Source organism: Cervus canadensis, chromosome 6, assembly GCF_019320065.1.
Source record: "Cervus canadensis isolate Bull #8, Minnesota chromosome 6, ASM1932006v1, whole genome shotgun sequence".
In the NCBI taxonomy this organism is placed as follows: domain Eukaryota; kingdom Metazoa; phylum Chordata; class Mammalia; order Artiodactyla; family Cervidae; genus Cervus; species Cervus canadensis.
The window spans coordinates 54999528-55064712 of record NC_057391.1 but is presented as its reverse complement, the minus strand read 5'-3'; the positions used below and the strand labels follow the sequence as shown (position 1 = coordinate 55064712).

General features: G+C 42.1%; 1 protein-coding gene across 1 annotated transcript; it reads right to left on the bottom strand.

Moving 5' to 3' along the window:
- Nucleotides 1-7114: 7114 nt before the first annotated feature.
- Nucleotides 7115-55037, bottom strand: LOC122443608 (aromatase). Its single transcript, XM_043471993.1, has 10 exons — nt 54854-55037; nt 38992-39172; nt 35677-35827; nt 20810-20964; nt 17973-18149; nt 15402-15516; nt 12060-12174; nt 11237-11399; nt 8538-8779; nt 7115-7363 (listed from the first exon to the last, which is right to left on the bottom strand). The coding sequence occupies exons 2-10, from the start codon at nt 39134-39136 to the stop codon at nt 7115-7117; spliced, it is 1512 nt and encodes a 503-aa protein (XP_043327928.1). The 5' UTR covers nt 39137-39172; nt 54854-55037.
- Nucleotides 55038-65185: the final 10148 nt, after the last annotated feature.

Sequence of the window (65185 nt, the reverse complement as noted above, 5' to 3'; positions counted from 1 at the left end):
CATAGAAAAAGCAAGAGAATTTCAGAAAAACATCAACTTCTGTTTCATTGATTTCACTAAAGCCTTTGACTGTGTGGATCACAGCAAACTGTGAAAAATTCTTTTTTTTTTTTTGTTCTGGCGGTGAGGAGTTCTCTCCTCCCAGCTCCAGCTGGTGCAAACTGTGAAAATTTCTTAAAGAGATAGGAATAACAGACCAGTGTCAAGGCTATATTTTATCACCCTGCTTATTTAACTTATATGCAGAGTACATAATGAGAAGTGCTTGGCTGAATCACATCCTGATTCCAGGATGAATCACAAACTGGAATCAAGGTTGCCAGGACAACAACCTCAGATAGGCATAAAGTACCACCCTAGTGGCAGAAAGTGAAGAGGAACTAAAGGGCCTCTTCTGGAAGGTGAAAGAGGAGAGTGAAAAAGGTGGCTTAAAACTCAACATTCAGAAAACTAAGATCATGGCATCTGGTCCCATCATGGCAAATAGATGGGGGAAAGATGGAAGCCGTGAGAGACTTTATTTTCTTGGGCTCCAAAATCACTGTGGACAGTGACCACAGTCATGAAATTAAAAGATATTTACTCCTTGGAAGAAAAGCTATGACAAACCTAGACAGCATTTAAAAAGCAGAGACATCACTTTGCAACAATGGTCCATATAGTCAAAGCTATGATTTTTCCAGTAGTCATGTATGGATGTGAGAGTTGGACCATAAAGAAGGCTGAGCACCAAAGTATTGGCGGTTTTGAACTGTGGTGTTGGAGAAGACTTTTGAGAGTCCCTTGGACTGTAAGGAGATCAAACGAGTCAATCCTAAAGGAAATCAGTCCTGAATATTCATTGGAAGGACTGATACTGATGCTGAAGCTCCAATACTTTGGCCACCTGATGCAAGAAGCCAAATCATTGGAAAAGACCATGATGCTGGGAAAGATTGAGGGCAGGAGGAGAAGGGGACAACAGAGGATGAGATGGTTGGGTGGCATCACCAACCCAATGGACACGAGTTTGAGTAAACTCCAGGAATAGTGAAGGTCACGGAAGCCTGGTGTGCTGCAGTCCATGGGGTTGCAAAGAGTCGGATACAACTTAACTGACTGAACAACAACGAGTAGTAAATGCATGCATCTCTGTTTGTGGAAGGTGGTAAGCTTGCCTGAGGGAAAATGTTGATGGTCAGGGAAAGTGTTAATTTCCCATGGGAAGGGAGGTACTAGTGAGCCAGTACAGCTCATGGATGACTTGGTTTGGTTGATAACTGTATTTCAGAATGTTGAACCTGTGTTCAGTTCCTACAGGTGAGACATGCTCCTTTTTTCCCCACAAGCTCTACTTACATATCCTAAGTGCCTTGCTCTTCTAGCCATTCTGACTGGGAAACCCTTATAACCTAGACATCACTGTACAGGTAGGACCAGCCTCATCTTGAGGTAACGGAGATGGTGTTGTTTTAGGGATATCTGGAAGGCAGAACCTCCTTTCCTTCCACACGTCCTGCTTGCTGATGCTTATAATTTTCTGAAGCAATTCTTTGGGAAAATAGCTATGTTTGAAGGGAGGAAAATATTGTGAGATTTATGTATGTTTTATAACTGAGGTAGATAAGTTCAGCAGATCAAGAAAAACTTGAGGGGGCAGGTGTTGATAAGAGAACCTGAGACTCGGAGCATGTGTGCTGAAGTTTGTATGGGGAGGTTTGAGAAAGTCTACAAAGCAAGTAGCTCAGCTGGTAAAGAATCTGCCTGCAATGCAGGAGACCCCGTTTTGATTCCTGGGTCAGGAAGTTCCCCTGGAGGAGAGATAGGCTACTCACTCCAGTATTCTTGGGCTTCCCTGGTGACTCAGACAGTTAAGAATCTGCCTGCAATGCAGGAGACCTGGGTTCGATCCCTGGTTTGGGAAGATCCCCTGTAGAAGGGCAAGGCAATCCATTCCAATATTCTTGCCTGGATAATCCCCATGACAGAGGAGCCTGGCGGGGTCCTGTCTATGGCGTCACAAAGAGTCAGACACAACTGAGTGACTAAGCACAGCTAACAGCTAACAAAGCCAGTAGCAAGAATTTAATGGCTGAAAGGGCAGAATTAATCTGTAAAATGGGGGTGATATCTGCTCTGTAGTATTGTTGGAAGAATTAAATGGAATAATTTTGTAAAGGGCTGAATACAGTAAGAAAGTGCCTACAGTTATGACTGCTTTCTTGGTGTGAAAGAATGAACACACTTCACAATAAACTGAAATAAGAAAGGCAGAAGAATGAAGTGTTCTCAGCTCCTAAGCTATCCAAGCTGAACTAGGCTAGAAGAGGAAACCCCCCATGCCTATGACTGGCTGGGTTAAATATCTGGATATTTGGAAATAACCAGATGAGGAACTATTTCATTCATATCTGACATCTTTGCCAAAAGAAGAGTTTGCCTGATATCTGTCTCCATCATAATGGGTTTCTTAGCATTTCTCAATTTGGCCAAAATGGAGAGGATTTTATGGCCATCATGAGGTCTGGTTTGTCCTCTGATAATAGTAAATTACTACTTATTTCCTCCACTCTTTTTTTTCTTTCAGTACCACATGAATTGAAATTATGCAAAACTAAGAATGTTCCCGGTGGTTAGGTAATAGCTTAATGGAATCCTATAACTTCCAGTTGGGGCAGCTGGTGCAATCCACATGTTAATCCCATCACCTTATACTAAGTGAAGTTTGACAGCACTTTCCCATGAAACACCTATCTTGAGCAAGAGCCTCCAATCATTCATGGGAAGTGGGTAAGGCAGGTAGAATCATCCAGATTTTATGGATGAAGAAACCAAGATATTTCCTGACTTATTTTCTTTGGGTAATGAGATGAAAATGAGGTGAAATGAGACTTGAAAAGGGTTTACCCAACATTACATGGGTGAGAGCCAGGAACCTGGGACTAGACTCCTCAGCCTTCCAGCAGTGAGTCCTGCTGCAGAGAGGCAGCATGGTGAAGGGGCTGAGGGTTTGGAATGAGAAATGGGCAAGACTCTAACTCCTTTACTGGCTGAGTCCTTATGGTCAAGTCTCCCCTGTCTTGTCATCAATACAATGTGGGGCTTCCCAGGCAATCATACTAATGTGAGAGTTGTCAGGAAATTTAAAGTGAGATCATGAATGCAGAAGCATCTGGCACATCTTCTGCCGCTCCACTGCACGAAAAGAGGTTTCAGAGTGTCATCATTAGCCTAATTACTTAGCATCGCCATTATCAGGTGAAAGGGTAACTGAGAGGTTGCCCTATACCAGACGCTGTGCTGAGAGCGGCACCTAAATTATCCCTTGTAATGGCCACATCAACCTTCTGAGGAATTTATTATTCCTGTTGGATTGATGAGAAAACTGAGGTATGAGAAAGTAAATAAACATTTGACCCACGTATACATTGGTAAAAAGGCTGGGCCCAGAGTCAAGACTTCACTGCCTCCTTATTTGTAGATTTGTAAGTGAAAGAAACATTAAAAAACACCTGGACTGCAGGTTCAGCTACCAGGTCTTGCAACTTATGATTTTTATTACAAGAAATGTTTTATCAGTAAGTTAAAATGCTAAAGTCTGTGAAGAATTTGCTTTAGGCTGTAAGTACAGTGCATTTAAGGGTATTCTTACAGTAATCGTTCATAAGAACTTTAACTTTAATATAAAAACTTTAATTAACTTTAACATAAAAACTCATAAGAATTTTAATTTGTTTTGTAGTCTGTAATGTTTTTTCTTTTTATTTTTTTATTTAAGAATAATTGCTTTACAGAATTTTGTTTTCTCTCAAACGTCAACATGAATCAGCCATAGGTATTCATATATCCCCTCCCTTTTGAACCTCCCTCCCATCTCCCTCCCCATCCCACCCCCCTAGGTTGGTGCAGAGCCCCTGTTTGGGTTTCCTGTAATGCTTTCTTGATGGAAGGTGAAAGAGGCAGTATGCCTGATGGGCTGGGTTTGATGACCAGATTGCCTTATCTCTATGCATTCCTTTTGTCTTGTTGACCTGGTGGAAATGGTATGGCAGTGACTCCCTAGACATAGGTCAAAACCTGCTAAAAACTTCAATAAGAGAATGAGTGATATCTTGAGTTGAGCCATGGAGAGTTTGTCTTTGCCCTTAGCGCTTGACTTTGCTTTTGAGCTGAGATTGACTGAAAGTACCACAAATTCCATTCAACTCCATACTTTGACAAAGTTTAATTTAGCCAGTCTTTCTGCAAATACAGATGAGAAATTCAGTTCCAGAGATCAACTAATACAAGAGACTGAGGAGGCCCAGCTAGCACTCTTCCCAGCGGGCCAGTGCCACACACTTCTGTGGAACATTAGCACCATGAGTAGTGAGGGGTGCTGCTTAGAAATGAAAAGTGACAGCTTCCAACTGGCTGTAATGGAAATCCCATTTTGTGGAGTCTTTCTAAATGAGATGAGTTTCCACTTGGGGGTGGGAAGAGTAAGAGGTCAAAGAAGGCAGAGGCAGGTGTCTGGAACTTCCAAAGATGGGAGACTACAGTTTTCCTCACAAGCAGAAAATGATAGAGCCCTCAGGTGTATGCATTTCACTAATAATTTATACGTTCCAGTTCTTTGAGTTGGTGAAGACAGAATACACAGCACATTCAGAGTCACAATTAAGTACTTAACAATGAGGCAAAATTCTGACTCGAAAACAGGATTTTCAAATATACGTTCATCAACCCAATGAAAAATCAATGACATTCCATATTCCTTAAGCCAAGTCTGTACATACTTATGAGGTTTGTAATACAGGGAAAAGAGGGACAAGCTGAACAATTACCCAGATAACTTGTTTCTGGGAGAGTTTGCTTAGATAATGCTAACCAATATTTTCCCTCTCCCCTTGCCCCCACCCCACCCGTTTTCCTCGAGCATATTTTTGTATCTGCATTATCTATATACAACTATATTCACCTTCCATTTCACTTTGTATAGGCAGAGTATGACCTTGGCTGCATATATGCATATTAAATACAGTAGATGTTCAAGAGAATTAGATGGATGAAGTACAGGGATCCAAAGTCTGTTTTTCTCTACTGTGCAGCTCCAGCCAAACAAAGTAAACCATTAATAATCACCAGGTAAATTAATGAGGATACATTAAGTCTAAAATCCTTTTCTTTCAGGCTTTTGAAGTGTTTGGATACTCATCTAGACCTGACTGCTTCCCTTGTGGCTCAGCTGGTAAAGAATTAGCCTGCAAAAAAAAAAATTTTTTTTTTTAAATAAATAAAAGAAAAGAATTAGCCTGCAATGTGGGAGATCTGGGTTTGATCCCTGGGATCCCTGGGAAGATCCCCTGGAAAAGGGAAAGACTACCCACTCCAGTATTCTGGTCTGGAGAATTCCATGGACTGTGTAGTCCATGGGATCGCAAAGAGTTGGACATGACTGCGCGACTTTCACTTTCACTTTCTAGACCCGACTACACAGATATATCCAGATACACAGATATATTTCTGCATATGTTTATGTCATATAGATGATCTAGATAATTTCAATTTCAAATATTTGCTGCTTTATTAATGCCCATCCTTTAATTTTTCGGATACCTGCTTCTCCTTTACTTGATTTCTGGGTCAATTAGAATATCTCTGGGCCAGAGTGTCAATTCGGTATTGATCTTAAAAACAAATATGGGGCGTAAGAATAGGGGACAGGCATGGATTCCAAAAGAAAGAAAAGAGCTTCCACTCTCAGGAGCTTACATTCTCATTTTGTACTCAGCTGTTGCCCTACTGCCAAACAGCAGGATGAGAAGAATATTCAGGTTGACTCAATGGCAAACATTTACATGTTTGTAAATGAATTTAGTTTTTAGTTTTTATGTGGCATTCAGCAGATACACTTGTAAGGCCATATCAATAATACACAAGGAAAGTCGTATTGATACTTGGAAAATTCACTCATCTGTTTGATTTGGCGCTAACTTCCAAGATGTGCATTTTCCCACGGTTACATATAGTGGTGATTCAGTAAACCAGGTTAACTGTTAAATCTCATAGGTGACTGTTAAATTGGAGCTAGGATAAAATGTGATTGTAGGGATTCTACCCTGGCTGTGTTCTCTACTGATATGCTTGTTGCTCTTGGCTTTTGGGGTCATGGAAAGAAAGAGGAGGGAAGAAATGGTGAGAGAGAAGGATAATGGTACAAGGGGCACTCCTTAGAAATTTGAACCCACTGGGTTGTAGATTTAGATATACACTTAGAATCTTACCCTCCCTGAAAATCACAGAAGCCTCAGTAAGAGTTAATAGGTGCCATTATCTAAATTTATCTTTTGGTTACTGCACTCCTGGAGCTAAGCAACAATGCAGACATGAGAAGAGGGATTTTATTTAATTTAAAATGCATTGTTTGAATTTTTTAGAATGGCAGATGAATGGTACTAATTATATCTTATTCAGGCTATTAATAAGTACTTAGTATTCCTATATCTGAATGTACACTTGTTGGATCAGAGGTAAGAGAGGAATAAATTGAGAAATTCGGAAAGGATAGTCTTCAATTTAACTTTTTCCACAGACAAGTCACATGTAGATAAACAAGAGTTAATTGAATGTAGTTTGTTGGAAAAGTCAAATGCTGAATTTGTAAGCATTTCTCCAAGGGTATGGATGTTGTAGTCCCCACCCTACCAAAAAGTAAATGAAAACCATTTTATTCATGCTAGGAGATATGTTTGATCTGAGGTATGCAGATGTTGGCCTGGCCTTTGTAATCAAATTGAATGCTTCTGCCCCAGATGTTAAAAAGCTCCCAGTTCAGTGTAGGACAGAAAGGAGCTGGGCCGAGTTTTGCTGGTGGCTTGTCTATTTCAAAGCATGTTTTGTGGAATTGAGTCTTTAGGGCTGCAGTTTCCTGTACAAACTCTTGGCCTCTATTTTCTCTTGCAGCCTGGTGTCTGGTTTGGATCTGGTCAGATGAACCGTGTCTCCTGGCTAGCTGACAACCCACAGGAGGTAAGCCTATAAAATGGCACAGGCCATGGTTGTTCATGTGAGGAGGACCACCTGGCAAAGATGGGTGGTTCCCATGTGGAATACTGTCGAGCAGTGCTCTGGGGCAGGGACTGACCAAACTTCTTTAGTGCTCGAGGCACTTGTCTGAATTTCTTGGGATGAAAATCATTTCCAGCTGGTCGCTGGTCTTGTCTGGATGCAAAGATAAGTCATTTTTCTTCTGCATCTTCTCAACGCACAGACCTTGCGAAGTCTGCACGTGGAAGCGTCTCAGAAGGGTGACCAGGATGACCTTCATCATCACCATGGCGATGTACTTTCCCGCACAGGCCCGGGGCCCAAAGCCAAATGGCTGAAAGTACCTGTAAGGAACCTGGGAAAGAGATCAGACAATTAGCCAGAGTAGTAAAGGCTAGAGTCATGCATTTCTGTTTGATTCACCCTGAAAACACAGTCAGTCAGAATGCTCGGTTTTAGTGATTTGGCCATACTGCTTCCTCACAGACAGGGATGACTCTGATTCAGATAAGACTCTTTCTCCTTCCAGTTTGATTCACCCTTTGTGATACAGACACAACCTCAATAATTCCCAGCTACATTTTCATGTAAAGTACTCAGCTAGCTCTGTGGGAAGGCCACATCTTTACTGCTGTTCTGCCAGTCACTGAGACAAAGACTGTTGTTGTCCCAGGTCATATAACCTGATGACAAAGACAAATTTAGGCAAAAGTGTGGATTCCTGTCCTATTAATGCCAAGAATCTAAATATTTTTTGTTATACAAATATTTAAAGAGACACATCTCTCTGTCTTGTCCCCATTTGGGTTCAGTGTCTGGCACCTAATAGATGCTTAGTTATTTTAGACCAATTGGCAACATGGCATGGGTTGCTTATATAGAGGCAGAATGAATTAGAGAACTGGTTTAATTTAGATCATATCTCTTCTCCACATGGCAATGGAAAAGTGGCACAGAGGGAACTACATGGATAATTCAGATTTTTAAAAAAATTTCCTAGAATTTGACATAACGGAGGTAGAATCTCTAGTACACCTCAATTAAGAACAAGGTGGGAGTTCTTCTAATTACTAAGTCATGTTTAGAATAGAGACTAGTAATTGTGGGGCCATTTGGAGAACCAAAGGCAGACTGAAAAAACAAATCATTTCTTCTCATTTGATTTCCATCTAATCATCATACATGATGCTATAGCTGAATCTACATGATGACAAGGTGATAAGTTTAAATGGAAAAGTGGGTTGGTTAAACAAACTTCATCTCATTTTAGGCAAATTAAGGGCCTGAATTGTGCACACTTGATCTCTCATGTGCCCTCTATGAAGACATTTCCAAGAGCTGGAGAGCCAGCTTCCTTGGCTTGAGGACAGAACTGATGGGCATGTTCTAGCCGGGGGAATTGTGTTCTCTCCTGATGATGCTGGAAGGGATGAGTAAATAGATTGAAATGTACGAACACAAATACAGAGGGGATTTAACAGTTGATTCTTTCAAGGGTGGCACACTCAGTTTTAAGGAAGGACTCTTACATTCTTGGCAAAATTTTCAAGAGTAAATTCATTAGGCTTTGGGAAAAACTCGAGTCTATGCATTCTTCCAAGGTTCAGGATAATATTAGTCCCCTTTTTCACCGGGTAGCCATCGATGACGTCATCCTCTAAGGCTTTGCGCATGACGTGGTTCACGACAGGCTGGTATCGCATGCTCTCATTAATAAAGTTTTCTACCACTTTTAGCTTTTGCATATCATCAATCCTTATGTCTCTTTCACCTGTAGAATATGATAAAAAAGACACAACTCATGTTAGTTTCAATATATGGTCAGTGTTTAAAATCATACATTTTCCACAGAACAGTTTCCTCTTAGTTGAAAACATGTATATCTACAATTCTAATGTAAGCCAGTAATTGGAGTAAAATACTTTGTGCTTGTTCTGTAGAATGTCTAATGAAAATTTTGATTTCAATTTTCTTATCTGAACACCTAGGGGTTTCATAGTTAAGTCTACATTTCTAGAAAATTAAAAAAGACAAAAACAAAAAAACATTGGATCCACATCCCCACATGGCTGCAGTTGGCTGAGGCTGAGTGTCTGAGGAGTCCTATAGAGAAACTCCTCTCTGCAGCATCATGTAGACCTACCCAGTCTACTTCAAACATTTATCTGCCACTTCTGTGGTTCTTGAGTTTGGTTCCCTACTCTAAATTCTAGAAGATGTTAATTTCTCTAGTCAAACTGAGATGGTAATGTTAATCACGTTGAAGGAAATGTTCTCTTCTGGTATCCTGTGCAGTCATCTGTCAGAAAATATCTTTGATCATCCCTCCTCCCCATCTCATCCAGGACAACCTGGTGTGGTAGGGTGCCAAGAACTCCCCACCACACAAAAGGGGATCCTGAGATAAGCCCTAGGTGAGTTGGGGACTGATGGACACCTCTACGATCTCAGCATGGCCCAACACTGGTCAGACAGGCTCAGATCACTCTCAGAATTGGCAAAACTTGAAAGCATTCTCAAATGGGGTATCACTTCCGTAGAATGAAAATCAACCCAGAGTCCCAAGGCAGGTCTGTCTCCTGTATAACTATGCTATCCAGGAGAGGTCTTACTTGGTCAGAGAACTCTTCTGACCCAGCCCTTCATGTACTGCTCTTTGTACACTTCAGAGTCTAATGGGTGTGTCTCTCTGGGGTGGGGAGGTAGAGGGCAGATGATGGGGAAGGTAATCCAAGTCGTTTCCTAGGAAGTAGTGACCAGGTGTGTGGATCTAGAGGGAGCACGTGTACATGCACTAGTGTTTGTCCCAGTGTTTTGTTTCAAGAGGACTGTTTTGTCAGGGAGACATTGTGGAGCACAAGCCCTTTTCACCTCTCAAGGAGATTATATTACAGGCTTATGATCTCGAGCAGTTTCCCCCTTGTTGTCTGCAGTCTGCCATTCTATGGCTCTCCTTCTCACTCCAGTGAGCCTGCTTGTTGAGTTCTCTTTTTCTCAGGAGACTGAGAGCCCCAGGACTGCAGAGATGGACCTGGCTTGTTCACCAGGTGCCCCTGCACCTGGCACAGAACCCATAACCTGAAATGGGTGCTCGAGAAAACATTCCAGAACTGAAGCCTGGGGGTTATTGTGGTTCCTCGCTATCTACATTCCCAGGCAGCTTTTCCTCCTGCAGCAACACGTCTGCAGAAACCTTCTTTCACATATTTAATACTTGTATGAAATTTCACCTGATTGTCAACTATTTCAAGCAGCACTCAATTGTTTTAAAGGTAAATGAGATAAAATTTTTTTAAAATGTATTGCCTTTCATCAATGAAACAGGTTGTTTCACAGAGATTCTTTAAAGTCAACAAAGAAAAGTCTATCATTACAGATATCTCTTCACATGTGTCTGAAATGTACTCCTAAAGAAATTACTTATGTGAAGCACATTCCAAATAGACCATTTCGTTTTCTCCCAGAAAGCAATTCTGACTTTTGAGTGTAGCAGTATTTCTAGGGGAGGGTGGGGATATCAGGAGCAGTGGCAGAATGATGTGAAGCAGAGGCAGAGCAGGAGGAGATGGAGTTGGGAAGAGCTGAGCAGGGGCCTGGGGGATCCCCTGCAGAGGAGGAGAGGGTAGGGGGAGGAAGGACCTGGAAGTCCAGGACTGGGGGGCAGGGAAACGGATTGCTCCCCTGCCTTTGCTATCACCCTCTCTCCTCCCTCTGCTCCCAACTGGAAGAAAGGACTGCTTGAAACCCAGAAACACTGCCTTAAATGATAGCCATCTCCCTGAGTGGACCTTCAAAAGCCTTTGGTACAAATCCTTGTGGATGATCTCATGTGTTTTAAACACAGACATATGAAACCACATGTATGTGCTTATGTGGCCCTTTGAAAAGACCTTGAAGAAGACACAAAATAATAACAGTGATTCCCTCTGGGAATTGAGATGAGGCTGAGGAGAAGAGTGGTTGGGTTCAGGTGACAGTATTTTCTGCTTTATACATCTCTCCATTATTTGGATTTTTTCAATGAGTATGTGCTATTTTAAAATTAGGAAAACACAGGAAGAACTATCATTTCAACCTGTCTGGCATAATGAAAATATGACACAATGACTTGCCTTATTGTTCTCTGAGCAGATTGTAACAGAGTTTTTGACATAAAAATTTTAGGACATAGAAGCTCATATCAAGAAATTGTTTTCTGAGCTCTATTGTTTGTTTGATAAATTCTTACCAACAACAGCCTGGATTTCCCTCATTATTGCCTCTTCAACCTGGGGATGCTTTGCAATGAAACACAGCATGAAGAACACAGAAACAGACATGGTGTCTGGTGCTGCGATCAGCATTTCCAATATGCACTGGTTTACATTCTCTCTTGTAAGTTCACCACGTTTCTGAAGAATGGGAAGGGAGAGAAATATTGGGAAAGTGAGCAAGGTTCAGAACAGGAAGGGAGGTAGCACTCAAGAATCAATTACCTCAACAAAATGAAATTGTAGGAATTACAAGTCTCTGGAATTGACAATGGACACTTTTATTAATAATCTTCAGCTCAAAGCCAAACAATTTAGACATTTATCTATGTATTTAATGTCTTTGCACTCCCTGGTTTTCATGTTTTGTATTGTACAGACACAGAGATGTTTAAATCCTAAGGGTCAGTCCAATCAGATTGTCTAATACTGGGCTATTTAGTTTGGGTATTATATAAACACTAAAGCAAACATTTAAAAGCAGAAACATGCAACAATTAACAAGTGGGAATTTTTAGACACCTATACACAATCATACGTGCTTCCCAGGTGGCTCCGTGGTAAGGAACCTGTCGTAATGCAGGAGAGCTGGGTTCAATCCCTGGGTCAGGAAGATCCTCTGGAGGAGCAAATGACAACCCCCTCCAGTATTCTTGCCTGGAGAATCCCATGGATAGAGGAACCTGGTGGGCTACAGTCCATAGGGTTGCAAAGAGTCGGACATGACTGAACGACTGAGCATGCTTGCATACAGTCATACACATATGTTGTGTAGGAATTATGGTTAGTGTAGGTCTGTACCTCAGCAAAAATCAACTCAGTGGCGAAATCTATGCAGTCTTCCAGCTTCTCTGCTGTTGAAATCCTGTGTCTTTTTTCTTCTATGAGAATTTCCATGGCATCTTTCAAGTCCTTGCTGGAAATAAAAGTGAAAATATAATCTACCTGTACTCAGTTAAGATACCAAAAAATGGGTTTATTTGCCATTTGTTTAAATAAAATGAAATGCTGTAGATGAAGCTATTAGTGTTCATGAATAACCAAATTTATACTTAATTATTTGCAAATATCCTTAAATTATGTATACATTACAATTCATATTAAGGAACCAGAATTAGCCACATATCTAGCTACTGGTAGCAAAGTCAAGGCTATAAACTATAGTTAAATGTTGAGAACTGTTACCAAAAGGCTAAATCCAATATATTTTTTTAAGTATTGGCATGATAGAGACAATACATGCGGGCTTTCTCACTTGCATGTGGAATCTTTCTCACTTATATGTGGAATCTTTTTATTTTAATTCTATTTATTCATCTTGGCTGTGCTAGGTCTTCGTTGCTGCCTGGGCTTTTCTCAATTTGCAGTGAGTGGGGGCTACTTTCTAGTCGCAGTGCAGGCTTCTCATTGTGACGGCTTCTCTTGTGGCAGAGCCTCTGGGGCACGCAGGCTTCAGTGTTTGCAGCTCTTGGACTCAGTAGTTTTGGCTCCCAGGCTCTAGCGCACAGGCTCAATGGTTGTGGCCCACAGGCTTAGTTGCTCTGGCTCATTCTGGACCGGAATCAAACCTGTGCTCCTGCATTGGCAGGCAGATTCTTTATGACTGAGCCACCAGGGAAGCTTCGTGTGAAATCTTTTTAAAAGAGGGAGTTCGTAGACACATAGAGCAGATGTCATACCAAGTCATGAAGTTGAGGGTGGGAGCAAACTGGTGGTGGTGATTATCAAAAGATACAAACTTTGGGTTATCATAAGTCACTGAGATGTCATGAACAGTATGTGTTCATATTACTGTGTTGGATATTTGTGAGTTGCTAAGAGGGATCTTTAAAGTTCTCATCACAAGAAAAATTTTGTAACTGTGTATGGTGACAGATCCTAGACTTATGAGGATGATAATTTTGCCAAATATACAAATATTGAATCATTATGTGTATAACTGAAACATAATTTTATATGTTATTGATATCTTAACAAAAAAACCCCGAATATTGGCATATTGCAAGGGCATATGGGGAAGAAGACTAAAACATTTCTCTAGGTCTTTACTGCTCTCGGTCATAGGAGATATTACCTAGTTCTCTATCCATTAGCAGATTTTATATATCGAGAAAATGTTGCTGAGCTAATTTTAAAGAAAACAAAGAGGAACTGTTATACAGTCTCATGTGAAAAGTTACTGTGAGCCTGCTGACAATAGTGAAGATAAAATAATGACCAAATGTAGCTGCAGACCAGTATGACTCTTTCGGTTCAGTTCAGTTCAGTCGCTCAGTCGTGTCCGACTCTATGCGACCCCATGAATCACAGCACGCCAGGCCTCCCTGTCCGTCACCAACTCCCGGAGTGTACTCAAACTCATGCCCATCGAGTCTGTGATGCCATCCAGCCATCTCATCGTCTGTCGTCCCCTTCTCCTCCTGCCCCCAATCCCTCCCAGCAGCAGGATCTTTTTCCAATGAGTCAACTCTTCGTATGAGGTGGCCAAAGTATTGGAGTTTCAGCTTCAGCATCAGTCCTTCCCATGAACACCCAGGACTGATCTCCTTTAGGACTGACTGGTTGGATCTCCCTGCAGTCCAAGGACTCTCAAGAGTCTTCTCCAACACCACAGTTCAAAAACATCAATTCTTCAGCACTCAGCTTTCTTCACAGTCCAACTCTCACATCCATACATGACCACTGGAAAAACCATAGCCTTGACTAGACGGACCTTTGTTGGCAAAGTAATGTCTCTGCTTTACTCTGTATGACTCTTTAGGCCACCACAAAATCTGACCAGAGTGAAGAGATGAATAATTGACCTTATTGATTCAAGTCACACTAAGTTCTGGTTGAGACAAAGAGAAGTGTTTAAGGGACCATGTGTCCAAATCATCCACCTGATACTCATCAACCAGTTGAGAACATGCAAGAGCAACATGAAGTTGACTTCCTCCTTGGAGACTAATATTATTGAATTTCAAAATGTGCAAATGGATGAAGTTAGCTCTTCAACCAAGTTTGGGAACTTGAAGAGTTGGAGAATTTAAGACACTCTGGACATCTGAGTAAGATATGAACGGAGATATGAAGAGAGCTAACATGTGTTTTGTCTCCTATGTGTCATGCTCTGTGCTGATTGCCCTACATAGAGGATCTCATTAACCTATATCCCACCCTGGAAAGTAAGTTATATTTTATTTTAAAGAACTTCCCAAGACCATTTGGTTAGTAAGTGGTAGAGACAGGATACAAATCAGGTCTGTCTACCTCTAAATTCCCTGGGTTTTCCATTGGTGGTTAGAGGTGGCATGTTTAGTGGCTGGCAACTTACACACTGGAGCTTCCCTGTGGTGGCTCAATGGTAAAGAATCTGCCTGCGAAGCAGGAGATATAGGTTTGATCCCTGGGTCAGGAAGATCCCCTGGAGTAGGAAATGGAAACTCACTCCAGTATTCTTGCCTGGGAAATCCCATGGACAGAGGATCCTGGTGGGCTATAATCCATGGGGTTGCAAAAGAGTTGGACATGACTTAGTGACTAAACAACAACAACACTTGCACCCTGAAAACCCAATGATTATCCAGTAGTCCACTGGGCGTTTGTCCAGTCTTCTGCTAGACTAGTGTGAGACCAAGGCAAAGCCATTTAACGACTATTTTAGGATCCCCCAAGACATAAGATGTATAATTAAACAAACAAACAAACAAAGCACACCTTATAAAAGTTCATCATGAAAAAATTATTTTGTGACTACTGTCAGTTCTTACAAGTTGAATTAAGTTAAATTGTTTCAATGGAACACAATAAATGTTTTCATGTTTCCATTTTTCTAGACATGCAAAGAAAATTTTGACAGATAATAACAATAGGTTCAGCCAACCCTTTTGTCTTCAACTCAAAACACACTTCAGTGTCAAATCTAGTTGTAGATTTGGGGTTCTTAGCTTCCTAAACGAAAAACATCCCTGGGCCAAAGGCTGCCTTTCCCCTGTGGTCTGGCCACATGTGCCCAAAGCGCTGTAAGAAGTGCTTCACCAGCATCTTACTCAACAGCTCCCTGTGGTTCTGGGGACGAGAAAGCTTGCCAGAGAGGCCAGAAACATCTGAGACACACACAAATCAGTCTCGTCAATAATAATTCCAAAATGTGTTACTTACACAGACTTTTCATACTTTCTGCACAGCCAAGATATCTTAAAGAAGATGTCTGGTTTGAGAAGGAGAGCTTGCCATGCATCAAAATACCCCTGGATTTTAACCACGATGGCACTTTCTGGAAAACATCAGAGCAGATGAGCAAAAATGTGAGTCCAAGAAGGGTATGCCAATGAAAGAAGATCCCCTATAGGCTCTCCTAGCATCTTGGACTCTAAGCAGGACAAGGTTCTGTCTTCAGTGGGTGTTACAGACACATGAATGTCACCAAACAAATCAACACTAATTCATTCTACTTTAGCACCTAAATGGCCAAGTTAACCAGAGATTTGGTAGTTTTCATGTTTATGGTAGAGACCCAGCTTAGAATCTCACATGCTTCTCCTTGGCTGAGCCTCCAGCATCTTCTGTTTTCCTGATCATGGGAAATAAAAGGTAATTAATGTTGTTATGACCTCAATCTGGCACCAAAGGCAAAAAGCCTTACCATTCTTCTGTTTATATTTCAGTTCAGAGTGTAGAATTCATCTTGTAGTTTTCAGTGCCTTATCCTAAGTCTCCTGAACAGTCAGTTATTAATTGATTTTCTTGAATTACGTTGAATACTAGAGAAAAGAAGAACACTGCTTTTCTCAAATTATACACAAGGGAATGGAAGAGACCAGTATTTTCAACTGCTAAACACCGGGCACAGGGTAAGGTGCTTTAGAAAGAAACTTCATTTCATCCTTACAGTCTTGCGAAGGGAGTAAGAGTGTCCTCGTTGTGCAGATGCAGAAGCTGCAGTTCATAGAATTGAGGAAGTTTGTCCAACACCATACAGCCAGTGTGGTTGGCAGCCCCTAGGCTGCAGCCCAGTCCTATCTGACCTCAGGGCCGTGTCCTTTCCTCTTTGGTGCACCATGGCCCCCAGGCTCACTGAGAGTTTAACAAGGACCCAGTGAGCAGGTGGAAATACACAGAACTCTGTATGGATTATGCAGGTTCTTAGTAACAAAGTCTGCATCCATAAATTAACATAGAGTTGTACAATGCACTTTTCTTTACCCCTCCTAAGATTCAAGGCTGTTTGGGAATCAAGGAGAAGGGACTTCTAAAATAGGTACCTGTCAATCCTTAGGAGTGTGTGTGGAACAGGCAAATAGGGCTTTTAGAGTGCCTGTCTGAAAGGAGTTCAGACAAGAGGCTGTGACTAAGGTCCTCAGAGTGAATGAGACGCCCATCCTGATGTCAATCAGACTGTTATGTCCTCTTGAAAGAAATAATTAAAGAGAGGGGAGAGGAGGCGAGGAGAGTGGAAAAAAGGAGGGGAGGGCTTATCATTTGTTTGCTTGTCCAAATGTGGTCAGTCAGGGAGCAGGTATGATAGCTCAGTTGGTGTGGGCAAGAGTGAAAATCATGCCTTGTTCTTATTCCTGTGATGTTCTTCCCTCAGATCTGCAGAGGGTTCAGGGCTACACTTCATCTGGGGCTTTGTTCAGATGTCTAATCCACATCAGAGGATCAGAGGCCTTCCTGATCACCCCTTCTCTCCACAATAGTTTTGGCTTCTCTCCAATTGCCTCCCTTCACTTTCTAGCCCTTTGCCCTACTTTTTTTGTTCCCAAGGCACTTATTATTGCCTAAAGTATTGCTAGATAGTAACTTGTTTACTGTGCATATGTCCACTGGGATGTAAACTCTTTGAAGGCAAGGACTTTATCTAGTTCATTGCTGTAACCCCAGAACCTAAACCTTCCATAAAATAGGCAATCAATAAATATTAGTTGAATGAATGTATGAATCAATAAAGACTGTTAGAAATCAAATCAGGAGAAATTTCTTTAAGCTGCCAATAGCAGAATGGAATGAATCCACATGATTAATGTTTGGTTTTTTGTTGGTGGTAGAGTTAAATGGATGTGTTTAATATTTGTTTCTATAATATAATGAGGAAAGCATCTTCTTGAGTGAGAAATCTTGCCAGGATTGTTATAAATGCTAAATCACAAGCTTTATGTGAAGCAATTTTTTATACTACTTGGCACATTGTAGATCCTAAATTTATGGGAGTTATCATCATCATTTTCAACAGCATCAGCTTGAAGTTTTCATACTTAGTGGCTTTGAGGGAGAGGTATATGCATATATTTATGTGTGTGTGTTTGTATATATACATAGAAAGTTAAATAGATTGAATGTGGCTATGGGTTTGTATGTGTGTGTGTGTATGCATATATCATGTGCAAAAGAATGGTTGGTAATGGTTGAATACATAGGTTTGGTGGTAGGATATATTTATGACCAAATGAAATGATCACATCTATTAAGTTTCAGCTGTGGGTAGAATTATCCTATTTCCTAGAGCAATGAGCAGAGATGCAAAAGAAATAGAAGATGGCTCTTGCTATGAATATTTAAGAGCTTATAAATGAAGAATGCAGACATACCAGGAAAACACTTTAGGAATTCTTAGAAAGATTTAAAGAAGAACAGAGTACAAAAGAGCGTATCTTTCCATAAGTTCATTACCCTTCTCATGCCCTGTTTAGTAAAGGGCTGAATGTCAAGTCATGAGAATGAAACTTTCAGTACCATCCAAGGGGATCCCCAGGAAGAGCATGTTAGAGGTGTCCAGAATGATGCGCCGCATGAGGGTCAACACGTCCACATAGCCCAAGTCGTTGCGGACCTCCTCCAACCTGTCCAGATGCTTAGTGATGGAATCAGCACAGATGGTCACCATGCGCACCAGGCCAGGGCCGGACAAAGCTGAAGGGGACAACATCAGAGTGAGCTACCTCCAACTCCAGGACACATAAGCAATCAGGCAATTTTGGCTTTTTATGTTTGAAGCTTAACTGACCACAAATTTTTCTTCAGTAAGTGGGTGGAAATTTTCATTTTCTTCTTCATACTTTTTCTGTATTTTCCTAATTTTCTACAGCAGGTCATCCCATTTATGGTTAAAAATGAAAAAATAAGTATTTTTAAAACAGACTATTCAAAATTATACTTTTATTCATATGATAAATCATTTGTGAGATTGCAAATGAAATATGTAATACTTGGGATTATAAATCACAAATCTGTGATTTTCCATGTTTATTATATACCCTTCTAAAGAAGATTTGGATTTGGTAGTAGGATATTTTATGTTTCATAGGGTGGCAGAATATTGCTACTGAACTATTCAAATTGGATCTTACTGGTTTGATCTAAGGTGCTTACTGTTTAATTATAGGTTATACATGTAAAATGCTAATTTTCTAAATTACCAAATGTTTTGTTGTTGTTTAGTCACTAGGTCATGTCCGACTCTTTGCAACACCATGGACTGTTGCCAATCAGGCTCCTCTGTCCCAGGCAAGAATATTGGAGTGGGTTGCCATTTCCTTCTCCAAGGATCTTCCTGACCGAGGGGTCGAACCTGTGTCTCCTGCTTGGCAGGTGGATTCTTTACCACTGAGTCAATTGGGAAGCGCTTACCAACTATAACCTTCTCTTAATCTTAGTTTCTCTTCAAAGTACAATCATTTATTTTACTCAATCAGTGTCATAACAACAAAACAAATCCTTGTTTGAGCAGTCTTTCTCATAGAACTGGGCACTCTTTCAGGGCAATGATAACCTATTAGCTTTGTACTTCAAGTCCATAGTAACATGGTGGCTCTCCAAATGTATTTGTCAAATAGAGGAATGAATGAAACCTGGTAGAGTTAACTAGCTCTGTTCGCTCCCTTTGCTCTGCTCCTGACTGTCATAGCAGCTACTGGGTCATGATGGCAGATGGTCTAACTTGAGAGTTTAACTCTTAAAATTATTTCTCCCCTTGTTCCAAGTTTCTTTGCATTTTCTTAGGAGTAATTGCTTTTTTATGTCTTTTGTTATTCAGATTTGCTGTTAGATTCAAAGTGCTCAAACAAAGCCAATCAGCTGTGCTGCAGAGCCCTTGAAGACACACTTTACAAAGAAGGAAGAGATCTGTAAGTGGTTCTAGACTCTAAGCATGTCCACCCAGGTATGAAAAAGAAGCTTGGGTTGGCAGCATACTTCCTGACTTAAGGAAGGAGTTGGAGATATGGAAGGTGGGGATGCTGTTTTCTGGGTGACTGTCACATCCGCAAGTGGGACAACTAATTCCTTCATGAATCAATCCTTTGCATGAAAGGATTGACCTTGAATATCAGTCCCAGGCTGATGTCTGATTTTCCTTTAAGTTCAAGAGTTTGAAGCCACATTTCAGACGTATAAACAGAATGTAATATCACTGATAGGGCCATGGGCCAAAGAATGTGGGCAGCCTCTAGAAGCTGGAAAAGGCAAAGAAACATTTTCTCCCTAGATCCTCCAGAAAGGAATAGAGTTTTTCCAGTATCTTGATTGGAGAAGGAAATGGCAACCCACTCCAGTATTCTTGCCTGGAGAATCCCATGGACGGAAGAGCCTGGTAGGCTACAGTCCATGGGGTCGCTAAGAGCTGGACATGACTGAGTGACTTCACTTTCACTTTTCACTTTCTTGCATTGGAGAAGGAAATGGCAACCCACTCCAGTATTCTTGCCTAGAGAATCCCAGGGACAGAGGAGCCTGGTGGGCTGCCGTTTATGGCATCGCACAGAGTCGGACGACTGAAGTGACTTAGGAGCAGCAGCAGCAGCAGCAGCAGCAGAATCTTGATTATTGCCCTGTGAGACCCACATCAGACTTTTGACCCATAAAACTATAAGAAAGACTTCAATTCCAGTGGCAGATGGTAAAGAGGGAAATCGCTAGATAAGGATGTTTGGGATCTAGTTTTTGCTATTCCATATCTGGCGATGTTGCCTTGGGGAAAAGTCATAAGCTCTCTAGAAATGTATTTACTTAAGTAAAAAACCTAGAGCCTGGAAGAAATGACATATATAGCCATTCACAGTTTTGAAATTATCTAAGTTATTTGCAAACTGTTTTCTGTGAAAACATGTGGGATGTCAACCAATGGTTCAGCAAACATGTTGGCTGTGCTAAATATCTGACACACTCAATTCTTAATTGAAGTGACATTAAGTATATAGAGAGCCAATTCTTTTTTAAATCCATGAGAGGGATGTAGAAACAGGAAGAACCAGATCAAAGTGGTTAAATATGTAGGCTCTGGGGTTGTCTTCTGTGCTACCATTTACTAATGGTGGAAATTGGGCAAGGCAGTTAACCTCTTTATGCCTCAGTTTTCTCATTTGCAAAATGTAGGTGATATTATTATTGTTTACTACATGGAGTTACTGTGGAATTAAGAATTAAGTGTTTAAAATAGCACCTACTATATAATGCATATGTAATGAATGTTAGCTGTAACCATTTTAAAACTGTGAAGCAGCAGAAGTTGAAAATGATTTCAAAACAGACATGCTCATAGACAAAGCAGCAGAATGTACCCGGCACCTGAATACCTTTTGTAAAGAAAGGTCGAACAGCCTTCCAGAGCGCTGGGTTATTGTTGAATATGATGCCTTTCTCGTGCATGCCGATGAACTGCAACCCCAGTTTGCTGCCAAACCGGGATATGTAGTGACTGTGCTTCATTACATGGAACATACTTGAGGACCTGCAGCAAAAGCAAACCTTGGTGTTGATTTTTAAGGGTCAAGAACTCACAATGATGAGTTTGACTACCTGGTGGCTCTTGGAGCAAATGCATTTGATTGAGACAAAAATGCATTATTTCTAGTGTTCAGATTAAATACGTACTTGTGTTAGCAGAAGAACCTCCTCCTCCAGTTAAAACATTTCTACCTATTAGCTCTCTGTTTGGGCATCACTAAAGATCAACAAACAACACACGCAGAGTTATTTGTTATTTGCCCTTCTTCTCTGACACCAAGTCTCTAAAATCTTACCCACAAATGTGGTCAAAGCTGCAAGGCTGTGAGAAACTGCACCCTCCACACCACCATGTTTCCAAGAGCCTCCAGCCCTGGAGCAGCCCCACTCCAGATGGTGCCCTTCTCTCCCCTCCCCGCCACCCCCCACAGAAGTGAATCTCAGAATTGGAAGAAGCTGGAATATTTGAAGTCTCATCTCGTTAGTCTGAATGCAGCAGTTCTGCCTTGTACCACCTATTCCCCAGAGTCTCTAATCAGGCCTGGCCCCTCCAGGGGTATCATTCTGGGACTGAAGGATATACCTGGGGACCTCTGCCTTGAGCTTGACTGACTTGGGTGGACCTGGAAGGCTCTCTGTGGTGGTGACAGCAGTTCTTTTGAGGCTCTGCATCCATCATGAATCACCAGGGTCTAGAGGGTCACAGAGTTCTCCCAAGATGTAGGATATGTTGAGCCATTAGATAGCCCTTGATATGGCACCCCTGCGTCTTTGCCAATAGCCTAGGCTTCCTTCAACTTCCCAGTTCTTCTTCCACTACTCTGCCCTCTACCTTCGCTCCTGGACCAGTTCTTACAGCCTAGCTTCAGCTTTCAGAACAAGTAGGTAGGGAGGAGGCAGCCCCCTCCCCACAGATCTCCTCCAGGGCTTGCTTCCTACCTCCAGTCCCAGTAGAATTAGGGCATGTTAAGGCATTGAGTTTTATAGAATTTTTAAAAATTCTAGCTGAACGCATCATGGGGCCTCCACATGTGAGGAGAATATTGTCTTCATAGGACAGCGGTACAGAATTCTTTTGCAGAAAGGCTCACTTTAATGAGAAGCTCTTTTATTAAGGCTGCTTATAAGTTAGGCTATGGCATTGGAAGTATAAATCAATCATTTAAATAATTTAATAATTGAAAGGATAGGGTTTGCTATGTAATATCATGTGATCTTCAAAAGTGACAGTTTTATTACTTCTTTTCCAATTTGAATTTCTTTTGTTTCTTTTTCTTCTCTGATTGCTATGGCTAGGACTTCCAATACTATAGCAAATAAAAGTGACAAGTGTGGGCATCCTTGTCTTTTTCTTGATTTTAGAGAAAAAGCTTTCAGCTTTTTACCATTGAGTATGATGTTTGCTGTGGGTTTCATACATGGCTTTTATTATGTTGACATAGATTCCCTCTATGCCCACTTTCTGCTGAGTTTTTATTATAAATGGCTGTTAATTTTTATCAAAACGTTTTTCCGCATCTATTGAGATGATCGCATGGTTTTTACTCTTCATTGTGTTAATGTGGTATATCACACCAATTGATTTGTGAATATTGCAAAAATACACAAACAATGAAAGATCAGAAAGAGAAATTAAGGAAACACTACCATTTACAATTACATCAGTGAAAATACGATACCTAGGAATAAACTTACTTAGGGATGCAAAAGACCTCTACTCTGAAAACTAAAGACACTGATGAACTAAATTGAAGACAACACAGATGGAAAGATATACCCATGTATATCTTGTACTTGGATTGGAAGATTGAATATTGTTAAAATTATTATACTACCCAAGGCAATCTACAGATTCAATGTAATCCCTATCAAATTACCAATGACATTTTTCACAGAACTAGAACTAAAAATTTTTTAATTTGGAGACACAAAATACCTTGAGTAATTAAAGCAATCTAGTGAAAGAAAAATGGAGCTGGAGGAAGCAGGCTTCCTGACTTCAGAGTATACTACAAAGCTACAGTAGTCAAAATAGTGTGATACTGGGACAAAAGTCGTATGGATCAATGGAACAGGGGAGAAAGCTCAGAAATAAACCCACACACCTGTGGTCAATTAGCTTATGACAAAGGAGACAAGAATATACAGTGGAGGAAAGACAGTCTCTTCAATAAAGTGGTGCTGGGACAACTGGAGAGCTATATTTAGAGGAATGAATTAAAACATTCTCTATACTACATGATCGACTTCCCTGGTGGCTCAGATGGTAAAAGCTCTGCCTACAATGTGGGAGACCCAGGTTTGATCCCTGGGTTGGGAAGATCCCCTGGAGAAGGAAATGGCAACCCACTCCAGTACTCTTGCCTAGAAAATCCCATGGACAGAGAAACCTGGTAGGCTCCAATCCATGGGGTCAAAAAGAGTTGGACACGACTGAGCAACTTCACTTTCTTTCTATACTATATAAAAAATAAACTAAAATGGATTAAACACTTAAATATATGACCAGACACTATTGGTATAAAGCTCCTAGAGGGAAACATAGGAAGGTCACTCTTTGCCTTAAATCACAGTAATATCTTTTTGGATGTGTCTCCTTGAACAGTGGAAATAAAAACAAATATAAACAGGGCCTAACTGAATTTAAAACTTTTGCACAGCAGAGGAAACCATAAACAAAACAAAAAGACAAACTACCGATGAGAGAGAATATTTGCAAGTGGTGAGATCAACAAGGGATTGATTTCTAAAATACACAAACAGCTTATACAATTCAATATTAAAAAATCAAAGAGCCCAATTAAAAAATGGGCAGAAGAGGTAAATAAACATTTCTTCAAAGAAGACATACAGATGGTCAACAAGCACACGAAGAGGTGTTCAACATTGCTAATTATTAGACAAATGCAAATCAACTACCATGAGGTATCACCTCACTCCAGTCAGAATGGCTATCATGAAAAAGTCTATAAATAATAAATGCTGGAAAGTATGTGGATAAAAAGGAAACCTTCACTGTTGGTGGGAATGTATTAAATAAATTGGTGTAGCCACTATGGAAAACAATACAGAGGTTCCTTTAAAAACTAAAAATAGAGCTTCATTATGGTCAAATGATCCCATTCCTATGCATATGTCCAGAGAAAAACATAGTTCAGAAAGATAGATGCACCTCAGTTTTCACAGCAGCACTATTTACAACAGCCAAGACATGGAAGCAACCTAAATGTCCACTGTCAGGTGGGTGGATAAAGAAGATGAGGTACATACACACAATGGAATATTACTCAGCCATAAAAAAGAATGAAATAACACCATTTGCAGCAACATGGAAGGACCTATACTCCAATAGTCCAGTAGAAGCTCCAATACTTTGGCTACCTGATATAAAGAACTCACTCATTGGAAAAGATTCTGATGCTGGGAAAGATTGAGGGCAGGAGAAGGGGACGACAGAGTATGAGATGGTTGGATGCCATCACCAACTCAGTGGACATGAGTTTGAGCAAGCTCAAGGAGTGGTTATGGACAGGGAAGCCTGGCGTGCTGCAGTCCATGGGGTCACAAAGAGTCGGACACAACCGAGCAACTGAATGGAACTGGAAGAACCTAGAGATTATCATAGTAAGTAAACCAGGTAAAGAAAAATATCATGGTATCACTCGTATGTGGAATCTAAGGAAAAAAAAGGATAAAAATGAACTTATTTACAAAACAGAAAGAGACTCACACATCTAGAAAACAAACTTAAGATTACCAAAGGTGAAAGGGAGTTAAGAGGAACATATACACACTACTATATGTGAGATAGGTAACCAACAAGGACCTACTGTATAGCATAGGGAACTATCTTCAATATTTTGTAATAACATATAAGAAAAACAGGGCTTCCCTGGTGGCTCAGCGCTAAAGAATTTGCCTGCCAATGCAAGAGACCCAGATTCGATCCCTGAGTCAGGAAAATCCCCTGGAAAAGGAAATGGCAACCCACTCCAATATTCTTATCTGGGAAATCCCACAGACAGAGGAGCCTCCGGGCTACAGTCCATGGGGTCATAAAGAGTTGGACACAACTTAGTGACTGAACACCAACAAATAAGAAAACAGAATCTGAAAGAGTATATATGTGTGTGTGTGTGTATGTATGTATATATATGTGTATATATATATATATATAAAATTGAATCATTGTGCTGTATATCTGATACTAACAAAACATTGTAAAATCAACTATACTTTAATAAAAAACTTCAGGAGGACAAGATGGCAGAGGAGTAGGTGCATGTGGCATACATCTCTCTTCACGGATACATCAGGAATACGCCTTCAGACACAGAAATGCATGCAGAACACCAGCTGAGAGCAGATAAGAGTACCTGACCAGCGTAAGATAATACATAGAACCATGTAAAACTCACATCCACAGCTCAACAATAGAGAGGCTGGCCCATCAAACACCTGATGTACTGAACTACAGAGTAGGACCCCACCCAGGGTACCCCTTTAAGTGCTTGACACACCGATCTACAGAGTAGGACCCCAGCCATGTCTATGTGCCTCACGTGTGGAACAACAGAGAAGGACCCCAGGCAAGGGAACCCTCTAAGTGCCTGAATGGGCAGAGCTTTGGAGAAAGACTGGCCAAAGAGGCCTTCCGATTGCCAGATACAAGAGGCTCAAAAAAAAGACTCTGATAGAGCCGTAATTCTTGCGGTGGAGGCAGTCTGTGTCCCTGCACAGTTGGTGCCACCAGGGTCCCTGCAAGCCAAGAAGCTGTGCCACCTTCACGCTCAACCCTTACTGGGGCAGAGCTGCCACAGGCAAAAAAAGTCTTGCATCTAAGCATGCAGGGTTGCTTCGGTCGTGCCCAACTCTTTGCGACCCTGTGGACTGTGGCCTGCCAGACTTCTCTTTCAGGGGGTTCTCCAGGCAAGAATACTGGAGTGTATTGGCCAATACTGGTTGCAATACCCTTCTAAAGCTCTATATTTCCTGCTGCCCTAGCTGCCAACTCCCCGAGTACCTGGTGCTGCCAGAACCCCTGCAACCCAAGCAGCTGCACCACCTCCACAGCTGGCCCTCACTGGGACAGACCCAAGTCCTCCAGGGCAGCCTCAGGAGCAAACCCCAGTGGATGACCCACATGCAGAGGTGGAAATAAAACCACAATTGGAACCCAGGGGCAGTGTGGCTAAGGAAGAAGACCTAAAACCTTCCCACCAGCTGTATAAGCTGCAGATTAAATCCACACAATCAACTAGGCAGACTCTGTGTCTATGGAATAAAAAAGGACATTAAGAGCTCCCACAAAAGAAAATGCAGTAGTTCTGATAGCTGTGGACGTTGGAGGAAAGAACACACAGGAGTAGGACCAGATTAGAATCTGACCTGCCCCACAGCAGGTTCAGAGACCAGCACAGTTTTGGAGGGCATCCTAGGGAGGTGAGGTGGACTGTGACTACCAGCAAGGGAAAGGACTCTGACAGCAGTGACTCAAGAAAAACATTTATTATTCTTATGCTTTGCTTGTTCTGTATTCTTGTCCAAATTCTTTGGATTTTTTTTTTTCACTTTTTTTTTTTCCCTTCCCACCCCGCTCTGTTGTAGTCGTTGATTTTATTGACACTATGAAATCTAATTAAGCTTTTGAGCTTTTTTTTCCCCTCAGTCACATTTTTTATTATTGTTATAAACCTCTGCCTCTCTGTTGGGTTTTTGCAGTTCTGTGGAGTTTCCCCTTTGTTTTCTTTTCCTTCTTCCTTTTTTTTCCTCTCTTTTTTTAATTTTAATTTTTTAAACCTGTTACTATTTTTTCTACATTTATCCCTTTACTTGCTTTTCCTACTGTTCTTTTACCCTTGCAGTTAATCTTCAATATATATATAAATCTTCTTTATCTACCTCTATTTAACTTTGCATATCTATTCTTTCTTTCCTTTCTTTCCTTTCCTCTCAATGTATTTGTTAGTTTTGTTTCCATTGTTTTATTCCCCACTTGGCACCTTGCTTTAGTTTTGTTTTCCAGCTCGTGCTTTAGATAGTTTTATTCTTAACTGATAGATATAATTATTTCTTTTGTTCACCAGATCAATCTACTGTACTTTATTTTTATTGGATTGTTTTGATTTTGCTTATGGGTGTATATGTATATATTCCATTATCATAATTATTATTTGCATGATTTTGTAACTGCCATTTGTCTGGGGTTCATCTTTGGTTTCTCGTTTTGGGGTATTTATTTTAATCTCACTTAATGCCATAACAAACCACTTGTGGAGTCTTTGTTCCTGACCAGAGATCAAGCCCTAAGCCTTTGGAGTAGGAGCACTGGCTTCCAAGACCCTAGACTAAAGAGAACTAACCCTGGGAGTATCAAATAGTGAGAACTCGTACAAAGGAAACCACTTGAATACAAGACCCTACATCACTCAACCACCAGTAGCACCCTGTGCAGCATGCCTCATCTAAAAAACAAACAAAGCAAAAATACAAACCAAATAATCGGCAGACAGGATTACCACCTCACTCAGCCTTGCCCATCAGAGGGGAAAAAAAAAACTCAGCATAAATCTCACCCTAACAGAGCTCACACAAACCACTGGACCAACCTTAGGTCTCATGTACCAACTTCTACCTCCCTGTGCTAGTACAGCTGTTCCAAGCTTGTTACCCAGACCCCTCTGTAGGGCAGGACAACAGGCTCTTCAGATTACAGGGTTTATGTCACAGTATTTATATGTGGACCACATGGCCAAGTGTAAATCCATCTTAGTAACACAAGCATAGCAGAGTGACTTTCCTCCTTATGTGTTTATGAAACTTCAAAAAATTCCACTTGAGTATCTTCAAATTGACAGCCATTTTTTCACAGAGATAATCAGAAAAAAGAAGCAGAGCTTGGGAATTAAAAAGAGGGACAGAGTGGTGAGCAGAGAAGTAGAGGATTTTTGCAGTGCAGCAGCTGGAGACATGAAGAAAGTCAGTGCAGGGTGAACCGGTATCAGTCTATGGTTCAGCAGTATTTACAAGACAGGAGCCAGAAAGTGTATAAAAGATGCCCACCTTGTGTGCTCTGGTGAGGAGCTGCCATAGGCACAGCTAAAATGATATAACACTTAAATTCAGGGCTCAAGAGCCTACCTGCTCAAGTCTGCTAGGGAAGTTAAAATAGACCTTCCAGAGCTTTCCCACTATTCCATGTATCCAAGGCCAGAGTGGAGTTCAGAAGAGACACCGATCATGACATCAGAAAGGGATCAAACATTTGAGCAGAGGAATAAAGGAAAATATGCACATTATAACAGGAAAGTAAATATATTTTTAAAGAAAAATTTTTTTTTATGTGAACCATTTTAAGTCTTTATTGAATTTGTTACAATATTGTATCTGTCTTATATTGTGATTCTTTTGGCCGCAAGGCATGTGGGATCTTAGCTCCCCCTGTCAGGGATGGAACCCACACCACGGGCATTGGAAGGTGAAGTCTTAACCACTGGACTGCCAGGGAAATCCCTAGGATATATTTATAAACATCTTTTTGACATTGCAAAAGAGGGAGAATCTGGACTTTTTCTGGTGTGCAGGCGATAGAAGTTGGAAGGAATCACACAGTGCTCAATTGTGCAAATTCTAGATGCATAACGTATTTCTGATCTTAGCTTTACTTTAGATGTTATTTTCTCCCTTATTTTGGTGTGCTTAATATTGTACAGATTTTCATGTATTTACCACTACTTTGGCTCTGCCTTCCTTCTATACTAAAATTCTGTTTCTCAACTGCAAATTCTCCTACTCTGGCTGTTTTCTGAACAGACAACTCTCAAAGATGGGGAGTGGCTACTATACCCTATGCATTTATTCTTCCAGTGGGTTAGGGTGGTCATCTTCTCATTAGCTCCTCTCTCTCCAAGTTGCAATTGACTCCTAAAAGGATGATTTAGCTCTAATGAGGTGGTTCAGTGAATGCCTGTGAGAACACATTGCCATAGAAGACCCTGGGCCAAAGGAGCTCAGCTCCAACTGAGTAGATTAGGTGGTGGGGTAAGTACTAGCCAAACCCACACCTCTGTGATGGATTTCAAGTTCCCATTTAAACTTTAAAAGAAAGCCCCTGAAATAATGGCAGTGCTTTGAAATGAAAACAGAATTAGCATATGAATGAATTATTTACTTGATATATATTTCAGGAACAAAATCTTATTTTCAAACCAAAATACTAAGTCACATATATTCTTGATTTAATCCCAGATAATATTAACCAAATTATCCTAAGTTTTGGGTAAGCTTTTCTCTTCCTAGCAACTATAAAAGCAAAAAACCCAAATATCCAGATGCTTCTATTTGTGTTTCAAGGAATTAGTTTGACCAACTAGCCAAACTTTGTCCTGTGTGGAAATATCATGCTGTAGAAAGGACTGAAATTCTTATTAATTAAAAGATTTTAGGCCTCTAGCTTTCTCACCTTCCCCCACCTTGTTCCATAATTAAAGCAGAAAGTAAGCAATTTATTGCCTCATAATTCACAAACTAGTATACACATTTTAATTAGGAAACAGGCAGAACAGTATTTTTCTACTCTGACTCCTAGAGCTTTGGCATATTTCATAAAAGATATTGGTCTTTCCATATGTTTTGAGGAACTACCTTATCAGCTTAAAAAAAGAGAATAAGAAATCTCAATCCAAGTAAATGCTGGTTAATAAAGAGCTACCATTTAAAGGCAATGTGTTCTTCAAGGGGCACCAATATCTTACGCTGAGACAGAGGCTCTAACTTGGCAAAGAATGCTTCCCAGGTAGTGTTAGTGGTAAATAACCCACCTGTCAGTGCAGGAGATATAAGCGATCCCTGGGCTGGGAAGATCCCCTCAGGGAGGGCATGGCAACCCACGCCAGTATCCTTGTCTGGAGAATCCCAATGACTGATGAGCATGGTGGGCTACAGTCCATAGGGTCACAGACACGACTGAGCAACTTAACACGCACATGCAGGCAAGACAAAGGTGATACACACAGCAAGCAAAGTGTGACTAAAGACAAGCAGTTTAAAACAAGATCACTTATCAAAAGTAGGCTGGTTTTATCTAACCAGAGTAAATCAGGAGAGTGAAGAAGGGAAGGTTGGCGAGGCACTAAGCCCAGAGCTCTCCTGACATTTAGGTGGACAGTAGAGACCTCCTTCCCATAATTGTACCGGCTCTAACACTAGGTAAGGGGGATGTTGCATTGATTGACTGAGAGACTGAGGGTCTCTCACCACTGAGAAGAGACCAGAGAGTCACCAAGCTCAGAAGGGATACTGGATAGTTTAAGATGCCTGGTCCCTGGGGTTATTATTCTTCTGAAAACATGACTGAAGTCAAAAGCTATCTCCAAAGAAGGCAAATCTTTTGTCTCTTCAGAATGAGTCAGTTTAGGTGGTAAAAAAAGAAGTTTAGGTGGTAAAAAAACAAACAAACAAAAAATCCCTTCTGAGTTTAAAGAATTCACAGACTCTTGGTGAGGTTCAAGAATGATGAGTATTAGAAATATGGGGAAACAATCAGTGGAACAGCTGGCACCAAACATTCAAAAGCACTTGCTTCCTGTAGACCTGTTCTGTGCCTGTCACTCACACTCCATCAATCCTATCACGTTTTCCCTGTCTTTTGCCCTCTAATATTCTTATGCAGCTCTAATACTGAGGTCACTGCAAGAGAAAATGAATATAACAGAGACCTGACTGCAACCACCCTAAGCTGATTAGATTTAGTATTTATAATATGGGACCACCTTCCCTGGGCTCTTGATTATGATGCAATATGAAGTGTCCAGGACTAAACAGGAAAATATTCTTACAAAACAGTTAATCTGGATTGGATTGATCTTATAAATGTAGTGTTCAGTTTATAAGCAATACCAGGAATAGAAGTGTATGTTCAATGACACCATAATGAGACAATGAAAGAAATATGGAATGTGTGACATCCTGTAAGACAACTGACATGGTCTCTTCAGAAGGTCAAGGTCAGCAAAAAGTAGGGAGATTGTTCTTCTTTCTTGTTCATTTGAACTTTTCTTACTAGAAAGTTGGAAAAATGTTTCTTGTCTATCATTAAAGTCTCTCCCTGTCATGCATCCTCCCCTCCTTGAACTTCTACTTACTTTGTCCTAGTTCCCCTGGTAAAATCTCAACCCTGTTAAAGCCGACTCAGCTTACTCTGCTTGCACCTGGCGGCTGAATGGGGCTAGGGGAAAACCATACATGCACAAAGACACACACACACACACACACACACACACACACACACACACACACACACACACACACACACACACACACACACACACACACACACACACACACACACACACACACACACACACCACAGAGGGAGGTCTCAGTTAAATTCAAATGGGAATAGCCCATTCTAGTACATTTCCTGAGTCCTGTATGACTGTTATATCCTGCCTCCTGTCTTCTCCACTGTTCTACTTCCTCACCTTTAATCTCAACTACAGACTTGATTGGGCCAGGAAGAGCCCCTGGAGAAAGGAATGGCTGCACATTCCTGTATTCTTGCCCGGAGAACCCCATGGACAGAGGAGCCTGGCAGGCTACAGTCTATGGGGTCACAAAGAGTTGGACACAACTAACACACACACAGAGACTTGATCCTATTTTGCTGAGAAAACAGAAGCAATTAAAACCTCTGCAAGTCCAACCATCAGGATCAGTGCCCATATGTTCAATCTTCACTTCTGTTACTGGGGATGAACTTCCATGTCCCTATTCAAGGCCAATTGCACCTGTCACTCCTTTGTCATCTCACCTGGCACACTCCTTCTTTCTGCTGCGTCAATGGTTTTCCTCTGTGACTCATCATTCCCACCAAAGCACACATATCATAGTGTCTTGTATCTTAGCAAATAAAAAGACTTGGACCAAATTCCCCTTTCAGCCTTATTCTATTCCTCTGCCTCCTTTAGGACAAACGCCTTGAAGAGTGTATCTGCCACCTCCAATTCTTCTCTCCCCATTCTCCACAGTGGTCACATTTTGCCCCCAGAACTCCACTGAAACTCCCCTTGTCAAGGTCACCCTTAACCTCCCTGGTGCTAAATGCAATGCTGACATCTGTCTAGTCATGTGGCACTATCTGGATACTTGCCAGTTCCATCCTCCCTGACATGCGTTCCTCACCTGGCCTTCAGACCACCACTGTCTCCTGGTTTTCCCTTTTCTGTTTGGCTCTCCTCCTCAGCTCCTTTGCTAGTTTCTGACTACAGAGGAAGGTCTGGATGGTCAGAACTTCCTTCTTAATATTCCATTCAGTGGTGCTAGGCAAGTCAAGTCAACATATCTGAAATGGAATCCTGATTCTTCCCCATCTGAAAGATGTTCCACCCACTTCATCTTCTATACAGCACATATCTACCTGATAATAGTGTGGGCTACCATCCTGGTTTGCCTGGAACTATCTGAGTTTTACCATAAAAATCCCACAACGTGGGGATAAATTTATACACTATTAAAATAGGTATATAAATACTATAACAATAATTAGTATTTAAATTGGTAGCAGATGGGCCAATTTGACCCCAGTTAGTGGGCTTCCCTGGTAGCTCAGATGGTAAAATGTCTGCCTACAATGCAGGAGACCCAGGTTCGACCCCTGGGTTGGGAGGATCCCCTGGAGAAGGCAATGGCAACCCACTCCAGTATTCTTGCCTGGAAAATCCCATGGACTGAGGATCCTGGTAGGCTACAGTCCATGGGGTCGCAAAGAGTCGGACATGACTAAGCAACATCTCATCATCATCATCAGTGTATTAAGTGCTACTCCCTTATTGATGCTACCCACATTCTTCTTTATGATATTCTTGCAAACACCAATATATACTAATGGCATGAAGTGTCTGTGGCCCCTCATTATTTACAGCACCCCTGCCTGGGGAATGGTGCGCACTTTACCTGCAGATGATCAGATGCCCTCCCCCCGCCGCCCCCAGCTGCTCAGGCAGAAGCCCAGCAGCACTGGTGCCTGACATCTCCCCCACCCACAGCTCTGCATCCCCCACCACTTCAGAACTAGCTGATCTGAAAAGTTGGGCCATAATCTCAGCACAGTTGTAATGACGACAGATGTCAAACTTTCAGAAGAGAAAAGACCTGGCATATTATTCAAAGAAAAAGCTTTCTGGGGTCCAGTGGGGTCTCTTCAAGAGGTACAGGAAGTTCTGGGAGGCTCTGAAGAGCGGCGAGGGAAGGAGACGGGGACAAACACGTCCTATTCCTGCGGGGAGCTCAGCCCTTAACAACAAAATCTGAGCAGCTCAGAGGCAATTATAGAGAACACAGAGATCCAACCAGAGAAAAGCCTGTGAGGACAGGACAGGGGGAGAGCTGGGAGAGCAGGGATGGAGCCGGGGGCAGGGCAGATGGCTGTTGTCTGTGTCCTCAGGGCGAAGTAAGCAGCTGACAGTGTCGGGGTCAGTAAGGTCACTTTCCTGAAAGGTGCAGACTGGTCAGACACCACGTGCTGTGACCAGGATCCTATTTCAGGAATTGCCTGTGAGGTTCCTGGGCATTTATCTGGGGATCTGAGTATCTAGTGTCTGTGAGCAGTTTCTGTCCTGATCACCTGATCCTTTCTCAGGTGCTTCCTTCTTCCCTCCAGGTCTCGTCTTGTACCTCCACCACCTGACCTAGACTTCAGGGGGAGAAAATTAGGCAAATCCACTGCAACCTGCTTCAGTATTGCCCCATACTGAAGGGAAAAGCCCTCTGTCCTGGAAGCTTCTTACCTTCTCTCCTCCCTCCAGCTCTGCAGCATATTGGAATTACCTGGAGGGCTCTGAACACCATCAGTGCCTGGGTCCCCCCATCAAGAGACTATAAAAGTTGGGATGTGACCTGGGCATTGGGTTGTTGAACAGCTCCCTGGGCGACTTTGATGTGAAGCCAGGGCAAGAAGCAGTGCTCTAGATCCCGAGCTGCAGGATAACTATCCTGTGGGTCCCTTCACCTGTATCTGAGGGAGAGGCAGATGCTGACCTGAGGAGGGCTGGAAGGCAGCTTTTTGCCCTGGGAGATCAACGAGCAGGAGGCAGTGTCCCAGTCCCCCAAGCTCAATCGTCATCTGTTCCAGGACAATTTCGAGACTCAAAATTGGCTGCAAAAATGAGTGAAGTACTGATTCTGAACATGAGAACATGTCAAATTCACTTAAATTTGGCTGAGCAGAGCTCGATAGACCAAGAAGAGTAAATCCTAAGAGTGCCTATGGTCTCACCATTAGAGCAGCGAGTCTCAAACTGGAGTGTGCCTCAGAATGACCTGGAGAGCTCATGGACAAAGACCCCTGGGCCCCGACCCCAGACTTTCTTCTTTAGTGTGTCAGGGAGGGACCAAGGATGGAAAGCCAGATGTGGCTGCTGCTGGTCAGGGGACCACAGTCAGAACCACGGCACTGGGGTGTTTGACCTTAACCCAGTGAAATGACATTTCCACCTGAATGACGTTTCCACTGAAGCTGTATAAGCATGTTTAGTTGTATAAACATGGTCAGTCTTAGTTACTGTTAAGACTCTTACAACACCTAACTGAATGAAATGGGAAAACACCCAGGCAACAATTGAGGAATTAGTCTGGTTCAAAATAACATTCTTGGATGGGTAGAAATATTTGGAAGGATAACACCTTTTCCCTTCTCCCTTCTTCCAAGTATTTGGTTCAAAATATTCAGGCTTTGTGTTTACCATGGTATTTTCAGAAATGATGTATAACATCATGGCATGAGAAAAGCCAATGTAGTTTCCAGAAATGCTTCACTTATTTCTGGGCAATAGTCTATGTATCTGAAGAAAAAATCCTAATAAATAAGTAAATCACACTGGTCAGTCTTAGTTTCTGAGTAAATCTTTGTCAGGGATTATAAATATAAAATCTCATTAATGAGACATTCTGGTAACTAGCTTTGCTAAAGTTCTAGCAAAGTAGCTGAACATTTATGATATGTGCTTTATTTTAAACTCTTCATTTTCTATGATCAGTCAGTAAGAGAACTAATATTTCACAAAGCTAGTTCTTTAGTTGATCCATATGTTGTTAACACTGGCGTGAACGCCAAAGTTCTACCAAAGTTATCTGGAAAATGTAACAGTGTATGAGGAGCAGGAGAATACCATTGCTTTTACTGGGACAGTGACAGACAGTCGCCTTAGGATAGCAGCATTCTGTAAAGAGAAGAATGCCTTCTTCATCTGCTGTCTCCCCTCCTGTTGGCATTAGAAACACATCAGCAAATTGATGCAATCAGAATTCCGCTCCCCTCAGGTATTTGTTTTCTGTTACTATTGCTTGTTTATTTGTTTTCATGCTTGCTTCTACAGTTAAGACCAAAATCTTAGGGAAGTATAAAAGGTAACACCTCTCCTTCAAGTGTTTTGTCAAAAGCAAATCATCTGTATTCTAAGTTTCCACATTCCCTGCTCAGAGATATTTTGAATAATTTCCAGTCTTTCCAGAATTCATTATATATACCTCAGGTTTCAAGCAAAACCCAATTATTCTGTTTGTCTCAAGTGTTATATTTTTACCTGGGAATCACTCATCTTTATTTAAGTAGTAAAACCATTGGAAACAAAGATGGCAAAATATCAAAATAAGTTTGCTTTTTAATAGGAAATATCCCAACCTTGATTTTTCAGGTATCTCTCCAGTTATTGAGACTTACTTGCTAATAATAAGGGTTTCCTCTCCACATACCCAGACTCTCATGAATTCTCCATACATCTTGTTGTAGTAATTGCAGGCACTGCCGATCCCCATCCAGAGGAACCTGCAGTGGGAAATGAGGGGCCCAATTCCCAGGAAGTAGCTGGGACCTAGGAAAGTGATCAGATCACAATCAGTATTTCAGCACCACTCAAAAGAGCAATTGCTTAAGATACTGCTGTTCTTGTTCCTATAAATCCAAATGTCCTTTTACGTCTTCTGACATATATGGGTGAGTTACACATACAAAATAATTAAAATAACAACACAAGTTAACATGAGGCTCTTCACAGCTCTACAAGTAAGAAGTAGTCCACACCACACCAATTCCTTTCGGGCTCAATAATTTCAGTCTGAATGGACTGGTTTAAGAAGAGAATCTTAAGCTAAACCTCATTAGACAAAATAAACCTGTGCACATGAATGTTCATAGCAGCCTTGTTCACAGTAGCCCCAAAATGAAGACTCCCCAAATGTCCACTAACAGTAGAATAGGTGACTAAACAGTGAGATGTTCATGTAACTGCATACTATGTGAACTGCAGCTGCATGCCACAACCTAAATGAAACCTACAGGCAAAAGTGTAAGGAAAAAACCAAGACAGAAGAATAAGTAATATAGCATTCCTGTTGCTAAAACATGCAAGAGCAGGTAATACTGAAGTATGTTGTTTAGAATATGAAATTAGGTGAAAAATCTATCAGAAAGCAGGGGAGTGATCATTATAGAATAGAAGGCTATTTATTTACTTCTGGGGGTGACAGAGGGTATAACTGGAAAGGCACAAGAGGAGTTTCTGGGATCCTGCTAACATCCTCCTTCTTGTTCTGATCTGTAATCACATGTTTATTTGTGTATTTTATGTAGAACAGATTTTTAACGGGCAAAAGGAGACTGTATCACCATGCCTTTTTCCCCAGTGCTCCCGTAAAGAATGTGGTGCACAGGGCAGAGAGAGGGTCTGGGGGAGAGGGCCCACGTACAAGGTTAGACATCACCCTGTAACCTTGGGGAAGGGAGAGCTGCCAGGCGCCAGGTAACCGTAGTCTTGGCAGAGATCAGTGAACTGGTGCAGTTTCCCCAAATTGAAGCTTGCAAATCACCAAGTAGGAATGATTCTTTCCTCTCCAACCCCCACGGCCCTCCCTGGCACTGCCTATGTGTGTCACCTCTGCACACTCTGGGGACCCCCTGTCCCCATGACCTGATAACACAGGGCCTCTCAGTAAATGTGGGTTTAAGAAGCTTAGAATTGAGTCCCAGCTTCATCATCTACTAGTTGTGGACTTCTGGCCTCTTTATGTCTCAGTTTTTTCATCTGCAAAGTAGGGATCAACACACTTACCTCACCAGAGTGCCCAGAGCTTCACAAGAGAAAGTGGGCATGAAACTGCTTTGAAAATTGTTAAGTGGAGGAATTTGGCTCACTGTACCTTCCCTACTCTTTGGCTCCACTGACCCTGAGATTCCCCATATGCATAAAACTCAGAGCCCAGAGAGCTGGTGATTGGAGGGATCTGGCCTAGAGGGTTCTAGAGCTAGAGAGTTCTAACCAGACCTCACCTTTCCCCAGGGAAAGCATGGAACTATTCAATAGAAGCTCCCTAGTAGCAAAATGAACATCCATCTGGGATTTAGGACTTCCTGGTGGTTCCCCTGCTCCCCCTATTCCCACTTTCCTTCCAGCTGAGATGCTGGCAAGCCTTTTCTCTTCTGGAGCTTTAACCCCTCACGTATGAACAGAGGAGAGTGGCTCCGCGGTTATTCATACCGCCTGGACCAGGCAGAGGCCCTCCCTGGTGCTCAGTTTCCCTTTCTATCAAATGAAGGGGTTGGGCTCCATTCTGTGCTCTCGACCCTGACTGCTCAGGAAAACCACCTGGGAAAATGAAAAGTCCACACGAGGATCCACTTCAGGCAGGGCTGAGAGTGACAGCGCTGTGTGATAGTGTCATAGACTGTGAGTGTGGGACAGCCTCATGTCCCCAGCCCAGAGCTTCAGGGATGCTCATTCTGTGCCTGCCTCCCCCCACCTCCCCAAAGGTCCAAGGGAGTTCTACCATCACCTGCAACACAAACCTCTGGGGTGACTTGTTAAAAACAGCCCCTCCCTCACCTCTACCAGTCATGGACCCTGACTTAGGTGCCCACTGGGGGAAGAGAATCCAGTGAGAAAGGGGCAGTGATGGAGATGGGGTTCAATGAGTTAAAGACCATGGGTTCAATGAGTTAAAGACCATGGAACAGTCTTCCTTCAGACCCCTATCAGGGAGTAGAGAAGAAAACCAACTAAGCATTCCATTACATTGGGCATTTAAAGTAACCTAAAATACCAGGCTGAATCAAACAGAGAGACAGGCCGTTCTCTCGAAAATGATAAAGAAACCAGACCCAGGGCATTTTGCAGCAGCCCTACACTCCCACTCTCCATCACTGTGCAAAGAGGCCTACACTTGAAAGTGTGTAATGAGTATGCTCTTGAAAGAAAGCCTTATCAAGTGTCTTAAGGGACTGGGGACAGATGCTTGCTATGAGGAATTTTCCCTGAAAATTAAAAAGCAGTCTGATATTTCTGAGAATTCTGAGTTAGTATGACAGTGTGGAGTGATGGTGTTCCTACTGAAGTTATCTGGATAATTATATTATACTCTATTTCTAATTGGTCCACAGAGCTTGTTGAAGATGTTTTTAGGTTTTCAAGGCAATGATAGTGGTCCCCCACTTTTCTTCCACTATCCAGGACCCATCCAGCTCTTATGGTGGCATCAACATCACCACCTTATCCAAGGATAAAAGAAAATAAAGAATGGGATAAAGAGAAAGAATAAGTTTGGGAAGGGAGAGGGCAGTGGACATGGCTGAGGCAAAGTTGGAGGGAGACAGAAAGAAGGACAGAAGGCATTCCAGAGACATTTTTACCTTCAGAGCAAAGTTGGAATGAATTTGATCAAAAGAAAAATAAGTTCTTGGAATTTTACTTTGCTGTCCCCATCGTAAACTTATTTTAAAGGATACTTGTGCCAAGTCTATTTTACCAAAGCAAAGTGCAGCCTGGAAGAGATTATCTAAGGTATTGTTTTAATGTTTTCATTAAACATGTGCAGATAATTGCCTAACATTTTTTCACCTGAGTCCTCATTTGCTTATATGCTGTGGACTTCAGCCAGCCCCCCAGGTTTACTCTTGGTCATTTTGTAGAATTTCCTTTACCCTCATGGATCAAAAGCCCAAGGAAACAATCTCCTTAGATACAGAAATAAATGACTGCCTTACCTGGTATTGAGGATGTGTCCTCATAATTCCAAACCAAGAGAAGAAATCCAGTGAGCAGCAGGATTGCAATGCTGGCAATAGGCACAACTTCGGACACCATGCTAGTGACATTGTAATGCCTTGGGTTCAGCACTTCCAAGAACATTTTGTGTTACTTGATCTCGGGAAGCAATTTAAAGTCCTGTGGAGATCAGAAGAGTGGAAAAATTAGAGAATCCCCAAAATGTACATTTAGGACTCCTGTTGCTTCAGAGGATGCTGTACCGTAGAGATCGGCGCTTTGTTTTATAATATGATTGGACACTTAGACAAGACAAATTTATAGTTACAAGTCAAAACAAGCAAGCCCAAGAGAGATCTTTTGGCTTGAAGTGCAGCATTTCTGACCTTGGTAGAGTCTCAGGTTCGTTTAGACGCTTGGTCTGATAGAACCTTATCACCTTGCCCTTGAGTGGGTAGAGTGACTGAGTGCTCAACTAAGAGCCAAATTTCTTACCAAAATATATGAAAATGAAGCTCATTCCAGAGGTGGAGTCATTCTGTGACTTCATCAGCAGTTTCTCTTTAAGCAATATTTTTCCCCCTGAAGCCAAATACATTTTTTAAAATGCAATCCCCAACTACCTTGCTTGCTTGGGATTACTTCCCCCAAAATAATACCCAGTCAGAAGGTATTTCTCAGGCATCACTGAGGCATTCTCAGAGCCTCCCATAAATTGTCTATTGAATTCAACGTGACTCACCCAGGACAATCTTTTCCTATTGGCTTAATGAAGCTTGAAAACCTCTGGTTGAAGCAGTACACATTGGACCATGACAGAGGTAGTAGGAAAGAAGAAAAGGAGAGAAAGAATAAAAAGAGAGGAGGAGAAAGAGAAGTGGGGAAGCAGGAAGAAAAGAGATGGCTTGGTTGATACCACCAGCAGTAGCCTCAGGTGCCACCCAGCCACCAAGCTCTCCACAGCAGCTAATCTCCTGTACAGGATAATTTTCAGTTTGATTCTCTGGTTCTGATGTGGTTTTCTCTTTCCTTTTTTCTCTCGGAGAGCATTTTTTTTTCTGCTTTATTGAGTTGTAATTGACATACAGTAGTATGTAATTTTAAGGTGTACAATATAATGATTCGACTTACATGCATCCTGGAATGATTATCAAATAAGTTTAGTGCTGATCTATCACCTTATACAGATACAACATTGAAGAAAGAAAAATAATAGTCTTCCTTGTGATGAGAACACTTTGGATTTAGTCTCTTAATAATTCATATATAAGATGCAGCAGTGTAGTTTATCTTTATCATATTGTACTTTATCTTTCCTAGTACTTATTTATCTTATTACTGGAAAGTGAAAGTCCCTCAGTCGTGTTCGACTCTTTGCAACCCCATGTACTAGACAGTCCATGGAATTCTCCAGGTCAGAATACTGGAGTGGGTTGCCTTTCCCTTCTCCAGGGGATCTCCCCAACCCAGGGATTGAACCCAGGAGGATTGTTTACCAGCTGAGCGACAAGGGAAGCACTTATTTATCTTATTACTGGAAGTTTGTACCTTTTGACCACCTTCATTTAATCCCCCGCCCTCTTCCACCCCCTGCTTCTGGCAACCACATATTTGATTTCCTTTTCTATGAGTTTGTTTTTGAGGTTTAATCGAAGTACACCACCATTTTGGTTCCTGGTACACACAGCATAGTGATTTGGTATTTCTATACATTTCAAAATAATCACCGTGATGTCTAGTTGTTATCTGTCACCACAGAAAGATATTATGTAATTATTACTGTGTTCCAACACTGTAAATTTCATACTCATGACTAGTTTATTTTGTGACTAAAAGTTTGTACCTCTTAATCTCCTTCAACTATTTCCCTCCCCCAAACCCCTCCCCTCTGGCAACCACCTATTTGTTCTCTGTATTTATGACTTTGTTTAGTTATGGTTGTTCATTTGTTTTGGTTTTTAGGTTCCACATGTAAGTGAAATCATATGGTATTTGCCTTTTTCTGTCAGACTTAATTCATTTAGCATAATACCCTTTAGGTCCATCTATGTTGATACACATTGTAATATTGCACTCCTTTTTATGTCTGAGTAATATTTCATTTTATACACACACCCCACATCATCTTTATCCATTCATCTGTTTACGAGCTGTTAGATTGCTGCCATATCTTGGTTATTGTGAATAATTCAGCAAAAAACATAGCAGTTCATGTATCTTTTTGAATTAGTGTTTTAATTTTTTTCCATACATACCCAGAAGTAGAATTGCTGATCATAGGTAGTTTTATTTTTAATTTTTTGGGGATGCTTCAGATTTTTTTCTAGAGTGGCTAGAGCAATTAACACTCCCACCAATAGTGCACAAGTGTTCCCTTTTCCCCACATCCCCACCAAAACTTATTTGTTCTCTCTTTGATAATAGCCATTCTGACTGGTGTAAAGTGATGTTTCATTGTGATTTTGATTTGCATTTCCCTGGATAATTTAGTGATGTTGAACATGCTTTTATGTGACTGTTGGCCATCTGTGTATCTTTGGAAAAATGTCTATTCAAGTCTTCTGCCCATTTTTAAATTGGGTTGTTTGTTTTTTTGATATTGAATTGTATGAGTTCATTATATATTTTGGACATTAACACTTTGTTGGACATCATCCTCTCCTGTTTAGTTGATGATCATTTTGTTTTGTTGATAGTTTCCTTAGCTGTACAAAAGATTTTTTTTTCCCACTGTACTCCCATTTATTTATGTTTATTTTTGTTTTCCATGCCTGAGGAGACATATCCCCAAAAACATTGCTAAAACTGGTGTCAAAATCTGTATTTTCTTCTAAAAGTTTCAGGTCTTACATTGAAGTTTTTAATCTATTTTTAATTTTCTTTCATATATGGTGTAAGTGGTCTAGTTTGATTCTTTTGTGTGTAGCTGTCCAGTTTTCTCAGTACCATTTTTTGAAGAGGTTGGCTTTTCCTCATTGTTGTAGATTAATTGCCTATATCAGTGTGAGTCATTTCTGCACTTTCCACTCTGTTCCCTTGATCCGTGTGTCTGATTTTGTGCCAGAAGTATACTATTTGGATGATTATAGCTTTGTTTCAAATCATGGATACCTCCTGTTTTTCTTTCTTAAGATACTCTTGGCTAATGGGGGCCTTTTTTGTTTCCAAACAAATTTTAGAATACTTGTTCTAGTTCTTTGAAGAATGCTATGTTTTGATAGGTATTTTATTGAATCTGTAGATTGCCTTGTGTAGTATGATCATTTAACAATATTAGTTCTTCCCATCCATGAGCACAGTATATCGTTCCATCTGTTTGTGTCATCTTCAATTTCTTTCATCGGTGTCTTTATAGTTTTCCAAGTATAGGTCTTTTACCTCCTTGGTTAGATTTTTCCAAGGTATTTTATTCTTTGTGATGTTATTATGAATGGGATTATTTTTAAAATTTTTTCTAGTAGCGCCTTTTATTGTATAGAAATGCAACAGATTTCTGCATGTTAATTTTGTCTCCTGCAACTTCACTGAATTCACTGATGAGTTCTAGTAAAATTTTTTGGTGGTGTCTTTAGGATTTTCTATGTGTATTATCAAGTCATTAGCAAGCAGTGACAGTCTTACTTCTTCCATTCCAGTGTAGATTCCTTTTATATCTTTTCCTTCTCTGTTGGCTGTGGCTAGGACTTCCAAAACTATGTTGAATTAAAGTGGTAAGAGTGGGCATCCTTCTCCTGAACTTAAAGAATATTTCAGCTTTTCACACTGAATATGATGTTAACTGTGGGCTTGTCATTTATGGCTTCAGTGTGCTGTGTTCCCTCTATTATCACTTTGTTGAGAGTTTTTTTTTTTAAATCATAGATGGATATTGTATTTTGTCAAAAGATTTTCTGCATCTATTGAGATGATCTTATGATTTTTATTCTTCAGTTTGGGAATGTGGTGAATCACATGGACTTATTTGCAGACATGAAACCATCTTTGCATCCCTGGTATAAATCCCACTTATTTATGATGTATGATCCTTTTAATGTATTGTCACGTTTGGCTTCCCAATATTTTGTTGAAGATTTTTGCATCTATGTTCATCAGTGATATTGGTCTGTAATATTCTTTTTGTGTGTTATCTTTATCTGGTTTTGGTATCAGGGTGATGCTGGCCTTGTAGAATTAGTTTGGAAGTATTTCTTCCTCTGAAAAGTTTTGGAATAGTTTGAAAAGAGTGTTAGGTATCTTCTGTTTGGTAGAATTCACCCATGAAGCCATCTGGTCCTGGACTTTTGTTGGGAGGATTTTGCTTTTGTATTACTAATTCAATTTCATAGCTAGTAATTGGTCTGTCTATATTTCTATTTCTTATTCAGTCTTGAGAGGTTGTACACTTCTAAGAGTTTGTCATTTTCTTCCAGATCATCTACCTTATAGGCATATAATTGTTGATAGTAATCTTTTATGATCCTATGTATTTCTGTTGTGTCAGTTGTAACTTTTTATGATTTTATTGATTTGGGTCTTTTCTTGATGTCTGGCTAAATGTTTTCCAATTTTCTCTTTTCAAAGAATCAGCTCTTAGTTTCATTGATCTTTTCTTTTTAAGTCTCCCTTTCCTTTCTGCTCTTACCTTTATGATTTGCTTTCATTTTCATTTGTCTCCGGATATTTAAATTTCCTCTGATTTCTGTAGTGATCCATTGGTTGTTTAGTATATTGTTTAGCCTCTATGTGTTTTTGTAGTTGGGTTGTATTCTCATAACTTTGTAGCTGGAAAAGATGCCTGATTTTATTTCAGTCTTCTTAAATTTACTGAGATTTGTTTTGTAGCATAGAATGTGATCTATCCTGGAGAATGATTTACATGCACATGCATCACTTTTTGATGGACCGTTCTATATATCTATTAATTTATTCTGGTGTAATATGTCATTTAAAGTCAATATTTTCTTATCCATTTTCTGTCTAGATGATCTGTCCTTTGATGTAAGTGGGGTGTTAAAGTCCACTACTATTTTTGTATTACTGTCAATTTCTCCCTTTATGTCTGTTAATATTTCCCTTTATGTATTTAGGTACTCCCATGTTGGATGCATATATGACTGTTACTTCTTGTTGGATTGAGCCCTTGATCATTATGTAGCATTCTTTTTGTCGTAACAGTATTTAAAGTCTATTCTGTCTGATATAAGCACTGGCATCCTGGCTTTATTCTATCCTGTTTTCATGGAATATGCTTTTCTATCCCCTCACTTTGTGTGTGTGTCTTTAGATCTGAAATGAGTTTCTTATAGGCAGCATATATACGGGTCTTGTTTTCATATCTATTCAGCCATTCTATGTCTTTTGCTTGGAGCAGTTACTCAACTTACATTTAAAGTAATTATTTCCTGGTGATCCGGTTGTTGACTCCGTGTTTCCAATGCAAGGGCCACAGGTTCAGTCACTGATCAGGGAACTACATGGGATGAAATCCTGCATATCATGTAGCACAGCCCCAAAAAAACAGATTAAAAAAATAACTCTTCATTGTTATATATTTATTGCTATTTTGTTAATTCTCTTTTGTTTGGTGAAGCTTTTTTAAATTCCTTTTTCTCTCTTCCTTTGTAATTTGATGGCTATTTTTAGTGTTATGTGTGGATTCCTCTTATTTTCTGTGTATATCTACTATAGATTTTTTATTTCTGGGTACAAAATGTTTATATATAGTAGTATATATATGAGCATATATGTGTGTATATATATTAGTCATTTTGAGTTGATTTTTTAAGTTTGAATGAATTTTAACAACTCTGAATTTTCTCCCTCTCCCCAACATTTCTTTTTGACATATTTTATAGTCAAGTCCTGAGTTGGCTGGCTGAGAGGTGTCCTCCTAGGGTGTCCTCCCAGGGTGTCCTCCCAAGGTGTCCTGGAGCTGCTGTAGGCCTCCTGTTAGCCAGGGCCAGACCCAGGGCATTCCTGGGTGGTGCCAATCTCCTGGTGGGTAGGTTGGGTATTGACATAGCTGGGCCTGGGGCTACTGTGGTCCTGGGGTGGTTGTTTTGCCTGCTGGTGGGTGGGACTAAGGCACAGGGTTTCCCTGGGCTGGTGCCCAGCTACCAATAAGGGCAGGTCCTGGCACTACTGCCAATCCACTGAAAGGCAGAGTCAGGTCATGGGTTCTCTGGTTATAGGCCTAGGGGTTCCCATATCTGGTGCTGGCACACTGGCAAGTTCACTGGGTTGTGACACAGCTAGCTACCAGTCCTTGGTGGTCCCAGAGCTGTGTCCATCTGCCTGTGGGTAAAGCCATGGCTCAGGGGGTCCTAGGGCTGTTGTCCACCCACTGGAGGGTGAAGTCAGGTCTTGAGGTTACTTCCAGCTCACTGGTGGGCAGATCTGGTCTTTGGGGTCTTTGGCTGTAGGGCCTCAGGGGTCCCAGAGTTGATGTTGGCGTGTAGGTGGGCAGGGCTGGGACCCAAGGGATCCCAGGGCTGGTTCCTCCCTGATGAGTGAAACTGGGTCCAGGGCTAATGTTGGCCCACTGGTGGGTGGGGCCATGTTCCAGGGTGTCTAGAGGCTCAGGGGTTTGTATAGAAACAGGTAGGTTTGGATGTGTCCCTATCTAGCCTAGTCACCTGACCTGGAGTTTCCAGGACTGGTATCAATGGGTTGGTGAGGATGGGCCAGGTTCTGACATTAATAAGCTAGACAAAGGATTCCAAAATGGTGCTTACCAGCAACAATGTCCTTGTGATAGGATCCACTCCCCAAAATGGCTGCTGCTGGTGTACATTGAGGTTCAGTTGCCTCCTGATTCTTCAGAAGAATCTCTAAGATCAGCCAGTGGGCCTGCTAGCTTTTGAATTACTGCTTCTGCCCTTGGTCCAAGAGCATGTGAGATTTTGTGTACACTTTTAAGAGTGGAGTCTCTATTTCCCACATCCCTCTGGGGCTCCTGAAAGCAAGCTTTGCTTCTGCTGCTGCTTCAGTCGTTTCCAACTCTTTGTGACCCTATGAACTGTAGCCCACCAGGCTCCTCTGTCCATGGGATTCTCCAGGCGAGAATACTAGAGTGAGTTGCCATTCCCTCCTTCAGGGGATCTTCCTAACCCAGGGGTCAAACCCACATCTCTTAAGTTTCCTGCATTGTCAGGTAGGTTCTTTACCACTAGTACCACCTGGGAAGCCCAAAAGCAAGCCCTACTAGCCTTCAAAGCCAAATGTTCTGGAGGCTCATCTTCCCAGTGTAGAACTCCCAGACTGGGGAGTCCTATGTGAGGCCTGGACCCCTCGTTTATTGGAGGCCATCTCTACAATTGTAATTATCCTCCTGTTGGTGGATTCACCTACCTGGTGGTATGGGTCTTGACTGTACTATATATACCTCCTCCTACCCATATTATAGTTCCTTCTTTAAACCTTTAGCTATAGATCTTTTCTACTAGACTTCAAATCACTTTCATGGATAGTTGCTCTGTAAATAATCAAAATTTTGGAGTGCCCACAGAAGGAGGTGAGCTCAAGGTCTTCCTACTCTGCCATCTTGGCCACTCCTCTCTGCAGTGTTTTTCAACAATGTAGTGTTGAGTCTTTCTTTTCAATAAGGATTTCTAACACCTATACTTTCAGAAGAGATTTTCAGGGATTGTAGTTTGTTGAAGAGACTTATATTGAATCGTCTTATGTAATGAAGAACGAGCAACCATTCCATTCAGTTCCTGGTGCCAGGTGACTACTCCAAAGATTATCTTCCCTTGGAAAGTGTCCTAAGTTTCCAAGACTTGCAGTGTTATTGAAACAGACTTTGGCTGAGTTTTTGTTGTTGTTCAATTGTTAAGTCATGTCCGACTCTGTGACCTCATGAACTGCAGCATGCCAGGCTTCCCTGTCCTTCACTATCTCCGAGAGTTTGCTCAGACTTATGTCCATCGAGTCAGTGATGCCATCCAACCACCTCATCCTCTGTTGTCCCCTGCTCCTCCTGCCTTCAATCTTTCTTACATCAGGGTCTTTTCCAATGAGTCAGCTCTTCACAACAGGTGGCCAAAGTACTAGAGCTTCAGCATCAGTCCTTCTAATGAATATTCAGGATTGATTTCCTTTAGGATTGATTGGTTTGATCTTCTTGCTGTCCAAGAGACTCTCAAGAGTCTTCTCCAGCACCACAGTTCAAAAATATCAGTTCTTTGGCACTCAGCCTTCTTTATGGTCCAACTGGCTGGGTTTTACCTAGTGATAAAGTTCTAGATTCTTAATGAAGTCTTGTAAGTGGATATCAGGGGTTATGGAAACTCCTTGAAATACTGAATAAAATGTTATATCTGCTCTTTTATGGGGGAAAGAAGCCATAATTTTCATCAGATTCCTGAAGTATATATAATTACTTTTCTCCCCTTATCTATATGAAATCTTAGATGTGCAATCAAGGACACATTTCTGGCAAGAACAGAAATTTCATGACATAGTTGAATTCATTCAGTTGCCTGATTCACTCTATTGATTCATCCTATTACTCTACCATTTAAGTAATCATTAACAGCAAGGCACTAAAACTTCTTGCACATATGTTGGGCAGTTTTTTTCCTTTTAAAAAAAATATGTAAATTGAGACTGAAAAGCCAGTCTTGTGTCTATTAGCATTTGGTTCCTTTGTTAGTGAGCAGTTCCTTTGAACAGATTGAGTTTTTAGGTATTCAGTTTCCAGACTGAAATTTTACTGAGTAAGTAAAGCTCATTCTGAGTAAGCTCCTTGTGACTTCCTGACAGTCAAGACCCTCAGCATTTCTGTCTACGTTGATGAAACCTGAAAGCAGTGTTAAAAGCATAAGTGAAGAAAGTGAAGGAGAATGATGTCCCAGAGGAAGTGCTGAGAGCAAAAATTTCTCATTTAAAAAACTCTCAGAGAGATATTACAATATTGGGAGCACAAAGTATAAGATATTGGAAGCTGATGCAAATTTATAAAGGAGTATGACAGTTCAGCAAGGCATAGAAAAAATGTTCCAGTTCTACAAAAAGAAGACAGCAGGGACTGCTGAAATACTCTTGCTAAATTTTTTTTTACAAAGAAAAAAACAGTTTAAGAATTGCAATGTTTCTAATGTTTAAATTACAATGTATTAAAATACTGGTTTTATTTTTTTTTACACTTCCATATACACTTAAAACCTATAGCAAGAGAGTTTTTCATGTTTCAACAAAATTTTTATAGGTCACAGTACAATTTTTAGGATTATCTTGCATAGTTTCAGCTTGCATGGTCATTTTACTGTCCTGCACTACTGCACAATGTTAGCACTGCCTGTATGTCTAAATGTTTGCAGGGGCAAAGAAGCCTGATTCCTCATCTTCCTCAAAAATATGTCATAAAGATGCCTCAAAGAGCACGAGAGACCCAAAGGATGAGAATTTTTTGAACACTTACAAAGCATTTGCTGTGTGTCAAGACAACGTTCCCAGCACTTTACAAATATTGTCATTCATCCTCACAATAAGTCGGCTAAGCATGATGGTACCCATTTTACAAATGAGAAAACCAAAGTGTGGTAAGTATTTTGCCCTTGGGCACCCAGCTAGTTATTATAGAGATGGGACTGGAACCCGTGGAGTCTGTTTCCAGAGCCCATGCTCTGAATCATGCCATTAGCTGCCTGTGATGGGATTCATTTGGTCACTACATTCAAGGATCTTTCAGTTATGTATATTCATTCCCAGGCTATTCAGAACGACTCCCTTTTAAAAAGTTAGCTTTTCTGACCTCTGAATGCTATAGCTGGAAAAGTTATTAAAGATTGTCCCTGCCTTGCAGATTGGTTTTCCTGTCCAGTAGAACATTCCAATGGGCCACACAGGTTGAACATAGGCCTTTGAGTTATGGTACAGGAATGGAGTAAGGTCCTAGAACTTCAAAGAGATTATTTATATGTCCCTGTGCCAGGAATAATTTCCCCTCACCCACAAACATACATATACACACATGTGGCCACGTACCTTCAAAAGCCATCTCACATACCTGGCTCTCCAGGCATTTGTTTGCAGAGTGTTCTCCTTCATTGAGGCATCCCATACTGTTCCAAGCAGAGACTTTGGCCTCCTGTTGAACTAGGCCTGTGCTCCCATGCTGCGTGAACCACAGGTATCCTACCACCTTAATGCTCTACAACCTCAAGATAAAGAAATACCAGTACAGAGTCCCCAGGGTGAGCAAGGGCAAAGTCAGCTGGGGGCACAGCAGAGGCTGGGTGTACCAGGGCCTTGGGGGTCAGGAGGTACTCTGGGCCCCACAGTGCTGGAAGGGCCTCCCAGATCCCCTGATACAGCCCTGACCCTCTGCAAGGTGGGAAGGCAGGCTCTTACCTTGCAAAAGTGCTGTCCAACTTGGCCAGACCCTATCAAAGCCTACCTTGCAGCATGGCAGTGACCTGTCCAGTAGGGAGAAGACACAGCCCCCTAGGGTCTGAGCGCTAGGTGCAAGCCTGCCCTCCTCATTCTCTCTAGCGCACCTGGCCCATCTCTCTTTCATGCCCCACTCCCAGAAAAACGTGACCCAGTCACCTTGGTTCTCCCTGCCACACCTGCTGATCTTGGTCCCCACAGATAGAAGGCTGACTACTGGGGCTCTTGCATGGAGCAAGACAGATGTGACCTCAGCCCCCAGGGACTGACAGAGTCTTGGAGGAGGAGTTACAGATGTTTATTGAATGGTTCCCCAAGTGAGTGAGAACTTCCAGTTGGGGACAGGAAGACCTATGGCTGTAGAATGTCCTATCCCAAGGAAGGGCTCTGGAATGAGACTTGTGGCCTGGGACCAATGGGAGCAGAGCAAAAGTGAGCATGATGTAAAGCAGAAAGAAGGATCAGCAAGGAACAGGAAGAAGGCTGGGGACCTGGGGCCCAGAGAGCAGGAGGAGTGTGGGGTGCACTGGGGTTGAGCTGAAGTGACAGCATACACCAAAGTTTTGTAGGCATATTAAAAAGGTTAGAATTTGTCTTAGAAGTGAGGAGCCACCGAAGGGCTTTAAGCAAGGAATCAACAAAGTCATACCTGCATTCTAAAAATCTAAATCTCTGACTTCAGTGGTAAGAGTACAGTGCAGGGAGGGGTGTTGGAGAGGGTGGAGGAGACTTCCAGTTTTTCAGGTAATAGGAGGTATCGTGGTCTTGGGAAACAGAGACAAGTAGACAGGTTTGTGAGATATTTGGTGGTTAAGCTGGCATGATGGTCATGATATAAATACAATGCTTTGAGGGAAAAGGAAAATGTTAAGTATGAAGGCATACTAAATCTCCACACTTTGTATCTAGAGGGGTGGTGTGCCAGTTTCTGAGCATGAACCAGTTTTGAGGTTTGGAATATCCAAGAGGTAATATATAATCTATAATTCAGGAAAGAGGTCTAAGCTGACTTAAGGGCTATGGAAACTGTATAGACTGAGAAGGGTATCTTAAGGGACACCAAAATTTGATGACAGAATGTAGAGGATAAAACTTACAAGGAAGGCAGGGGAGGACTGGCCCAAAGCTAACAGGAAACCAGGAGAGGCTGCTCATGGCTAAGTGCCAGCATTTTTGATGAGCAAGGAGGCGTGGCTAGGATGCTATGATAATTGAGAGGAAGATGGAAGCTGGAGAATGTTCAAAAGGCATGAATCTCCAAAAAATATTTTTTTCTGTTTTTAGAAAAAGATATAACAGCTGTTATTGATGTTTTACAAGAGGAACAAACAACCTGGATGTGGGTGTCAAGAGTCCCTTGAAGAGTGTGGACAAGACCAGATAGCTGTAGCCATCAGCTTCACTCTCACCTGGAATGTTTCACCAAGTGCTCTACATGTATTAGGGCTCAGTCACCACAACTTTCTAGAATGAGTTCATTATACCTCCATTTTACAGATGAGGAAACTGAGCCTCAGCATGTCAAAGCAAGTGGTAAAGTGGAAGGTGAGCACCAATCTGTGAGAGCTGAAAGCCCATAACTTAACCCAAACACACTTTCTATGTCCTCTCACTACACGCCTGGTTTTTTCCAGGCTGCCTCTCCTAAAACAAGGATGTAAAAATGCCTTTTACATCTCTGGCCTCCTCTCTACTTTGCAGGTTAACTTCTTTTTCTTCAAATAACCCATGTTACTATTTCCTTTATACCCATTTCCTCAAAACTTCTGGCTTCTGCTTTACCTACATTCACATCAGTCCCTCAGAGATTAATGCCCTTTCTACCTCCTAGTCTGTACCTTTCCCCCCCTTCCATCTTTGTTCATTTGATTTCACTCCAGTGGCTTTGGATGCATTTGGCTATTTCTCCTCCTTGTATCTGTTTGCCCATGGCTGTTTTGATAGGCTTTTCCTTTTCTCCCACTGCTCCTCTGTAATAAATTCCTGTGTACCTGTTCCTAGCTCCCTGAGCATTTCCCAGCCTAAGAGCTTAGCCCTTGGCTTCATATTCCTTTTGAGAATGCATTTCTTTTCCTGACTTTAGCTCTTGCTGCTGTGTGGGTACCCACCCTCAGTTCCCTTCTTGGCCCTGTCCTCTTTCTTTACCCCCATATCTGAAGCATCAAGTGCCTAGTGAACATCAACACTTAGATGTCTCACCATCACTTCATACGTATGGCTAAAACCAAATCCACCAACTTCCTCCTAAACGTCTCCTCCCACCCCAACTTACTCATATATCATTTTCCTAGTCATTCTCAAAATCTTTACTTACCCCTTACCCTTACTTTCCTACCCCCTAGGAATATTTGCGCCCTATCACAGTCTAAACACATTATCACAAGGTTCTAAAGATATTCCCTAAAAATGTTTTATCTCTAACACAAGATTTCCCTTTACCTTTGGACCCATATCTTAATTTTTGAAATGGACCTTAACCCTACCCTTTGCTCCATTAATGACCAAAGCGTATTCTCAGTGGTCAGTTGAAGGCAAATTAATGTCTTCCTTGTAGACTTTTGCAAAAAAAAATTACCTTCAAATCTAATATCCAGTGGTTTTCAAAAGCCTCTGTTGGGAAAAATCTCCCCAAATTGAAGTTTTCTGGTGGACCCTTCATTCCACTCTTGGCATTCCCAAGATCTGATGACTTTAAGGGCTACACGGATGACACAGTTGTGGAGATGGGTAGATGTTATAGAGCCCAGGGCTCCTCTCAGCTTTTCAGATGTGATGCCAAACAGAACATCTCTCCATGGGTCCAATCCAGACTCCAGCCTGTCTGCAGCCTTTGCTGAGTATCAAGTGCCACAACCTTTGAGGAGTTGCATACTTGGACCTGGTGTGGAAATTCCTTCTGCAGATGCCTTTGCCTAGTTGTGCTGTGGTGCCAGGCCTTCAACTACAAGTGACTTTATAAGGTCAGTCACACATAAGTCATTGTTTCATCTAAAGGGATGTTGAGGACAACAGTTAAAATCATTTATATTTATCCTTCTGAATTGGATGTGTATGCTTCCTCAAATCCTTTACTGAATAAAATGAGGTCTTCATTCTTAAGGGTTGTCTCCCTATTTTCACTCCTGGAAGGTGAGGTCCCCCAAGGCTGAGGTCTGGATCTACATCCTTTACAACTATGTCCCACAGGCGGAACAGTGTCCAGGCCTTTGCATATGCTCACTACAAATCTGTCCCCTGTGTTTGAACCATTTCCACCTCTATGCAGATTTTTATTCTCCATTGTCACCTGACGTCCTGCTTTTCAGACTGTCCCTTTCAGTTCATCCTGCACACTGCTGCCAGATTGTTTTCCAACTCAGTTTTCATTACATCCCGTTAAAAACCTTTTTTGCTTCCAGTTAACTACAGGCTTCCAGAATTATCCTTAGTCAGCCATATTTCTTGGCTCTCTCTACCCACACTCTGACGCCTCACTGAACCACAGATAACCTACCTCATGTCTCCCCCATGTCACCCCAGTTCAACTGGTTCTGCCCTGCAAGCTTCCCAGGAGAGGTCTGTGTCTTCCTCTCCTTCCTTGAGCCTTCTCTCTCCTAGTAGAAACACCCCTCCTCCTTTTCCTTTGATGTGGATCCTGAGAGACTCTTGAGTCATTCTATAACTCAGAGTTGTGGAGGCTTTTGTTAAACATTAAGGGCCCTGTCTGAACAAGGTGCTACATTCTGACACAGGAGGTATGTGGAAAGTTTTCTGAGGAAGGTGCTGTAAACCAGGACATCATGTGAGGACTACAAGTCTGTAAGATGGGAGGCAAAACTGCCCATGAACATTGAGAAAACACAGAGTATCAGATCTGGGATGGCAGGCGGGGTTGTGGGGAGGAAGCAAAACTCCAAGATCTTACAATAGCATAGTTCTCTCCTTTGAAAGCTGAACCAACCACATGAGATCCAGAGAAGCAAGGTCACTTGTCAATGGTCACTTAAAAGTGGGAAAAGTTTTCCGTGTGCACATTCTGTGATCTGATTTCCATGTCCTAGCATTGGGGTCATGACACTGGTGAGTCAGTCATTTTTCCTAGCAGGCATCCAAGTGAGTCCCTGGGAATTTCTTATTCTGGAGGAGAGAATAGAAACCAACAAGGGAGATCTGGTGGGATAAAGATTGTGCGGTTGGCCTGGACTCCCCTTTAGGGCACCACAGGGAGACCTCAGCCACAAGCTTTCCTTACACATAGGAAAGACAGTTGATGGTGCCTGAAAGGCACGTTTCCCTCTCTACTAAATACCAAAATCCACATTTCACATGAGCACACAGACCCAAAGCTCTTGGGCGTCGGGCCTGGGGCTTTCCTACTCATCTTTGAGGTCCCATGACTCCAAAGCATGCTTGTGAAACTGCTCCTTTCTCCATAGCTGCTTACTGACTGCCCTTTTACCTCAGTATTCACCTTCACCCATCTGAAGCTGCCCCGTTGTCCTTCAGATACCCAATCCATTGTCTTCCCAGTAGGCTGCATCTGATATCCTGCCCCAGGTGAGTTTGTTTTAAAGTATTAGCATTGACCACCTGAAGAGCCTTCTAGATGATGGCCTTTTCAGGCCATGAGACAAGTTGGGTTGAGGGTGGTGGGTGGGGTTTGATGTCGAGAGACTGGAGACCCATGGCATCCTCAGAGCCTTTTGTAAGGAGCCACTTGACATCCAAACCATACTTTTTTCTTACCAGCAGGCTGAGCCTGTCTCATGGAGAGGCAGAACAGGCCAGGCTGGGCATCATTCCCATAGCAGTTCAAGAGGTTTCCTACCACTTCACTTTTCAACTCAATTTTAAAAGATCTAACATGTTATCTTCAGAAGGAAATGGCAACCCACTCCAGGATTCTTTCCTGGAGAATCCCACAGATGGAGGAGCTTGCAGGCTACAGTCCATAGGGTCACAAAGAGTTAGACGTGACCAAGTGACTTCACAACATATTATCTGGCCTCAAAGGGTTATTGGTAGTGGGATTTTTTTCAGCCCAATTTTGACTTTTTACCTGAGGTGAGGAAATGCAGAAGTGACAGTATCACAGTAGCAGGATTCGGGGTCATGGGCCCAAGTTCCAGTCTAGGCTCTGTAACCAGCCCTGTGACCTTGTTCACTCCCCAAGCCTCCCTGAGCCCCGGTCAAGGATGTGGATTCTCTCTGCCTCAGGATTCACTGAGCTCAGGGTCAAAATGAAACCTCTGGGACTGGGCACCAGCAGGTTCGGCTGTTGCTCCTCAGGCTTCAGTCTCTCCCTGGCACACAGAACTGTGTGACTCCGCGACTCCAGGAGCAACAGTGAAAGGTTCCAAAGCAGGGTTTCTTAGGGCAGTCCCAGGGCCACCAGCCAGAGGCCACTGAACCTCTTTCTTGTGGCAAGATTCAAAGCCACATCTGAGCCTTGGTGTCCAAGATTAACCACACCGAGGTCCCCAGAAGCCTTGGCGTTGGCTCACCTACCTGGTTGTGATAAGTCCTTTGAAGGGCAGCAACAAAGCTGCCTCTGCAGTGGGATGTCCATCATCACTACAGCGCAAGTTCCTCCAAGGCAAATCCTCACTATTCACTCCTCTCTGGGGCCTCCGAGGGGGACACGGTGGGTGCCTGTACCTAGTATGTGCTCAGTAAATGTTGGTGAAGGGAATGAATGAACAGTTGATAAGCTAAGCTTCTTAGGGTCATGATGCATTCACATGTGCCCAGAGGGATATTTTCCTTATCCTATCTCTGATTCCAAATGCCAAATTCCAGCAATGAATTGGCCTGAAGCCACCACCCAAATAGTCAGATAAATGCAGCAATGCTGGCCTTTACTTGTGAGCTTATCTGTTGTTTAATGAACAAACTGTGAGACCACAGAAATGGCCTAGAGCAGGGCCAATCTCTGGTGAGGGAGCCACTGACTGACCTCAAACAGTGGGGTTACTTAACCTCTCTGGACCTCCTTTCCTTATCTATAAAACAAAGGGATTGGGACACATGACCTCTGGGCTGTGGGTCTGATGCCCAGCGTTCCCACCCTTCCTCTCGGCTTCCCTCCACACCTTTCCCCAGCGCCGTCTCCCTCTTCCCCTTTCTTGGCTCTTTCCTTCTGCACGATTGCCCTCAGGCCAGCCAGTGTCACCGAGGGGTTCAGGTACCCGGCCCTGACCTGGGATGTCAGGGAACGTGAGGTGCAAGTGGCCAGGTTTGGCCATCTCTGGCTCTTCTCATTCTCTTTAGAGCCCCAGACCCATTCTAAGAATCTAATGAAAGCTGTGGAGAAACACACTCAGTAATCAATATACTTTGAATACAATGCTGGGTTCTGGACTCCCTGCAGCCCATCACAGACTTCAGATTTACAACTTCTAAAGATCCTTTATCCACCTACTACTTCCGGTTCCCAATGTCCCAGAGGCTTTTTCCAGATCAGAACCACCTTTGTTGACCAGTAGAGTGTGATTTCCAGGTTGTTAAGTGAGTGAAATCTCCTTTAACTTTGATGTCATTTAATTTTTCACTTGGGCCCCAACATCCTTCAGGTGAGGAAGTCCTGATACGGTGGTAAATTATGCAGCCAGTGGAACCAGTGAGAAATATTTACAGGGAGAATGAGGGACACGTCTGGGACCCACTTCATATTGACACTGTCCACAGCTGCCCTAAGCCTCAGTGGGCATCCAGGCTGATGGGATCTCTCGGCTTCTGCCATGGGGAGCCTATCTCATGGAGAGCAAGTGCACATGCAGACTACTGTATTCACTCCAAAAACTTAATATCTACAGTGACCCACCCAGTGTTCTAGTCCCTGGGAATATAGCAATGAACCAAATGAGGCCCTTGCCCTCAAGAAGTTAATTTGGACAAGGCAGAGTCACCCATATTACTGTTAATATTATAATTGTTCAACCGGAAGCATGATCAACAAACGATAGGGTAGAGGAGAAAGAGATTATCCTGGGAGGTCTGGGTATGGCCTAATGAGCAGGACTTGAAGGAGGAGTATTTTATTCAAGACATCAAGTTGAGGGAAAGGCATTGCAGGTCCAGAGAATGAGAAAACAATTGACAGGGGGAACTCAAATTTCCTCCTGCACCCCTGCCCGTGCTATTAGATTTCCAGGGTTCAGATGGACTCCCTATCTCTCTGTGAGTACATTTACTGCTACAGCTCAGCTTCAGTTTCCTTATCAGAAAAATTGGGAAAATAATAGTGTTTCTTGATATGGTAACTATGAGGAGGAAAAGAGATAAAGCATGTTGATGCCTTACCAGAGTATCTATATGAAACACAGAGTTCAATAAACACTGTTACTGCCGTTAGTCTTTAGTCTCCCACAAGAGCGTGGGTAATAAGGGATAGTATGGGAATAGTTGGTAAGCAGATTCTTTAGACTGGAGTTGTGTTCTTGGGGGTGATCACTGAAGAAATGTGTCCTTGCGGGCAGATAACTACACCTTCTTGGATACTCTGAGGGGCCTGGGAACGAGATGATCTCTAAGTCCCCTTGGTGGTCCATATGTCAGCAGTTGTGACTCTAGTGCCATGGAGTAATTGCTGATTGTGTGAGAGATGCTGAGGTGGCATGAATACAACTCTAGAGCCACTCTCCACCACATTTCCTTGGCTGTGCTATCTCCCCACATTTCCTATCCACCCACTTCCTTCTCCCCAGTCAAGAGGAAATCATCTCACCAAAACACTTAGTCTCCAGGGGCTAATCCTTCAGCTTGTTCTCTCTCCTGAGGGTATTCTCATTTTAACAGGCACCTGAAGCAGTTCGGTGGAACTGTCCACGTGTAGCACTCTTTCCACTCTGTGGAAGCTTGCAGGCTAGATGGAGGAAATACTAATAAGCATGATGTCGTCACAAGCATGAAGAGATACTAGCACAGAGGAGGGCCAAAGAAGCCTTTATGTGAAAGGTGGGACTTGTGCCGAGCCTTGAGATGTGGCTAGGATCTTGATGGTGAGCAGAAAAGAGGGCTTTGGCAATGCTTAGAGGTAGGACCGAGCAGTGTGGTTGGGATAATGAACCAAAGGAGCTGGAGTCACATTGGGAAGCATTAATAATTTCCACTGGTGGAACCAGAAGTAGGGGTGAGGAGGTTGAGGAGGATGCAGGAGAGGCATTGCTCTCTTACTTGACTCCTTGGCTTCTAATTTGTTTACACACTCTTATGCTAGGAAGCTAGCATATGTATACTCCTATACAAGGAAACTAGAGGAAGTTTTAAGAAAACAGGAAATCCTACTAGCTAAACTGTATGTGTAGGTGCTAACAGTAGAGGCAGCAGGCATCTTCGGAACTAATTTATGAGTCTTGAAAAAATGTTTTAAATTTCCATCTAATTTAGCTTATATCTCATTGTCAATAAGAACTACATTAGGCTTAAAATGGCTTTGTACTGCTTCCCAAATCAAGTCTGTCTACAGTGGATGAAAAACTGGCCCCACTGAGATATCTGTGACTTATTTATAGTGCTGAGTATTTAGAAGGTCCTCTTCAGTTCTGGGATATTTTTGGCTAATAGTTCTTTGACTATTTCCTAGATCGCCAGTTAGACAAATACTGGGTCTTACAGATTCATCCTTCATGTTTCTTACCTGCTCTTTTATATTTCTCATCTTTTATCTCTTTGTGCCACATTGTAAGGTACTTCCTTGACTGAATCTCCCAGCCATCACTTCAACTGTTATGTATTTGGCTTTTCAGTCCATGCATTCAGATTTATATCTCAAAAGTCAAAGTATTAATGTCCATTATCTATTCATCCTTTTATGGATGCAATGTCTGCTGGTGTCTTTGAGGCTATTGATGCAACATATTCTAGAGCCCTGTTCCGTGGATTATAAACTCTTCTGTTTACAGTTCGTAAAATAAAGTCCCTTCCACGGCATTAGCTGTCATCAAATGTTTGGTGAGTCTTAATTACATGCTCGTTTTTGTGGCTGAATTTCTTTGTCAGCTGGGCTGCTTCTGTGCTCCCACCTTTTGGGGAAGGATTGGAAGAAGTCAGATACTCTGCTGCAGATTGTACTCTCTTTTCAGGAAGAGCGAGGAAGGAGTGCTGCTAGTCAGAATACCTGAGCACCGAGGCGTCAGGGCTCAGGTATATTCTGTGTCTCTAGTCCCACTCCTCCCTATCCGTAGCTTCTCTGGGCAGAGCTGCACTTCAGCTGCCACTTGGTAGGAGCAGAGAAGATGCATAAGAGCTCCTGAGGCCAGCTCTTCAATCCGCTGGTTGCCCCCGGTTCTCTCCAGCTTCCATTATCCATGGCCTTCAGTGTGGAGCCCTACTGGGTTTTGTCCTTCTTGTGGAGGGATACTCTTCTCTCCTATATGTATTTTGATTTGTTTCCTTCATCAGGTTGATCCCAACATTTTTTACACTACCAGAATTTCTGGCCCAAGGAGGGCTACTCTTCTTGTCTTATAATTCAGTTATGAAGGTAAAAACTATCTTTTCTATCACTTTCAGAGTCTTGGGGTGACAAGGAAAGGCTGTAGCATGTGCTTCATCCATTATCTTGAACCAGAAGCTTACTGAGGATATTAAAAATAAGGTGCCACTGATTTCTGAAAGCAGTTTCAACGAAGGTGCTTCAGTGATGTTTTGGTGATATTAGACTGAGCAGTTAGGCTCACAGGAGAAGCTCCTGTTTGGACATGAATTGACGGACGTAGTAGTTAACTTAGCAGTCATGTGGCTCTGAAACCAGACCCTGTGACACCGAAGCAGCATCGTTGATGTCGTAGGTACTCTAGACCTCACCTAAGGAAGGGTCCAGAGTTAGAGAGGGTGACATAGGAAGTATCAGGGGATGAATAGCGAAAAAAGATGCACTTGGAGACCCAGAAGAATAAACATATGCTAGACATGGAGGTTAGTGTCCTGCCTGAAGGAAAGAGCAGCAAGCAGAAATGCAAACACATAAAAATGACTTATCAAAGAATGGATGAAACACATAACATGGGAGATTTTGGCCAGGCATAAGAATTCCAATAATAAACATTTCTACAAGTTGCAAAGAGGCAATGATTGAATCCTTGTTAAGTGATAGAGACAGTTTGAAAAAGGCTCCAAATGATCTGTGACCAGCTGGAACTTGAAAGTAAGACATAATCAGCATTGTTATAGTTTTTAATGATGCTATATTGTTAATGTAGCTGTGTCACAGCAGGAAATAATTCACTTTCCAGTTCCACCCCATACTTTGTGTGGCTGGGGACAAGTTACTACACCACTCTGAGACTTCAGTATCCTTGCCAGTAAGATGGAAATAATAGAACCTTCCTTGCCTTGAGATAGCATAGGTGAAATATCTATATAAACCGTAAAGTGATATAATCAAATGGAAGGCATGATTTTCTGGAGGCTTCTTCTAACTCTCTAGGACTTTAGGAGCAAAGCAGAAACGAACCATCTAGTGATCCCTGAAAGGGAGACAGAAAGCATCTCCAGCTTCAGGTAAGCATTCCAGAGGTCCCTACAAGGTTCTGATGTGCTACCACCACTGCCCCAGACACATTGTCCCAAATATTCCACTCCTTCAGTGAGAAGCTTCTCTGCTTCTGCCAGGTGATGGCCTTGTGGGGAACATGACTGACAGGTCCAGGTTGAGCCAGAACTCATGATCCAAGAATGAAGGCAGGCCTTGAACTAGTTAAGTATAAAAATGAGATGAGGTTTGTCAAAGGGAGCATGTTGGGCCCTATGTAACTTCCATATCCTCCAGATGAGGTCAGGTGCCCCTCTTAAGCTGTATCTTAAAGATAGCAGGTGTTTACCAAAAGAAAAAAACCACAAAGTGATGACCTATTTCAGGGAGATAGAACAGTGTGTACAGACACCCCTGATGGTTAAGATAGTACTTGTACCAAAAGCAGGGAGTCTCTTTCCAAATTATGGAGGCATTATTCTGGTTATTAGGAGCAGGCATTATTTGTGCTGAAGGTCTCTGGAAGAGTAAGGCTGTAATTTCTTGCATGGTTTCTTGACCTGTCAGGGGAGTGAAGTGGGGGCGCCTAGACCCAGGTGCATGTAGGCTCCCCTGAATTGACTTCCACCGTTTCTCATTAAAGTCACTTGTGATATGAGACACAAAAATGAATCCCTGTCTCCGTAAAAACCCAGTTAAAATAACACAAAGGAATCTTTACTCAACAGAATATTTAAGAATAGATTTTTCAGTTTGCATGCTTGCCGAGTGGGTAGGGAGGGAGGAATTTTGATCTTCCCACTCCTCAGGACTGGCATCAATGCCACTGTTGAAAGTTTGGAAGCCCTTAACCCCCTGGATGAAGGCTGTCCCTGGGGCCAAAGTTTAGTTGAGACAAAAGTTGTGACTTGCCTGCTAGTGATGCCAATTTCTACATGGAAGCTCTTATCAGTGGTCCTGAGAAACCAGTCCCAGAGGGTATGGAGGAAAACTTGTGCTTGCTATGACAGGATGTCGGTAAAGAGATTACTTCTGGATGAGCACCCTGGACGTGATGGGCTCTGTGACAATGGATGAATAATGTGTTTGCCAAAGAGCACTTTTCATACTCATGCTGCTGCTATAGGAACCAGTCATTATCTTACACCATGGGAGCTATCCTACTGAAAATTAGGGCCTCAGAAATGATAAAGTTGTCCCCAAAGTTCAGCTGAGTTCTGAGTATCATTCCCCAGTTTTATGGGAGCCATAGCTTTGTTCCCATGGAGCTAAGCTTTCAAAGGTTAATGTTTTCCACAGTAGCTACTTATTAGGTAAGGCAGTGCATCTATATCACCAAGGCAGAGTTCAAGGTGGGCATTCCGGAAACAAGGGTTTCTGTATAGCTCATCTATGAAGAGCATCAGGTCTAGAGATATTGCTGCCCACCCCCACCCGACCCAGGGAATATCAAAATGGAAAAAATAGAGATATAATCTACTGCCAGCTTAGCTATTACTCTTCAGGTCTTATGAAAACTACACAAAATTCCATATACAAACAAACCAGGAGCAGGTTTAATAACTATTTATGAAGCTCCCATTTCTATGAAAATCAGATTGCAGGCAATGGTTATTCAGAGCTGGTGATTTGGGAATTGGTAAACACATGGGAGGAAGATACGCACTCAACCCACCCTTTAGGTCCAGCAGGTGAGCGGAGGGAGTGAAGGCCCCCCAAAATCATCCTCAAATCACCTCTAAACATTCTGATCCAGTAGAAGTCATAGGCTTTGGCCGATGTCGTAAATCCCCAATATACCATTTAGTGGACCTGTAACCTCCCTGAGCCTCAGGTTCCATAGCTGTGCAGTAGAGGTCACACCTACCTCCTATAGTGATCATAAGGGTGTTAAGAGTTCATTTCCTTAGAGTGCTGGGTAGAAGGGCTAGCACATATTCATTCCCCCATCAGTGAGAGCTAAACAATATAAACAATAAAATAAATGCCTTTCAAAAGATAGAAATGTCAAGGAGAAGATATTTCCTAATGGGTAGAAAATCATGAACTGGTTGGTTTACCCAAAACAGTCCCAATTTATGCCTGTTCTCCCAGTGCCATCACTAATACCACTCCCTTTACTCAAAAACTCCCCTGTTTAATCAGTACATTTTCTGGTCACCATAATTATGAGTTTCAGGTGTGCTTTCAGATGTGCTACCTGCAGCATCAAAACAACAGGGGTTGAAGCTATTCACAATGATAATGGCTACCTTTTATAGAATGCTAAACTTTACCATGTTGTATCTAACCCTCACAACTGGTCCCATAATGATTTTTTTATTATTGCATCCATTTTACAGATGTAGTTTGAAGAGATTAAGTAACTTGCCCAAGAGTATAGATTTCACCAAGTGTAGAGGGTAGGGTGATGGCCCCAAATTCCTGCACTTTAGGGCAGGCCTCTATGTGCCCTTCAGTCTGGAACAAGGCAGAGCAGAGCAGGCAGTGACTCTGTCAGAGTGATGAGAGCAGCCCTGGAAATTCCCCTTAGCAATGAGGCTGGTCTCCATGACCTCCAGGGCCTGGACCACAAAAACCCCTGGGGAGGGCACAACTCAGATGACTGTTGACTCTAACAGAGCAACAAAGCCAATAGCAGCTTTGCCTCCAGGTTGTGGTGTGGGGAATCCAAACAAGGCTTGAATGTTTGGACCCCCTGCTGCAGTGCCTCAGCCCAAGACATAAGATCAGCCCAAACATCACCATCTTCGTTACTGTCCTTTCCTCTGAGTTCTTATCTCAAAGTGTTAACTCATGTAAAAACAACAGCAACACATGATGGCCAAGTCCTCTTTCTCTGATCTTTCCTGGTGTCTTTTAGAATAAATCTCAATCTATGGATCCTAGTACTACTTGTGGATCACAAGAGGCATTTTGTTTTTGCCTATGTGTACATATCAGTAAATGTATACACATGTATGCATGTGTGATCATAATAATAACTAACACTTATTGAGCACTTACTGTGTGCCAGACACTGTTCTACATACTTTGTGGGTAATATTCTCATTTAATCTGTATACCAGCTCTAGGAGGTAGGCACTACCAGTACTGAAGTCCAGAGTCTACCAGTAGCTTGCCCAAGTTCATGTAGCTGCTGAGTGGCAAAACAGGACACAGATCCAGGAAGTGTGGCTCAGAAGCACGCCCTTACCCACTCTATGGTCCCTGCTTTCTTCTCTCTCCTCTCCTTTGTAGCGGACAGTAGCATTTCATATCCTACATACGTCCACATGACTGGAGTCTCAAGCAAGCACTAGGTAGGACTCTAGGTCTCTGCCAGGGGACAGGACAGTGTTGCCCTCCTTTAGCTAGGATTGTGTGCTTTTCAAATAACTGTCTCTTCTCTACAGAGCTTTCCAGATTTTCTCACCCTACAGTCATCTCCTTTATTTTCCTTTATTGCCTATGGCTGCAGCCAGCTTTTGGTGTACATTTTTGGTGACATTTCTAGCATGTCTTTTATCCCAACGCAACCTAGGTGGGGGCCTCTGTGTGCGTGTGACTTGAGGCATGTGGCTTGACTCTCAGATTAGATGGTAAACTATCCTGCCTCTCTCCCCCCTTCCCCTTCTAGCAAGACCTCTATTAGTCTATGCAGCACATTTCTGTGATTTAGGAAAAAACCATCTTAGGGAGGATAAACTTTGAAAAAGTTATTCCTTCAGGGGAACGTGGGCCGCATTCCAGGCCCTCCAGCTCCCTGCGTTTCTTCCCCACCCTATCCCATACCATCTCCCACCCTGCACCAGCCTCCCTGTGCCTGGCGGTAGGGCTAACAAGGAGGTGCTCCATGTATATCTTTTGGCTGCTTGTAATTCTAACATAGGGGCCTGTTAAAATTGTTACAAAGATTTATAAAAACAGAGGACTAGAAGGGTGATTTTCCCTTTAAAATGTAAATCTGGTTTATTCAATTAGAAGATATTAAATCCAAAAATAAACAAAGAAGCCAGCATTTAAATGGATGACTAAATGTCCAAGGAACCAAAGTTGGCTGCAGCAAATGCTGCTCACGACAAATTTGACAAAAGCTTGAGAAAGTAGGAAAGTCTCAGGACCACCACCACCATTTATAAACCATGGCAATTTAGGAAAATCACAAAATCTCTCTTCCAGCCCCAGACTGTGCATCTGTAAAATGGGACTAATGATGCAGCACCCCCTACCCCCCCACACAATGAGAGGGCGATGTGATCATTAGAGGAGAGAGTGGTTAGTGAAAACATCTATGGAGTAATGGTAGGCAGAGTTATAATTTAGGATCACTATAGCCGGGAACATCTGTTAAGTAATCACTAAAGCAAAAAAAAAAAAAAAATTTTTTTTTTTTTTTTTTTTGCATGAGCAGTAAGAGTGCATGCTTTACATATGCATCAGTTTCTGGCAAACACTTAAGCTTAGGAATAATTGGAGATAGTTGCAGCAATTTGGCGATGTTCAAGAAAAGATGGCATAAGGAAAGAACCTAGGGAGAAACACATTCAGCTTTTCAGTTTCCAGGGGGATTTTAGTGGGTGACTTGGGCACTGCACATAGCTTCTTTTGGTTCCAAGACAACCAGCTCCTTTGCTGCACAGGTTGAGGATGGGGAGTGGGCAGTATTATCAGGGCTAGAGAAGCCCAGAGTGGTAGGACAGCTCTCAAATGGAAGAGTGCTAAGCCTTAGAATTAAGTCTTATTGAATGGCTTTGAAAAGGAGTCAAAAGAGGGAGTTATGAAGCAGGCACCAGCATTTCAGCAGATTGGAGGTAGAGATGAATGCCAGCTTTAGAGGTAGAGATGAATGCCAGACAGATGGGGAGAAACTATGGGAAGCTGGGGGAGTGGGCAGAGTAGAGGCTGAGGGCTTCCAGAGCGGGCAAAGACAGGTGATGCATTGCATGGGGGAAATGACCCACATTATGTTAATGATTCATTCATCCATTAACTTTTCTAGAACCTTGAACTTCAACTAAGTGCAAAGCATGGTGTTAGGATTCCAGTTTGGGTGGGTGGAAGGTGTGGGAGCGGGTAGGAGGAACACAAAGAGAATATTATCTCTGCCATCAGGAGCTTCTTAAAGAGAAAGACACGAATACATATAAAAATAGCAAGGTTTTATGTGGTAAACTCTGCAGGAAAGGAGTATGCAAATTACAAAGATGGAACAGCAAATGGATTACTCTAGACAGAGGAAGAGATGGGAACTGGGAACTGTCTCCCTGAGAGACAGTCCTGGTCTTGTGGTATTATTAGGATTCCGCTGGAATTAGATGGTCAAGTGCTGTTGGTAACAGCGTAGGACTTGTACTCAGATACATTCTGAGTGTTTCCATAGACGG

Excerpts from the sequence above, each read along its gene's own strand:
- LOC122443608 (XM_043471993.1), bottom strand. The coding sequence starts at position 39,136 with ATGTTCTTGGAAGTGCTGAACCCAAGGCATTACAATGTCACTAGCATG. Across the intron at positions 35,828-38,991 it reads GGACACATCCTCAATACCAG|GTCCCAGCTACTTCCTGGGA; the intron begins GTAAGGCAGTCA and ends TCACTTTCCTAG. Across the intron at positions 8,780-11,236 it reads GGAAATCCAGGCTGTTGTTG|GTGAAAGAGACATAAGGATT; the intron begins GTAAGAATTTAT and ends CATATTCTACAG.